Here is a 70872-nt window from a genome sequence, read left to right on the forward strand (position 1 = left end):
CCAGATGACCGATAACCCAGATGACTGATAACCCAGATGACCGATAACCCAGATGACCGAGCTTGTATATATAAACTTGTAGTATATTCCACAAAAAAACAGTGGGCTACAGTTAGACTGCTTTCTCATTTGACATTTTCAACAAGCAATTGGACATGACACAATTTGACTTAGTGCACAACATATTTAATAATACACTTCATAGTACATTTTGTAATTTGTTTCTTTTATTTTTTGTTTATTTAAAAAAGAATTGTACATTTTCAATTTTATATATAACAGTTAACAAAATGGCCTTTATACAACTTTTACTTTCAAAATATTCTCTTTTTTTATGTTCTGGTATGAACACTATCCAAAAATAGTTTAGATTTATGAACAATAAAATACAATCTTTCATTTTAAAAAGAAACTTGAGGGGGGGGGGGACAAAAGAAAAATGGGTAGCTTGTGTTTGTTCTCTGAAATACAGAAGGTTGGTTATTCCCCAGCTGTGCTAGTCCAGGAACAGATGACTGACGAACGGGGAGCAGAGATTTTGGTTGACCACACAGTTCTTCCAGGGGAGAATCAATGGGGAGACTGTGACACTCGGTGCACGTCCCAAATGGCACCCTATATAGTGCACTAGAGTGCTGAGGAGGAGGGAGGGAGAGAGGGAGCGGAGACTCCAGTCCAGGGAGGGCGGGATGGAGGGAGGGGGGGAGACAGTAGGTCAGGCTCCAGTCCAGGGAGGGAGGGAGAGAAGACAGCAGGCCAGGCTCCAGTCCAGGGAGGGAAGGAGCGAAGACAGCAGGCCAGGCTCCAGTCCAGGGAGGGAAGGAGCGAAGACAGCAGGCCAGGCTCCAGTCCAGGGATGGAAGGAGCGAAGACAGCAGGCCAGGCTCCAGTCCAGGGAGGGAGGGAGAGAAGACAGCAGGCCAGGCTCCAGTCCAGGGAGGGAGGGAGAGAAGACAGCAGGCCAGGCTCCAGTCCAGGGAGGGAGGGAGAGAAGACAGCAGGCCAGGCTCCAGTCCAAGGAAGGAGGGAGAGAAGACAGCAGGCCAGGCTCCAGTCCAGGGAGGGAAGGAGCGAAGACAGCAGGCCAGGCTCCAGTCCAGGGAGGGAGGGAGCGAGGGAGTGAAGACAGTAGGCCAGGCTCCAGGGAGGGGGGAGGGAGGGAGCGAGGCTCCAGGGAGGGAGGGAGGGAGTGAAGACAGTAGGCCAGGCTCCAGGGAGGGGGGAGGGAGGGAGGGAGGGAGCGAGGCTCCAGGGAGGGAGGGAGGAGTGAAGACAGTAGACCAGGCTCCAGGGAGGGAGGGAGGGAGGGAGGGAGCGAGGCTCCAGGGAGGGGAGACAGTAGGCCAGGCTCCAGTCCAGGGAGGGAGGGAGCGAGGGAGTGAAGACAGTAGGCCAGGCTCCAGGGAGGGGGGAGGGAGGGAGGGAGGGAGGGAGGGAGGCGAGGCTCCAGGGAGGGAGACAGTAGGCCAGGCTCCAGTCCAGGGAGGGAGGGAGCGAGGGAGTGAAGACAGTAGGCCAGGCTCCAGGGAGGGGGGAGGGAGGGAGGGAGGGAGGGTGGGAGGGAGGGAGGGAGCGAGGCGCCAGGGAAGGAGGGAGGGGACAGCAGGCCAGGCTCCAGTCCAGACCCTCAAGATGGACCCCAACAGCTGGCGTCCTCTCAATGACTGCACCAATGTTTTACTGCACCAAGTCCACACATGTTACTGAACATAACCTACATGAAGAGTGCTATTGCTTTGAAGACAGCTCCCATGCTGGGACAGTTGATCCATGGAGGGCATCTTAGGTCAGTATCTGATTTGACATTGTATTATTGTCCTGCAGGCCCATGCAACACAAAATACCCACAACACTCCAACACCTAGAAGACTTGAGGTAGATCAGACTTCTCATGTGAGCCACAACGCCTATGTAGTCAGTACACAGTGTGTTTCTTACATCAAATGTATATTTTTAGGCCACACATAAATAGGCTAATGTTAAACCTTCTGATCAGTTGGCAGATATCCTTATTGCTCTGAACTGTAATGTGAGCACAGTTGTCCTACAGCTGTATTGTCAATAGTCATTACCAGTATTACTAGTAATTACACTACATGTAAAATTGCTGTAATAAGAGTTCCAATATTACATGCCTCACATGAAAAATCCTTCCTGTCCTATAGTGACTAATCAGAACTGCACTACAGTGTGTGCAATACCTAATTCAAAAGGTGTGTGTGTGTGTGTCATAGAGATAGATAGAGAACTAGTGGCTCAAAAGCAAGTTTTAGCATGGGCAGCGCCATTTTGAAGTAGTCAACTGGGTGGGACTTCCTATGGGTTAAGGATGGATCACATGAAGGGACAAGCCAAATAATTATACTTGTGAGCAAAACCTTGGCTTTATACCTGTCTAAACAACACACTCTAGGTGGCAGTATGCACCATTTCAGTTTGTTTGCCAACTCATAGAAATAGTAGAAGAAAATCAACTACTTTCAAAATGGAGATGGCCTCAATGGTGCTACCCGTGCTCTCACAGACGGCATAATGGGACAGATACAATGATGCGATTTCTATCTAAGTCTATGGTGTGTGTGTGAATGAATCAATGTCTGTGGACAGACTGACTTGGCCATATGGTCAGCAATGGCATCAGTCACTAATGGAGTGGATTACATCCAGAGTCTCTTAACTCATCCCCACATTGGTCTGGCACTGGCCCAACCCTCCTTCTCCCTCCCGAATTATAACCCCTGACCCTTCCATCTCCATGTGTGAGTGCAGTTGAGGCACAGTGTCACAGCACATAGATAGGGAGGGACCTCAGCCCTCTGTCTTCTCTTCTATTGCCTCCTTATTTCTCTCCATTCAACACCAAACGTTCCATCCTATGGGGTGTTGTTTGACCATGTGTAAGTAATGTCTTGTGAAGGAGAGTACCCTATTCCTGTCGATGTCTTGTGAAGGAGAGTACCCTGTTCCTGTCCATGTCTTGTGAAGGAGAGTACCCGGTTCCTGTCCATGTCTTGTGAAGGAGAGTACCCGGTTCCTGTCCATGTCTTTGTGTTTCTGAGCAGGGACCCCTGCAGGCCACTTCTTCACTATCTACCGTGGTCGTTGTTGAGGCGGACAGCAGGGAGCTGCAGCTCCTTCTCCTCAATCAACTCCAGAGCTGTCTCCAACTGCTGGATCAGCACCCGCTTCTTAAACCTGGGAGTAGAGGAGAATGAGAGCGAGAGAGAGAGAGAAAGAGAGAGAGAGATAGGGGGGAGAGGAATAGAAAGAAATAAGAACAGAGGAAAAATGGAAGGAAACAGAGGGCATGAGGTTTGCAACTGCATTGGGTAACAGCAGTGAACTAAGTAGGTTACTATGCTTTCAAAAAAAAATCACCATGCTTTCAAATTAAGAATTACTATACTTTTAAATTAAGAACAGTGTCCGTATCTTTAGTTGGATACTGCCAATTTCCAAATATCACACCGACTGATGTAACCACCCTTGCTAAAAATTTATATAATGAATGAAGGATGAAAGCAAAATTACAGCGATATTCTCCTACACAGTTGAGCTTAGTTACTTCTGTGTTGTTTTCATTGTTCTCAGTCTGTACTGTGGGTAGTCTGGTGTGGAAAGACAGACAGAAGGTGGGTCAGTCTGTACTGTGGGTAGTCTGGTGTGGACAGACAGACAGATGGTGGGTCAGTCTGTACTGTGGGTAGTCTGGTGTGGACAGACAGACGGTGGGTCAGTCTGTATTGTGGTTGGTGTGGACAGACAGACGGTGGGTCAGTCTGTACTGTGGGTGGTCTGATGTGGACATACGGTGGGTCGGTCTGTACTGTGGGTAGTTTGGTGTGGACAGACAGACGGTGATCAGTCTGTACTGTGGGTAGTCTGGTGTGGACAGACAGACAGACAGTGGGTCTCACCTGGCAGCCTCCTTGATCGCGTGATGGATGAAGTACCTCTGAACCGTCACAGACCCCTTCACCTCCTCCAGCAGCCTGAATATGGTCTCATAGTCTGGGAACAAGCACAGGCACAGTCGGGGGTCAGTGGAGGTGGTCCAGCAGATGGAAGATAAGGGACTTCTCTAGTTTTGTCCAGAGCCCTACACTATAACGGGAATAGGATGCTGTTTGGGACATGGCTCAGTACTCTTCTAAGTGTAATCTGGATAGAAATGCACTGCACACTACAGAGTTGGGACAGTAGTATGTGTATCACTACTCACTGCGGCCTGGTTTGCGGACCTCCTTGATGACCCGTGTGCGCAGCTCAGCATTGCTGCCATCTAGTGGGGCTATGGTGACCGCCTGGGGCTCAGCTTGGTCTGCTCCATTTTCCTCTCCCTCCAGCTCTCCCTCCTGGTCCCCCTCACAGTTTTGCTGCTGTCTCTCTGAGGAGGGCCGCTCATCCAGGCCGCCCTCCCCTAACCTGTCCTCCTCCACGCCACTGTCCTCCCTGCTGTCCCCTGCACACATCCCAGGCCTCTCCCGCTCTCTCTCCTCCAGGATGAGTGCATTTGTGCCCCCTCCCACACCGTCCACCACCCCTCCAGGCCAGCCATCCCCTGATTCAGGCCCCACACCCCCCTCCCCGTTACTCTCTCTGCCCAGCACACTGTTCCCCTCTGCTCCTGTGGGGGGCAGAAGAGCACATTTCATGACATTATCAAGATGATGAACACCAACAACAGGGAACATGTTTTAAATTAAGATCCATTCTATATTGAGGTTAAAGTATTATGTCTGCATGTACATTTTTATGAGCACTATTTAACACTTTCAGTAGACTGAGATCTTCCATTTTCATTCTGTATGTGTCCAGTTAACGTTTTATTACACTCATATAGCAGTCAATACAAACTGAAATCCATGAGCATTAAACATATCATAAAAAAAGTATTTAAACAAAAACAAATGTTTAAGTGTCAGTCAGGATGGAAGGTCATTTCTCTGGGAGTCAAGCAGTTCAGATGGTATCGAGAGCAGAGGAAGCATTGATGGTCTCGGAGGGATCCAGTCAGTCAGCGTCAGAGAGACAGTCAGGTCCAAAGCCTCAGCAATGCACCCCTACCTTTGTGCAGTGGGATGGGCTTGATGAGACCAGGCTGGCCCTGGGCCCCATTCCCATTGGGCCCCTTCCCCACTACATGGTTGGTGATGATTGGTGGAGTCTGGGGCCGACGCAATAAAGGGGACATGCTCCGCCTTCTCTTCAGAGCAGCCCCCGAGGTGGGGTCCCCCGTAACGCCTCTCTTCTTGCTTTGGGGACCAGTTACAAACTCATCTGCCTCATCAATCATCATCCCCTTGGATCAGGAAAAAAGAAACCAAGTGGTTGTAGGTAAAAGACTTGCAAACAATAATGATGATGTCATACTATTATCACTGTTGTTTTTGCTGATCTCTGCCGTGTGTGTGTGTTTGTGTGTTTGTGTGTGTGTGTGTATATTTGTACCTTCTTGTCCTGTTTGAAGGGGTTGCCGAAGGTGTGCAGGCGTTTGGGTTGGTCAGGGTCGATCTCTCTCAGAGGAGACGGCATCATCTTTAGATACTCCTGATAGTTGCCCATCTGAACCATTGGTATACTGTGAAGGTAGTCTAACAACCAGCACATAGTCAATGTCAAAGCAAATTCATTTAATTTAAATCAGCATAAGCCCACTGTTGTATTCATTACATTTAAATACATTCTTAGGATGGCTAGTATCAACAGTTCATGTGACATTTTTCCACTTCTTACATAATCTTCTTATACTGTAGTCAATAGACTGACAAGAATAATCTAAATGATGATTAATTCTTTAGAGTCTAAGCCGTTGGGGGGCATTAAGCTGACATAAAGCTCCCTCACGACGCCAGGACAGCGGAGTCACTGACCACCTTCCGGAGACACTTGAAACCCTACCTCTTTAAGGAATACCTGGGATAGTATAAAAGTAATCCTTCTACCCCCCCCTACCCCACCCCCACAAAAATAAAAAATAAAGGTTTTTAGAAATTTTTGCAAATGTATAAAAATAAAAAACAGAAATACCTTATTTACATAAGTATTCAGACCCTTTGCTATGAGACTCAAAATTGAGCTCAGGTGCATCCTGTTTCCATTGATCATCCTTGAGATGTTTCTACAACTTGATTGAAGTCCACCTGTGGTAGATTAAATTGTTTGGACATGATTTGGAAAGGCACACAACTGTCTATAAAAGGTCCCACAGTTGACAGTGCATGTCACAGCAAAAACCAAGTCATGAGGTCGAAGGAATTGTCCGTAGAGCTCCGAGACAGGATTGTGTCGAGGCACAGATCTGGGGGAGGGTACCAAAACATTTCTGCAGCATTGAAGGTCCCCAAGAACACAGTGGCCTCCATCATTCTTAAATGGAAGAAGTTTGGAACCACCAAGACTCTTCCTAGAGCTGGCCGCCCGGACAAACTGAGCAATCGGGGGAGAAGGGCCTTGGTCAGGGAGGTGACCAAGAACCTGATGGTCACTCTGACAGAGCTCTAGAGTTCCTCTGTGGAGATGGGAGAACCTTCCAGAAGGACAACCATCTCTGCAGCACTCCACCAATCAGGCCTTTATGGTAGAGTGGCCAGACGGAAGCCACTCCTCAGTAAAAGGCACATGACAGCCCGCTTGGAGTTTGCCAAAAGGCACCTAAAGACTCTCAGACCATGAGAAACAAGATTCTCTGGTCTGATGAAACCAAGATCGAACTCTTTGGCCTGGATGCCAAGCGTCACGTCTGGAGGAAACTTGGCACCATCCCTACGGTGAAGCATGGTGGTGGCAGCATCATGCTGTGGGGATGTTTTTCAGTGGCAGGGACTGGGAGACTAGTCAGGATCGAGGCAAAGATGAACATCTCTGGAGAGACCTGAAAATAGCTGTGCAGCGACACTCCCCATCCAACCTGACAGAGCTTGAGAGGATCTGCAGAGAAGAATGGGAGAAACTCCCCAAATACAGGTGTCCCTAGCTTGTAGCATCATACCTAAGAAGAGGCTGTAGTTGCTGCCAAAGGTTCTTCAACAAAGTACTGAGTAAAGGGTCTGAATACTTATGTAAATGTGTTATTTCAGTTTTAATTTTTAATACATTTGCAAAAATGTCTAAACTTGTTTTTGCTTTGTCATTATGGGGTATTGTGTGTAGATTGATGAGAAAAACAAACAATTTTATCAATTTTAGAATAAGGCAGTAACGTAACAAAATGTGGAAAAAGTCAAGGGGTCTGAATACTTTTGGAAGGCACTGTATATCTTTTTTACACATATTTAACCCCTTTTTTGGGGTAGGCACAAAACTACTTTCATACTTCCATTAGTTTTTTTAAAAACGGTACCGGTTTATAGGTCAAACCGTTCGGACACTACAGACGTTTACGTGAGAAGACCGATTTTCTGGATGTCTCATGGTCTGACAAACACCGCTCTAGCTCTGTCACCTTTCACCGCAGATGCGGTGCGACACTGGCAGGCGGATGTGGTGGATTGAGAAGCAGCCAATGCAAAAAAACTGATATCTCTAGCTTAAACTGACAGATTTTACATTTACATTACATTTTAGTCATTTAGCAGACGCTCCTATCCAGAGCGACTTACAGTTAGTGAGTGCATACATTTTCCATACTGTGGGAAACGAACCCACAACCCTGGCGTTGCAAGCACCATGCTCTACCAACTGAGCTACAGGGGAAAGACGATTTACATTTTGATGGGGATTTTTTTGTTATGTAACTTAGCTTGGGGGTTAAGCAGCTTTCAAGCCTGCCTACCTTCATCTTGTCCTCTGATGAGTTTCTGAGTAGTCCTCAGAAGGTTGGAGCGCATCCGTGTCAGCTGATCCAGAAGGTTCCGCCTGGGGATGTCATAGGCGTTCCGATACGCCTGAGGCTTTAGATCCTGAGGAGATAGGAAGTAGTGAGATACAGAAACCCTTTCTTCAACCCTGTCTGGCACATCAATCTAGAAACATAATCTGCGTCCCAAATGGAACCCTATTCCCTGGGCTCTGGTCAAAAGTAGTGCACTATATATGGCATAGGGTACCATTTGGGACACAGCTATCCCCTCAGGCATCCCAGAGTTTGACCCTGCCGGTCCTGTACCTTGTTGAGCAGTGCAATCTGAAAACCGGCAAACTCCTTGAAGTTGATGTCTGCGAGGCGGAGGGACATCTCTCCGGTGATACCCTGCAGCAGCTGCTTGAAGTCTTTGCGGTGGGCCAGGGACAGGGTGTTGGAGTGGTTCTTCACCTTTATACCAGTCTCCTGGGGAGCCTTCTTCCCTACAGACACGATCAGGCGATCCGACTCCATCTTCGCCTGCAGAGAGAGAACGAGACAAAGACAGGTTCTTTATTCACTCATTCACACCAGCTGGGTGTACTCCTAAAGTGTATTCAGATCTACTTAAGTGACCCTTGTAAGTTAAATACGTATCACGTTGTACAAACTTTGAAAGCTATAGATATATACTAAGTCTAGGTGTGTGTCCCAAATTGCACCCTATTCCCTACATAGTGTACTACTTTGGGCCCTGGTCAAAGTAGTGCACTACATAGAGAATAGGGTACCATTTGGGATGCAGCCCAGGTGAAGGGAAGCCCCACCTGCTGGCTAAGCTTCTTTAGGTAGGAGATGACACTGTAGCTGAGGCCACAGTCCATGTTGTCGGAGATGAGGTTGGGCGCTCCCATCATTCTCAGTGCCTTCTTCAATGGCTGTATGGAAAGACAGAGAGAGCCCATAGAGAAAGGGCATCACCATCAAACAAACATGAAATACATATAGCACATATGGATACAAATATATATTTACATATATGACATTGACCAAGAACAGTACATTACCAAGAGAAAGTAAGGAGGCATGGTCTTCAGGTAGATCTCAAAGGCCTGCCGCCACTTTAGGTTTGGCTTCAGTTTGTGCACTTTGAACAGGTCATCTGTGAAGACAGCAGGATTGGGGGTTGGGAGGAGAAAGACATGAGAGAAGCATAATCATCCCAGAGATCGCCAATCAAAAAGTAGCTTGTTACAAAATACCCTAAAGACCAATGTATCAAAATAATCGACCAAAAAAATTGGTAATTTTTATTTATTTAATTGAATTACATACATTTGCACGTAGCAGCCTTAAATAAGTTATGAAACAACCTGTGACCCTCGGCTTACACGCTATGAATAGTACCAATATCCCAGTTCATATATTGTTAGTCTTCAGAGCTTTGTGGCCCCTATTACTCAAAATACACTGCATTGGTGTCAGAAATGAGATACCATGCCATACCATGAGTATGATGTAATCAGAGGTGCAGATGAGGGCATAAAGGGGTTTGAAATAAAGTTGAGGTACATGACTCACTTCCCAAATGACAGTGAGTGTAGTGACAGTATGGCAATAACATAAAACATTGAGTTCACTTCCACCTTTTGGACCATATTCACGGCATTATCCTCGCTCTGGAAGTGTATCCCTGTGCTTCAACGTTCTCTCAGGCTCCTCCTCCACCAACACCTCTCAAGGCCTCACACGATAGTGACATATGATTTCTGATACCAATGCAGCACATTTGGAGTGATATGGGGCCTCAAAATTGTGAAGCGCTATAATATATATTTTTTAATAGTATTTTGAGTATTTTGAAAATACAAAATACCATTCTCCGAAAGATGTTGTTACAAATACATTGTGATTTTAGTCAGGTACTCAGGCCTTCCAAATACATAGTGATTTTAGTCAGGTACTCAGGCCTTCCAAATACATGGTGATTTTAGTCAGGTACTCAGGCCTTCCAAATACATAGTGATTATAGTCAGGTACTTGTGGTGAATTATTATTAATGAACTGTAGAGTTTAATGGACTATGAGGTAGAACTGGGTTAATCAAGAGCATAAAGTTAGAATTCTTTGTTACTGGGCCAGGAATTGTATTGGGTGAGTAGAGAGGGTGATCTGCCCTAGGGTCAGATTGCTTTCTCTTACTTAGATCCATGGTTGTCTTATCATATCAAAGACTGAAACTGGCTTGGGCCATTTGTTTTTGTCTTCAAACACAGTGAAAAGAGCCAGGGTTGAACAGAGTTTAAACAAAACATGAGTGTTTTTGCAAGATAAGGTTTGATTGATTGTAGTACTCTGAACTTAATGAAAGTTGAGTTTAGCCGCTCTCAGAGACAAAGGAAGTGGGCAGAGCAATAAAAGAGCGGGAAAACGGAAAAGGACTATATAGGAGGAGAGAGACCGTAAGGGGGGTGCCACTCTGCAGACTGGTATCGGCTTTGTGGAAAACTTTAATAAAGTAATTTCTTGATGCAACAAAAACTCTGTAAGACCTTATTTGTAATAAAGTATAGTGGTTATTTTCCACAACATACTCAGGCCTTCCAAATACATGGTGATTTAATAAGGTATTCAGGCCTTCCAAATACATGGTGATTTTAGTCATGTACTCAGGCCTTCCAAACACAAATGACAAAATACTAAAAAGTAATTGAAATACATGTAACAGAACACCCCACAAATGTCGCTAATGTATGGCTGTATACTGTTACAGCTTCAGCATTTTAGTCATTTAGCAGACGCTCTTATCCAGAGCAACTTACAGGAGCAATTAGGATTAAGTGCCTTGCTCAAAGGCACATCGACAGATTTTTCACCTAGTCGGCTCGGGGACTGGCACAACGCTCTTAACCACTAAGCTACCTGTCGCCCCACTAAGCTACCTGCCACCCCATAGAAGACATCCACAATCTGACTTACCAAGGAGTGGCAAAACAACTGGGTAGTTGTAAGGCATGACGAAGAGGTTGACACAGGTGAGAGTAGTGCTGGCCTTCAGGTAGCCAAAGGGCTGGGCTAGGTCACTGTGCTTTCCACTACTGTTCACAAACACCTGCAGGGAAAGAGACAGCGAGAGAGAGAGAGAGAGAGAGAGAGAGAGAGAGAGAGACAGAGAGAGAGAGAGAGAGACAGCGAGAGAGAGGGGCGAGAGAGAGGGGCGAGAGAGAGGGTGGGGACAGCAAGAGAGAGGGGGGGGGACAGCGAGAGAGAGGCGAGAGAGAGCGAGAGAAACAGAGAGGGGGGGAGACAGCGAGAAAGAGAGAGAGAAGAGAAACAGAGAAAGAAAGAGAGAGACAGAGAGAGGGGGGAGACAGTGAGGAGGGTAGAGAGAGAGCAAGAGAGATAGAGAGAGAGAGAGAGAGAGAGAGAGAGAGAGAGAGAGAGAGAGAGAGAGAGAGAGAGAGAGAGAGAGAGAGAGAGAGAGAGAGAGAGAGAGAGAGAGAGAGAGAGAGAGAGAGAGAGAGAGAAACAGAGAAAGAAAGAAAGAAAGAGAGACAGAGAGAGACAGAGAGAGAGAGAGAGCGAGAGGGCTCAGCACAAACAACATCCCACAGCATCACTAGAAATACAAACACCATAACTCCTTGAGGTTGTGTGTGGGAGCATTTATCCTACCTGCCAGCACATGTGTGGAGACTTCCTCTCCAGAATGTACTGGGTGAGTGGTGAGGGCTCCAGTTCGTACTTGTCAAAGGGCAGCTTGTCAATCACCATGGGCTCACAGTCCACACAGGTGAAACGCACCATGGGGTGGGCAGAGCGAGGAGGCTAGTGGTGGGCAAAGGGAGAGAATGACAGAGAACATTTAGAGCAGGGGTGTCAAACATACGGCCCGCGGGCCGGATCAGGCCCGCAAACGGGTTTAATCCGGCCCGCGAGATGCTAAAAATTTTTTAAAAAATGAAAAAAATTTGTAAAGTATAAATGCAATTTTTCAATAAAATAAACTGCTGTACCAATTGCGTCCACTGGATGGCGCAATAGCAATTGGGTTAAGCAAGCAAACTGTTTATACCGGGGCAGAGCAAGTAGGTCAAGCACGTGCAGCCAATGAGCTACTTTGTTTTGCCCGCGATATTTATTACGGCTTCTACTTTTAACATTATGTGCTTTGGCACCCTCATTGCCCCAATATGTCTCTGTCAAAAAAGAGAAAAGTGGACGCAGAGTGCAGAGTGTTCCAAGAAAAATGGTAATCCTATTTAATCACGGAATTGAATGGGAAAGCTGTATGTTTGGTGTGTTCAGAGCATGTTGCAGTGCTGAAAGAATATAACCTTCGTCGCCACTATGTGAGTCTTCATGCCAACAAATATGACAACTTTCAAGGACAGCGGAGATGAGAGAAGGTGAATGAACTGTTGGCGGGTCTGAAGAAACAGCAGTCTGTGTTTACTCACAGCCGAGACATCAGTGACGCTGCAGTGAAAGCTAGTTACCTCATTGCTAATGAAATCGCAGTGGCTTCAAAACCATTTAGTGAGGGTGAATTTGTAAAAACATGCATGATGAAGGCAGCGGAGATTGTGTGCCCTGAAAAGCGGCAGGCTTTTTGCAAATATCAGCCTGACAAGAAACACAGTTGCAGACAGGATTTCCAATCTTTCAGTGGATTTGGACAGCCAGTTGAAGCAAAAAGTAAAGTCATTTATTGCGTTTCGGTTGCAATTGATGAAAGCACGGACATTACAGATGTTGCACAACTGGCCATTTTTTTCATCCGCGGAGTTGATGACACATTGACCGTCACCGAGGAGTTCGTGGAGTTGGTGCCGATGACAGATACAACGACAGCAGCTGATATTTTTACCGCACTCGTCGGCGCGCTGGACAGGGTCGGAGTGGACTGGTCCCGCGCTGTCAGCCTGGCTACAGATGGTGCGCCCTCAATGATCGGGAAAAAGCAGGCGTTGTGACAAAGTTCAGAGAGAAAGTGCAATCTGCAAATGGAGGACGTGATTTTTTTGACTTTTCACTGTATTTTGCACCAGGAGGCTTTGTGTTGCAAGTCATTAAAGATGGATAACGTCACGAAGGTGGTCATCCAAACTGTTAATTTCATCCGATCCAGAAGCCTGAATCACCGTCAGTTTGACAGCCTTCTCAGAGAGAAAGACCACATCTATGGCCTGCCATACCACACTGAGGTAAGATGGTTAAGCCGAGGTGCTGTGCTGAGGCGTTTCTTTGATTTACGAGAAGAAATTGAACAGTTCATGGAAGAAAAGGGCAAACCAGTGTTAGAATTTCATTCCGCAGAATGGATGCCGGACCTTGCATTTATGGTGGATGTTACAGAGCACCTGAATAACTTGAACAAACAGCTGCAAGGGCGCAACAAAGTTGTCACGCAGTATTATGACAGCATACGTTCTTTCAAGTTGAAGCTGTCATTGTGGGAGACGCAACTTGCCGGTGGTGATGCAGCTCACTTCCCCTGTCTGAAAAATGTGTGCGCGACCCAACATGTGGCAGACATGAAGCGGTTCAAAGATAAAATAACGGGACTGTTACGGGAGTTTGAGCAACGCTTTCAGATTTATGTTTATATGTTTTTATGTTGATGTGCTATTGTTTTTAATTGATTTTATTTTATTTGTATATTTAACCTATTCTTGACTCTGTGGTTCTTGCACTTGTTTGGGGAACAGGATTTCATTATTTTTATCTACATTTCTGCCTGAGAAATGACACCCTGATATAGTTCTGTGATCTGTGAAACAGTTCTGTTAATCACTGAGGCATTGTGTGTTTGTGTGTTCTTTTTCTTTAGAATTTTCAAATAAACTTGACGTGTTTTATGATTAATAGTGATGTTGTGCTTGTACTATTTTGGACACACTGTCCTCAGGCTCCAGCTTTATGTTGTATGTTGATCGTATTAAAACAAAGAAAACAATCTGAAGTTGTTGTTTTTAAGTTATATATACCATGATTTTTCCGGTCCGGCCCACTTGGGAATAGATTTTCCTCCATGTGGCCCCTGAGCTAAAATGAGTTTGACACCCCTGATTTAGAGCATTTCATACAACGTTGTCCCTGTTGAGGAGAAATAAACATCCTGAAACTATACCCATGCCATGCTGACACCACAGGAACTAGTGTGTTGGAACTAGTGTGGGAGGGGTGCAAAAAACAAGAAAAGAGAGGCAGAACATTAAACAGTAGGATGGAGCTGGCAGACTCTAGTCAGTCAGCATCCACCCTGACCCTCTGTCCTTGGCACTGCCCCAGTAACACTACAGATAGTCAATATAAAGAGAGACAGAGAGAAAGAAAAACAGAGAGAGTCCTAGGCAAACTTCACCCCCAGTTCTTGGCAGTAAAGACACAGTGAGGAGCAATCATTCACAGGATGCCAGGAGCCAGGACAACTACAGGTCCCAGAGGCCAGGACAACTACAGGTCCCAGAGGCCAGGACAACTACAGGTCCCAGAGGCCAGGACAACTACAGGTCCCAGAGGCCAGGACAACTACAGGTCCCAGAGGCCAGGACAACTACAGGTCTCAGAGGCCAGGACAACTACAGGTCTCAGAGGCCAGGACAACTACAGGTCCCAGAGGCCAGGACAACTACAGGTCCCAGAGGCCAGGACAACTACAGGTCTCAGAGGCCAGGACAACTACAGGTCCCAGAGGCCAGGACAACTACAGGTCTCAGAGGCCAGGACAACTACAGGTCCCAGAGGCCAGGACAACTACAGGTCCCAGAGGCCAGGACAACTACAGGTCTCAGAGGCCAGGACAACTACAGGTCTCAGAGGCCAGAACAACTACAGGTCCCAGAGGCCAGGACAACTACAGGTCTCAGAGGGCAGGACAACTACATGTCCCAGAGGCCAGGACAACTACAGGGCCCAGAGGCCAGGACAACTACAGGTCCCAGAGGCCAGGACAACTACAGGTCTCAGAGGCCAGAACAACTACAGGTCTCAGAGGGCAGGACAACTACATGTCCCAGGGGGCAACAGTGCAGAGCCACGTTAACACCAACTACTGGATTTAAGAGGAGCATAATGCTTAACTCTCATCCTCTTTCACTTGACCCATTAAACACTTAACTGATTGCTTAATAATCACAAACAATTCTTAGTAATTCAAAATGGAGGGACTAATGAGCTTGCATTAGTGTTACTGCATCAGTAACTATGGGGTTAATGGCATCCTCTCACCAGAGCGGGGGAGTTCTGGTCCGGCCAGAAGGACTCAGGGATGGGCCAGTGGCCTACGGGCACCCCTGTCTTGGGGTTGGGTCGCACGTAGATGAGTTTGTGGCAGCTGTGCCAGGGCTGTGGGCTGAAGGACAACACGGGCCGGCTCGGGTCAACCATACCATCTGTAGAACCAAACAACAACAACATGAGGTGTCAATTTCTCAACCGAACACAAACAGAAGAACAGCCACAGGCAGGAAGCAGCTGTGCGGAACACATCAGTCAAGCGCTGTCGGAGAGAGTCACCTTGAGACCATCAGAGGACACTTCATCGGTGACACGCACAGTCATACACAACAACTTAGAGCGCATTTCCTGTTGGGACATACCTTCGCCTACCAGAGGCGGATCTGGCCCTGTTTTTTCAAAGTTAATGACGACACCACTCAGAACCTTCTGGACCAGAGAGTCCAGACACTGGTTCAGCATCCTCTGAGTCCGCACACAGTATGATCGTCCTGGAGAAAGAAAGAAACAGTGGGAGGGAAGAAGCACAAAGAGAGAGGGATGGAGAGGACCTGTTATTAAGGCCTATGATGATACCAGTATCGCAATATCTTTTCCATGGCAAAAATGAAAACAGGAAGCAGTTTAAACTCTTTTGTCCTTTAAAAAAATTGCTGTATGTAAAATATTGTGTGACTCTAGATGACGACCTAATGATATTTGTTTCCAACATTAGGGCTGTTTTCCTAAAGAAGTTAAATCCACTTTTGTTTCCTTGCCATGCTACTAAGGAGCATGGTGATACTGGTATCGTCCCGACATTAGTGTTTTTATGCATGTATATCTTTCAGAAAGCATTGACAGTTGATAGATAGCTGCAGATTTAATTTCCAGTCTCTGAGAACCTTGTAAATGTTAAATTATACACAGCCTGGACCCTGAAGAAGGCACTCTGTGCCCAAATGTTGCCTGACCCATTAAATTGTTGAGAGCATATATAGACTGTGACTTTCTGTCTGTGTTTTTATATATTACACATTTTGACATCCCAACAGACACAGTCCCACCCCAGAGCCAGTGCTAGAATGAGTAGAATGGGCGTCCCCATTGAAGACAATGATGCCATAATGGGTGAACTGGCAGACATGTGTCAGTGTACCCATAGGAGTAGGGCAGGAAGTAAAAGCAGGAAGTTAACTATTTCTATGGGGGCATCCTACCTCCAGTGACCTCACACATCTGGGTGATGGCAGACTCGTCAGTGGGGACGCTGCCCAGCTGCTCGCTGTCGGGCGTGGCCGCCCCAGGGAGACGCAGCACCAGGGCGAAGAGACGCTGGTCCCACCGAAATGGCTCCTTGGTCAGCTCACTGCCTGGCAGGGGAGAGGTCAGGGGCAGGTGGAGCTGGAGACAGGGAGAGAGGGGCACAAAGGAGGGAGAGGGGAGTGGTAGAGGTGGGCGGCAAGTAGCCTAGCATTGGGCCAGTAACAGAAAGGTTGCTGGTTCAAATCCCTGAGCTGACTACAGTAGGCAAAACATCTGTCGATATGCCCTTGAGCAAGGCACTTAACCCTAATTGCTCCTGTAAGTCGCTCTGGATAAGCATGTCTGCTAAATGACTAAAATGTTGAATGTAGAGGTGGGGAAAATGTGAAAATTGGACTAGCATTTGTCTTGTTACTGAACTCTGGCTGGACATCTTAATTGGGCCCAGAGGAGTTGTATTCTTCTTATATAGTGTAATAACAATTTAGACAGTTTGAGTCATCTGAATAACATGCTGCTCATGAATAATCATATGTCCTGGAATTCTCTGTCTGCTTCAAATGTGGGCTCTCTTTAACAGCCTCACTCACTAGCCAGGACCACAGTAGAACTCTACTGGCTGGAGAGTGAAACTATTCCTTCTTCATTAGACCTAGCCAGGACCACAGTAGAACCTGGGGCCATATGTATCAAGCTTCTCAAGAGTAGAAGTGCTGATTTAGGATCAGTTTTGCCTTAATAAGATTACATGGACGGGGGGACCTGATCCTAGATCAGCACTTTTACTTTGAGAAGCTTTATGAACACGGCCTCTGACTTCTAGGTAACCAGTCAGAGGAACGGCCAGTGTCCTCGCTCACCTCATCCGGTACCCCAGAGATGTGAGTCAGCTTGTTCCCATCCGTGATGGTGATGATCACAGACGGCTCCAGAAAGAACGGGTTACGGCCCTGAGGGTAGACAGGGAAGTTCATGGGTTAAAACACTGTTTGCTGTTGGTCCGGCTGAGCGATGATTGTCATTGTGGTACTCTGGGACTCGTACTCTGTGAGGACAGAGGCTAGCTCCTCCCCTGGACTATATACAACAGTGGATGCTGCTGAAGGGAGGACGGCTCATACTAATGGCTGGAATAGAGCCAATGGAATGGCATCAACATGGAAACCATGTGTTTGATGTATTTCATACCATTCCACCCATTCCGCTCCAGCCATTACCACGAGCCCGTCCTCCCCAATTAAGGTGCCACCAACCACCTGTGATATACAATAAAACTTTATTGTCCAGATGTTCCAGAGAACCACTAAATATTGTCTTCTGTTCTGTTCTCAGCCCCCCACCGCCAGACATCATACATGAGCACAGGGTTGTGGGGTTAAGGGCCTTGCTCAAGGGCCCAACGGTAGGGGAATGTCTTGAGGGTGTGAACCCATTAGCCCTCCAGTTGCCAGATCAATTCCACCCTTTTCCTAGCGCCTGGCCCGGGAATCGAACCGGACACCTTTCGGCTACAGATCCAACTCCTTAGCTGCTGGGCTTCCTACCGCCAGCGTTCTCTTATTCACACACAAACACACACTAACAGGGAGAAAGGCTAAGGAGACTTACACACTCCCGATGCTCACCGCTATCCTTAATGGTCTAATGCTGCTCATATTGGCTGATATTTTGAGAATGACACAAATACTAATTTTCACAAAGTCTGCTGCCTCAGTTTTGATGATGGCAATTTGCATATACTCCAGAATGTCATGAAGAGTGATCAGATGAATTGCAATTAATTGCAAAGTCCCTCTTTGCCATGAAAATGAACTTAATCCCCAAAAAACATTTCCACTGCATTTCAGCCCTGCCACAAAAGGACCAGCTGCCATCATGTCAGTGATTCTCTCGTTAACACAGGTGAGAATGTTGATGAGGACAAGGCTGGAGATCACTCTGTCATGCTGATTGAGTTAGAATAACAGACTGGAAGCTTTAAAAGGAGGGTGCTTGAAATCATTGTTCTTCCTCTGTTAACCATGGTTACCTGCAAGGAAACACATGCCGTCATCATTGCTTTGCACAAAAAGGCCTTCACAGGCAAGGATATTGCTGCTAAATCAACAATTATTCGGATCATCAAGAACTTCAAGGAGAGAGGTTCAATTGTTGTGAAGAAGGCGTCAGGGCGCCCAAGAAAGTCCAGCTGCGGGATCGGGGCACCACCAGTGCAGAGCTTGCTCAGGAATGGCAGCAGGCAGGTGTGAGTGCATCTGCACGCACAGTGAGGCGAAGACTTTTGGAGGATGGCCTGGTGTCAAGAAGGGCAGCAAAGAAGCCACTTCTCTCCAGGAAAAACATCAGGGACAGACTGATATTCTGCAAAAGGTACAGGGATTGGACTGCTGAGGACTGGGGTAAAGTCATTTTCTCTGATGAATCCCCTTTCCGATTGTTTGGGGCATCCGGAAAACACCTTGTCCGGAGACGACAAGGTGAGCGCTACCATCAGTCCTGTGTCATGCCAACAGTAAAGCATCCTAAGACCATTCATGTGTGGGGTTGCTTCTCAGCCAAGGGAGTGGGCTCACTCACAATTTTGCCTAAGAACACAGCCATGAATAAAGAATGGTACCAACACATCCTCCGAGAGCAACTTCTCCCAACCATCCAAGAACAGTTTGGTGACGACCAATGCCTTTTCCAGCATGATGAAGCACCTTGCCGTAAGGCAAAAGTGATTACTAAGTGGCTCGGGGAACAAAACATCAACATTTTGGGTGCATGGCCAGGAAACTCCCCAGACCTTAATCCCATTGAGAACTTGTGGTCGATCCTCAAGAGGCGGGTGGACAAACAAAAACCCACAAATTCTGACAAACTCCAAGCATTGATTATGCAAGAATGGGCTGCCATCAGTCAGGATGTGGCCCAGAAGTTAATTGACAGCATGCCAGGGCGGATTGCAGAGGTCTTGAAAAATAAGGGTCAACACTGCAAATATTGACTCTTTGCATAAACTTAATGTAATTGTCAATAAAAGCCTTTGACACTTATGGAATGCTTGTAATTATACTTCAGTATACCATAGTAACATCTGACAAAAATATCTCATAACACTGAAGCAGCGAACTTTGTGAAGACCAATACTTTTGACCACGACTGTACTATACACAAATATATATACAAACGGAATATTCCTTAAATCTATATGCACTGTATTGCATGCTATTGTACAGAATGCTTGTGCATAATAATACGTTAACTATTGCCTGATATTCCATATTATTATTTTTTGGGAAAAAATAAAGTACGTCTGGGTGACGTACTTTATACTAAAGTATGTTATATTAAAAGGTGTAGAGGGGTGAGTGTCAGGTATACCTGTCCATAGTTGTCGATGCCGGAGACGAGGCGGTTCAGGTTGAGGAGGTCAAAGGCCGCGCGGAGAGCGTGACCCAGAGTGGTCAGTCCAGACGCCTGCAGGTTCTTCAGTTCACTCATAAACGTGGCATGGTTCTCCTTCCAGCCCGCCTGAAATACACACAGGGATAGTGTGTCACACACACACCACATGGAGGGAATGCAATACATTACAGAGGGAGTCTTGCGTCATCACACTATACTGCATGATCAACCCGCATAAACAACACTACATTGCATGATCAACCCGCATAAACAACACTACACTGCATGATCAACCCGCATAAACAACACTACACTGCATGATCAACCCGCATAAACAACACTACACTGCATGATCAACCCGCATGAACAACACTACACTGCATGATCAACCCGCATAAACAACACTACACTGCATGATCAACCCGCATAAACAACACTACACTGCATGATCAACCCGCATAAACACCAGTCATGAAAGTGGCCACAACACACACACGCTCACTCTTACACACACACACACACACACACACACACACAGAGAGAGACACACCCACACACACAGAGACAGACAGTATTAAATGACATTGACCCCAGAGGATAGAGACATGCTTGCACGCACAAACAACCACACACTGACTCATATTAAACATATTAGTGCTGGGTTAAAGACATACAGTAAAAGCTCCATACTCATATAGGCTAAAGAAAATATGTATTATCACATCACGTGACAGATATTTATCATACATTAGGCTCTATATTAAAGGGATGGTTCACCCAAATTACAAAATGATACATTGGTTTCCTTACCCTGTAAGCAGTCTATTGACAAGGTATGACAGCAATACATGCTTTGGTTTAGTTTCGCTGGCACGGTTTCTACATGCGAACGTTTAAGCATTTTTGTCGCACAAATCCCATTCAAGTCATGGGACTGAAATTAGCATTTGTCGCGTATCATGTTTAAATAATCTATAAGTGGGGCCTCCCGAGTGGCACAGCGGTCTAAGGCACTGCATTGCAGTGCTAGAGGTGTCACTACAGACCCGGGTTTGATCCCGGGCTGTATCACAACCGGCCGTGTTCGGGAGTCCCATAGGGCGGCACAATTGGCCCTGCGTCGTCCAGGTTAGGGATGAGTTTGTCCGGAGGGGCTTTACTTGGCTCATCGCGCTCTAGCGACTCCTTGTGGCGGGCCAGGCACCTGCAGGCTGACCTCGGTCGTCAGGTGAACAGTGTTTCCTCCGACACGTTGGTGTGGCTGGCTTCCGGGTTAAGCAGACGGGTGTTAAGAAGCGCGGTTTGGCGGGTCATGTTTCGGAGGACGCATGACTCGACCTTCGCCTCCCGAGCCCGTTGGGGAGTTGCAGTGATGAGACAAGATCGAAAAGGGGGTAAAAAACAATCAATTTTAGATACTTTTGGCTGATTTGGACATCATGTGCAAAAAATGCTAATATCAGTCCCATGACTTGAATGGGATTTGTGCCAAAAATGCTAAAACGTTAGCATGTGGAAACAGTGCCAGGGAAACTAAACCAAAGCATGTATTGCTGTCATACCTTGTCCATAGACTGCTTACACGATAAGGAAACCAATGTGTAATTTTGTACTTTAGGTAAACTATCCCTTTAAATAATATGTTTATGATACCATGAAGCTAGGAGATTACATCTTCCTCAGGCTATGCCTTTAGAGTGCTTGGTTTGAAAATGGTAGGTCTATTTGTAATATAGAAAACAATATCTCAGAAAACACAAAGTAATGGCCACTATTGGCTCTTGCTGAAGCACTTCCTGAAGCTGCTCATCCCATGAGACCAGGTCTTTCCTATGCGACCAGGGCTTTCCCATGAGACCAGGGCTTTCCCATGAGACCAGGGCTTTCCCGTAGGAGAGCAGCCTAGTAGGGGAGTGTGAGTGAGTGGCTGCTCTCGCTCTTTCCTCCACTGAGGTCAAGTACCTTACTGTTACAGCATTATGCTTAATCTACAGATGACCTGCAGGCTTACCAGCCCCACCGTAAGTGGTACCATGCTTCCTAAAGAGAGAGAGCAGGGGAAGGAGGGAGAGAGAGAGAAAGAGAGGGTGGGAGTTTGGAGGAGACATAGACACTGAGCAGGAAATACAACGGGAAAGAGTCGCTTTTAAGTGTTTGTAGTCCTTGGATACAAGGCATGGGTTATTCTATCTAACCTCTAGAATGTGTTTACTCCAATGTAATTATGAAGTAATGATAAATAGCATAAAACAATGCTAAAGCAATTGTATATGTGAAGTAGCATGTTGCATTCCTTCACTCAGCTGATGAGCCCAACCCACCTACACACAAAGGAGTAACACACACTGAATCACTCAAGTACGTACACACACAGTCACATGGACACACACACACACACCTGACCCATCTAGTGTTGTTACGTTCCCAGAAGACATTCCCCTACTGGCAGGCTGTAGAACTGAAGACAAATCCTTACTGGCAGGCTGTAGAACTGAAGACAAACCCCTACTGGCAGGCTGTAGAACTGAAGACAAAACCCTACTGGCAGGCTGTAGAACTGAAGACAAACCCCTACTGGCAGGCTGTAGAACTGAAGACAAAACCCTACTGGCAGGCTGTAGAACTGAAGACAAACCCCTACTGGCAGGCTGTAGAACTGAAGACAAAGCCCTACTGGCAGGCTATAGAACTGAAGACAAAACCCTACTGGCAGGCTGTAGAACTGAAGACAAAACCCTACTGGCAGGCTGTAGAACTGAAGACAAAACCCTACTGGCAGGCTGTAGAACTGAAGACAAATCCTTACTGGCAGGCTGTAGAACTGAAGACAAAACCCTACTGGCAGGCTGTAGAACTGAAGACAAAGCCCTACTGGCAGGCTGTAGAACTGAAGACAAATCCCTACTGGCAGGCTGTAGAACTGAAGACAAAACCCTACTGGCAGGCTGTAGAACTGAAGACAAAACCCTACTGGCAGGCTGTAGAACTGAAGACAAAACCCTACTGGCAGGCTGTAGAACTGAAGACAAATCCCTACTGGCAGGCTGTAAAATTGAAGACAAACTCCTACTGGCAGGCTGTAGAACTGAAGACAAACTCCTACTGGCAGGATGTAGAACTGAAGACAAAACCCTACTGGCAGGCTGTAGAACTGAAGACAAAACCCTACTGGCAGGCTGTAGAATTGAAGACAAACTCCTACTGGCAGGCTGTAGAACTGAAGACAAAACCCTACTGGCAGGCTGTAGAACTGAAGACAAACCCTTACTGGCAGGCTGTAGAACTGAAGACAAAACCCTACTGGCAGGCTGTAGAACTGAAGACAAAACCCTACTGGCAGGCTGTAGAACTGAAGACAAAGCCTTACTGGCAGGCTGTAGAACTGAAGACAAAACCCCTACTGGCAGGCTGTAGAACTGAAGACAAAGCCCTACTGGCAGGCTGTAGAACTGAAGACAAACTCCTACTGGCAGGCTGTAGAACTGAAGACAAAACCCTACTGGCAGGCTGTAGAACTGAAGACAAAACCCTACTGGCAGGCTGTAGAACTGAAGACAAACCCCTACTGGCAGGCTGTAGAATTGAAGACAAACTCCTACTGGCAGGCTGTAGAACTGAAGACAAACTCCTACTGGCAGGCTGTAGAACTGAAGACAAAACCCTACTGGCAGGCTGTAGAACTGAAGACAACTCCTTACTGGCAGGCTGTAGAACTGAAGACAAAACCCTACTGGCAGGCTGAGAATTGAAGACAAACTCCTACTGGCAGGCTGTAGAACTGAAGACAAAACCCTACTGGCAGGCTGTAGAACTCTTAACTCACACTCAATAATTCAAGTGAAAGAGTAATTCAATTTCCCTGCCCAACCTTCTTTCCCTCCAAATCAACAACTCATTGCAGGCTGTATAAGTGTGCAATCAGAGTCCCTTGTTTTACCACAACCTTGTCTGGTGGGTGGGGTGGGAAAGGGAGGGAAAACAGGTGGAGGGAGATATGAAAAAGAGTGAAAGAGGGTCAAGGATGTATGCATTAGAAAACATTTACTCCACTATTCTGATGTTGCGACGTTTGGGGAAGGTTTAGGATATTGAGACTGGATTGTCAACATTATATTGTGGTAGGCTATTTATTTGTAGGCTGTGCTTCATGCCATGTGGTGAAACAGGCTACAACATGACACAAAGCCATAGAGCTAGCCTACATCCTGAATGTAGCACTGACATCATCGTCTTCAAATGTCTCTCGGCAACCCAGACACCGGGTTAGAGTGCCAAGAAAAAGACAACATCAAATTCACAATGAAAATAGTGATTACATCATCATGAATTATTTATTATCCAAAAATATTCTATGTACTTGTGTCTGTATCTAGCTAAGCCCCCCCACCCCCGATAGAACAGTGGTAGTCTATGAGCCAGGGTACAGCAGCTGAATATAGCTAGGCCCCCCCACCCCGATAGAACAGTGGTAGTCTATGAGCCAGGATACAGCAGCTGGGGGCTAGGCTAAGTCATGCTGGGTTCCTGCACACACTGACTGCAGGACAGGAGACCGCTTTCCATAAACAGACAGATAACAACTTGTTCCTCGCAAAAGCCCCAGTTATGAGGAAGCAGACTCCTATAAATAAAAAACATTAAGTTCCCATGATCCTTTAGTTTAGGAGCAGAACCAAAATATGCCAGGTTGAAGGCACGTGATGACGTATTGAACAGACAAGACAGCCACGCCAGAAAGCACCAACACCCATTCAGTAGAATGTAAAAAGAAAGCATCATGTCACTGTGCATTTCTGACTCAGAAGGGTGGTGATGAACTAACTGGTCATGAGAGCACCGTGAGCACGGTAGAAATCAGAGCTGTCACTGCAGTGAAAGCTAGGCTGCTTAACAAGCCCAAAGAGCTGTGATCACATGGAAGAGAAAAGGAAGGGGTCACAGACTCACAGCCATTGAAGCGGAGCAGGTTGTGCAGTTGGACTCTCCCTCAATCTGTGACAGGAATGGCTTCCCACAAGACCCACAGTTTCAGACACCAGTACAGACACTACAGACCATGGTACAGACCCCACTACAGACCCCAGTACAGACCCCTCTATAGACCACAGTACAGATCCCACTACAGACCCCAGTACAGACCCCTCTATAGACCACAGTACAGACCCCACTACAGACCCCAGTATAGACCACAGTACAGACCCCACTACAGACCCCAGTACAGACCCCAGTACAGAGCCCACTACAGACCCCACTACAGACCACAGTACAGACCCCACTACAGACCACAGTACAGACCCCACTACAGACCCCAGTATAGACCACACTACAGACCCCAGTACAGACCCCACTACAGACCACAGTACAGACCCCACTACAGACCACAGTACAGACCCCACTACAGACCCCAGTGGGAGTCAAGTCCTTAGTAGACAGGGTCAAGCAGTTACTTTTAGGATGTGTGGCCCTAAACCAGAATCTCATAAGACTGCCCTGGATGTACCGGTCAGGCATGTGAATGACAGCCCTGGATGTACCGGTCAGGCATGTGAATGACTGCCCTGGATGTACCGGTCAGGCATGTGAATGACAGCCCTGGATGTACCGGTCAGGCATGTGAATGACAGCCCTGGATGTACCGGTCAGGCATGTCAACCTGTACCGGTCAGGGCTGTCATTCACATGCCTGACCGGTACAGGTTGAGAGCTTCAAGTTCCTTGGTGTCCACATCACCAACGAACTATCATGGTCCAAACACACCAAGACAGTCGTGAAGAGGGCACGACAAAGCCTATTCCCCCTCAGGAGACAGAAAATATTTGGCATGGGTCCTCAGATCCTCAAAAAATTCTACAGCTGCACCATCGAGAGCATCCTGACTGGTTGCATCACCGCCTGGTATGGCAACTGCTTGGCCTCCGACCGCAAGGCACTACAGAGGGTAGTGCGTACGGCCCAATACATCACTGGGGCCAAGCTTCCTGCCATCCAGGACCTCTATACCAGGCGGTGTCAGAGGAAGGCCCTCAAAATTGTCTCCAGCCACCCTAGTCATAGACTGTTCTCTCTGCTACCGCACGGCAAGCGGTACCGGAGTGCCAAGTCTAGGTCCAAAAGACTTCTCAACAGCTTCTACCCCCAAGCCATAAGACTCCTGAACAGCTAATCATGGCTACCCGGACTATTTGCACTGCCCCCCACCCCCCACCCCATCTTTTTACACTGCTGCTACTCTGTTAATTATTTATGCATAGTCACTTTAACTCTACCCACATGTACATATTACTTCAACTACCTCAACTAGCCGGTGCCCTCGCACATTGACTCTGCACTGGTACCCCCCTGTATATATAGCCTCCCTACTGTTATTTTATTTTACTTCTGCTCTTTTTTTTCTCAACACTTTTTTGTTGTTGTTTTATTTTACTTTTTTTATTAAAAATAAATGCACTTTTGGTTAAGAGGTGTAAGTAAGCATTTCACTGTAATGTCTGCACCTGTTGTATTCGGCACATGTGGCCAATACAATTTTATTTGATTTTATTTGATTTATTATTATAATAATATGCCATTTAGCAGACGCTTTTATCCAAAGTGACTTACAGTCATGTGTGCATACATATTTACGTATGGGTGGTCCCGGGGATCGAACCCACTACCCTGGCGTTACAAGCGCCATGCTCAACCAATTGAGCTACAGAGGACCACATCATGATTTGAATGACAGCCCTGGATGTACCGGTCAGGCATGTGAATGACAGACCTGGATGTACCGGTCAGGTATGTGAATGACAGCCCTGGATGTACCGGTCAGGTATGTGAATAACAGCCCTGGATGTACCGGTCAGGCATGTGAATGACAGACCTGGGAGTACCGGTCAGGCATGTGAATGACAGCCCTGGATGTACCGGTCAGGCATGTGAATGACAGCCCTGGATGTACCGGTCAGGCATGTGAATGACAGCCCTGGATGTACCGGTCAGGTATGTGAATAACAGCCCTGGATGTACCGGTCAGGCATGTGAATAACAGCCCTGGATGTACCGGTCAGGCATGTGAATGACAGCCCTGGATGTACCGGTCAGGCATGTGAATGACAGCCCTGGATGTACCGGTCAGGCATGTGAATGACAGCCCTGGATGTACCGGTCAGGCATGTGAATGACAGCCCTGGATGTACCGGTCAGGCATGTGAATGACAGCCCTGGATGTACCGGTCAGGCATGTGAATGACAGCCCTGGATGTACCAGTCAGGCATGTGAATGACAGCCCTGGATGTACCGGTCAGGCATGTGAATGACAGACCTGGACAAGATTCCTAGAAAGATAGAGGCAGTCAGGCGGAGCAGGGCAGCCCAAGCTTGGGCAGTAAACACAAGCCTGAATGATTAGAACACAATGTTAAACATTTGGAGTCGTTCCACGAAAAGACTGCCTTTTGTGTCCCTTTGATATTTTAAGTAGAAATTGTGCAACAATATTGAGTTTTAAAAGCCTGTTATAGTAAATGAAGTGCCCTTTAATATAGACCACATGGATAATTCAATAAATCAGATTTTTTTATATGAATAATGACTTGCTAAAGTGCCAAAATTCAGCATATTGACATGTACCTCCGTGCACCCTCTGTGACTTCTAGGAAGATTGTAACACACTTAACCCCACAATTTCCAAAAGTTTTCACCATCATTGTAAAGCCCTAGTTATTTTGTTGCTTTGACAAAGTCTTTCCTGAAGATTATTATTTATTTCATGTGATTAGTGATTCATTTACGTCTGTCCCTCATTTTAAGGTCAACCCTGTTATATGAACTGAACTCTCGTTTTAATATGGTGAAACTATTCCTTTTACAAAATGCTTTTTCAAAAGAAACATTGAACATCTAATAGTCAAATCATAGTGTAAAAGCAGGTACTCTTTAAGGCCATTTTGTGGTGGAAAACTGAGTGATTTGTTTTAACAATGCATTCAATTGCCACTCCCTGATGCACACAACAAGATTCCATTCCCCCTCACAGGGGGATTTATGGCTGATTTAAGATGAAATTGTCAACCCTTTTACAGTCAACCCTGTCATGGCCAACCCTGTTACTTTTTTTGGCACTTATTAGGCACTTACTATAGTATTTTTTTATTGAACCTCTTGAAATGTGAAAACTAGTTTTTTATTAAATTGAACATGTGCTCTTTATGACAGAAGGTGGATGAACTGCTCCAGCAAACATAGCGTACACACAGTACACATATTCTGCCTAATAACATGTCAAGCTAGAGAGGAAAGGAGTGTGAAAGAGAAAAACAAAATCCAAGTGAGAAAACAAAATGTCAGCGCTGGGGCAGGAGGAGGAAGAGAAGAACGACGCTCCTCTCGATGGTCCAGGAACGGGACAACAAGTGAACTCAGAGCGAGGAGGAAAAGACAGCATTGTCTTTATCCAGCAGCGTCTCCATGGAACTCTTCTCTGATTGGCGGCTGAATAGCTCATGAATAATGAAACAGAGATAAAAAGCTACACTGCTCAGTAGAAGAAGTGCAGAGGTTCAGCAGTCAGATTCCATCTCTCACCAGGCAAGGCAGGCAAGACATTACAGGCTGGGTTATTGTTGGGCAAACTCTGCTCGTCTGGTTGTCAACACCTAACACAGGGAGGAGCTTTCTCTCCAAAGTACCTAGACCAAACAAGTGACATTTCAGTAGCCATGCAGTTAGCTAGTTATTTTTATATTCCAGAACACTTAGCACTTCTGCTTTTGAACAGTTTCATAAAAAGTCCCTTGATCCCTTAATATGCAACAAATCAGGAACAATGCCCTCAAGGAAAATTCTGAAGACAAGTGCTTTATAGGCCTATCTGGTCATTTAATACAGCAACAGAAGCTGAACCAACTCCGACACCAAGGAATGTAAAATGGAATAGCTAATGAACCACCACCTATCCTTGGATGGAGAGGAAGAAGACTTGGAGAAGGAGGAGGGGATGTGTGTTTTCATTGGAGGGAGTGGGGTGTAGAAAAGCCCTGGGAGGATGTCTGGCCACCTGCCAGAGAGACAAAGCTAATGAAGTGCCAGGGAATAAAGCCACTCTACAGTACTGTCACTGTCAAACCACACAACTACAGCAGCATACACTGATGCAGGCACACCTTCTACACCTCGGCAACGCTGCACATCAAAGAAGCCATAGAAGAAGAAGAAGCAACAATGCAGTTTCATGCAGTTGGCCTGTACACATTCATTATAACATAGGCTACATCCCGTATAGCTCAGTTGGTAGAGCATGGCGCTTGCAACGCCAGGGTTATGGGTTTGATTCCCACGGGGGGCCAGTATGAAAAAAAATTATGCACTCACTAACTGTAAGTCGCTCTGGATAAGAGCGTCTGCTAAATGACTAAAATGTAAATGTAAATGTTTCTAACTGTAAGTCACTCTGGATAAGAGCGACTGCTAAATGACTAAAATTTAAAAATGTAAATGCAATGCACTTCAGCACTACTCATTTGACTCTTATACAAAATATGTGCCCATCCCCAACAAGAGTGCATGAATAGACATGTGACAGGGCATTTATAAAGAATGAATACATGGTTATCTTAAGATGAATGCACAAACTGTAAGTCACTCTGGATAAGAGCGTCTGCTAAATGACTAAAATGTACAGTACATGTAAAAATGCTGTCAGATACTTGACAGCAAGTTAGCCCCAACTGCTTATTCATGTTCCTAAGTCTGGTGTAATGTTACACTGAAATCCCAATGATAAAGCTAGCTGCTGCAGTGACTGCAGGATTCATATGGGTTCATTCGAACAGTCACACCTACTTGTTTTGTAAACTGAGATAACTTGTCATTGAAAGATTATTTCAACGTTTGAGAGCTTTGGGGCTAGCTGCCTCTCACATACTCTAAAATGGAGAACATATTTCACTCCATCTTTTCCTGCTTTAGGGCAGAGTTGCATGGGATATCAAATCAAATCAAATTGTATTTGTCACATGCCTTGTAAACAACAGGTGTAGTCTAACAATGAAATGCTAACTTACGGGGCCTTCTCAACAATGCAGAGAGAAAAAAAATAGAGAAATAATAGAAAAGTAAAACACATAATAATAAAAGTAATAATAGATACACAATGAGTAACGATAACTTGGCTATATACACAGATTACCAGTGCCGAGTCGATGTGCAGGGGTACAAGGTAATTGAGGTAGATATGTACATATAGGTAGGAATAAAGTAACTAGGCAACAGGATAGATAATAAACAGTAACAGCAGCGTATGTGATGAGTAAAAAATAGTTAGTGCAAAAAGGGTCAATGCAGATAGTCCGGATAGCTATTGGTTAACTATTTAACTAACTATTTAGCAGTCTTATGGCTTGGGGGTAGAAGCTGTTCAGGGTCCTGTTGGTTCCAGACTTGGTGCACCGGTACCGCTTGCACGGTGGTGGCAGAGAGCACAGTCTATGACCACAATAAGGCAGGAGTCTTATGTGCTTATGTGTCTATGCCACATTGTTACATGAAATTTGATTTGATAAAATTTGATTTGATTTGATTATGCAAACATTACAGCCTGCTGCCTCTGCCTGTTGCTTAATTATTGGCATGGGTTGGGATGTTTTATTCCATTTGAGAAGGCCCTGTTTATAGTACGAAAAGGGGTCCTGTTTATACTACGAGTGAAAGGCTGAGGGTGGGGGCATTGAGAAATGGCCAGCGCTAATAGGGATCCTTGGGACGTCCCTACCCTAAACCCTACCCTAACCCTAAACTTTAACCTTTACATTAACCATTTTAAATCTCAACTTCATTGGGTGGGTATGGATGTCCCAAGGATCTCGAATAGCTAGGACCATTGGGAAAGGATGGTGTGTAAACAGACTGGGGGAGGTTGATGTTGGCACTTTATAAGGGCATTTGATCATTATGAAGTTATGATAGTGTAAACTACAGAATGGGCACCTTGTACTCCTGAGTGGCGCAGTGGTCTAAGGCACTGCATCGCAGTGCTAACTGTGCCACTAGAGATCCTGGTTCGAATCCAGGCTCTGTCGCCGCCGGCCGCGACCGGGAGACTCATGGGCGGCGCACAATTGGCCCAGCGTCGTCCAGGGTAGGGGAGGGAATGGCCGGCAGGGATGTAGCTCAGTTGATAGAGCATGGCGTTTGCAACGCCAGGGTTGTGGGTTCGTTTCCCACGGGGGGCCAGTATAAAAAAAAATATGTAAGTCGCTCTGGATAAGAGCGTCTGCTAAATGACTAAAATGTAAATGTTATGGTGTAAACTCAGATTTAGATGAAAATATTGAGTGTCGTGTGAACATTATCATTTTCTATGATAAAGGGGGTTTTATCAAATCAAATAAGTTTGAGTCGCCCAGTCCACATTGGCCAATGCGAGTGCATGGAGTTCAGCCACAGAACCGATGCAAGAGGAGGGCTCGAGAAGAGGTGCAGGCCAGTTGACCAATCCAGGATGAGTTAGCCCACATAAATAGAGACGTCACGATAGATAATATAACTCTCCGCCTCCATCTCAGCGCCCGAGAGCTTTCCCAACACAAAAGCAAAATGTCCGCCATGTTCAGAGGCAGCGCTGCACCGGTCTGCGGGTATTTTTTACAAAAATGTGCCGTTTTCGCCACCGGGAGGCCGCCCAACCCGCAGCTACAAACCAGAGGGACAGTAAAGTCTCACTGTCAGCAAAATATCCGCGCCTTAATCACATATAAAACAATTTAACAGTATTTATTTACCTTAACTCCGTATGGTGGATCATCGAATGTAACTAGCATGTACCTGTCGCCTCTACTAGCAGGGTCTCGGGCACGCAGCTGTTAAAGAAAACGAAACAATACATGTTAATTTCGACTGAATATGTCAAAGGGACCCTCAACTCTATCAAGGCAAATAGTAAGCTGAAAAAAATCGGGGTAAAATTATTCTTTACCTTCATAAAGATCTCAACCGCGCCTTTAGCAATGTCCAGATACGTCGTACCCAAATAAGTGCGCTGATTCATAGAAGCGGACGTGTCTATCAGGAAAAGTAAAATAGGCATCTTAAATGTATAGATATATATAGCTATATGCTTTCTAAAATACCTATTATCGTCATATGACCTATCTTGCGGCCAGGGCATGCATATATGTGTGTATATTTTTTTGTAATAATCAGACCCCCCCCCCCAAAAGAGGGTCGTACAGCCACCCCTTGCCGCTGCCTGACTCTATCTGCCTTTCCTAAGCACTGCTGGGTTAGCGCTGTTAGAGAAGTTCTCTTCCGAATAGAGTGAAACGCCTTCCTTCCACCGCTGCGATCGTATTGGTTGAGCCTGACCACAGTGGCCACTCCCTGCCGTGCATAAATATGTAATAATGAGGTCGAGATGGTTTTCTCGCTTCTGTTCTACTAAGCAGAGGATCATTCAGAGAGGGGATCCATGTACTGTTGCAAGAAGATACATTAATACAAATATTGATGATATGGCCATTCTATTCTGCATAGAATAACGTTGTAATGACTTCACATACATACAACATATACTCAAAAAGCAATATGACCTCATAATTTGCGAGTATGGATTAGTGGTATGGCTAGCTGAACATAAAGGACGACCGCCCCCCCGTTCCCGTTTTGCTGTCTTGGTGGGGGAGGGTGCGAGAGAGTCGCCTCACCGTACGATTTTAATAATAATCGTGCCTTCCCTTCCACTTTCCCCTCCATGTTTATCTCGTCTGTGCAAGCAGCACCTCGAAGCGCCATATTGCAAAATGCAAAAGGTCCAGTGCGAATGTCTGCTTGCACGAAAGTCAATGTTCTGCTGCGCCTCATCATGGCTCCTTATGTTGGTCTGTTACTTGGGAATCGTTGTGTAATTTCTGTTGAACACGTTTTAAAGACAGTAGGAGCACACTGTTTACCAAAACCTTGCAATCAAGGCTAGACCTTTTTTTTTTTTGATAAGGGACATATCATGCAGCGTCCAACCCTCTGCCTGTTTGGGTCGTCACTAGTTAACATAGCCACAAAGTCATAATTATGGCTAAACCCCGCCCATTTTTACAATTTATCTTCTTACAATTTGATTTACCTAACCTTACCACACTGCTACCCTTATGCCTAACCCTAACCTTAAATGAAGACCAAAAAGCTTTTTTTGTTGCCAATTTTGACTTTGTGGCTGTGGAATCTGACTTTGTGGCTGTGTTAACTAGGGACTAGCGTACTTGGCTGAATATGACAGAGAGGGAGGGTTGGTTTGCCGTCTTGCTGTCATTAACCTAAACGAAGCAGGCGTAAAAGAAACTGCTGTGATAGCTGCCTGTACATTTACATGCAGGTTTACGGTAGATCCTTTTATTGGTTACAGGAAGTGAGCAATCTTGCATAACAATCACTGATAGCTTTATAGGCTACAGAGTTTATGAACAGTTTACAATACATTATGCAGGCCTGATGTTTCAATATGTCTCAATTAATAAAACATTTGATATTTGTTTACTCTCTATATTGTTGAACACAAATGTTGATTGTTTTCACCCCTGGCCTATAAAACATGTATAATACAGTAGAGCAGAACATGTTAATGGTGGTATTATCATGGTACCACTAGCCTACTATTTATTATTTTGCCTAACTATTATTTAATCAACATTTACATATCAATGCAGGCACATTGACAGGTGCATGGACCTGTCACCTGTTCAGAATAATTTGTGCACTGCACAAGTGTTCTAGAGTGTAACAACCAATATATATATAAAGGTTGTTATTAAAGAAAATAATGTGACTTTAAGATATATATATTATAGTATTAGTATTATAATTGCACCAGTACTGAGTAAGCTTTCAGACTTTGTCAAGAGTTAACTGAATCTAGGCCTGCTCTGAGGGTCTTTGTAGACCATGTGGTCCAGCCACATGACATCATGCAACAAAAGAATGCAATGAACTAATTCAATCAAGAAAAATAGTGCTTGACATGATTAAGTCAAGGAGTCAAGTCTTGCCCAGTTGACACATTCCAATTTTATTTAAAGTGGCTTTAACAGTAAGTACAGTGTCCATACTCCATGGAAGGGGACGCTTTAGGAGAGAGGAATAACGTCGTGGGAGAGACAAAAACACCACGCTAACCTGAGGACCGACTGAGGGGTGGAGCATGGCGTCTTCAGCGAAAAGACGAGCAGTTGGAAAGGGAGTAAGTCCCGATGATAGTGAGGATAACAGCTCGGATGAGGGATCGGAAGACGATGTTGATTCAGGAGAGGAGGACAGCGGATCAGAAGAGGAGAGCAATGAAGAGGTCAAGGCCGAGGATAGAATAGACGCCGGAAGGGAAAGGAGGGGGGAAATGGAGTCCTTATAGAAGGCAAGAAACAGATATAGGTTTGGAGAAATGTAGTATTATCATAAGGAGACATATACTTGGATGAATGAGGAGGAATGGAGGGGAAAAGAGAGGCAGAGGTCTAAGAGAGAGATGGAGGAAGATTGTGAGTTTGAGTCAGTTACAAATGGCGGGGAAAAGGGAAGGTTTGTTAAAGAAGAGTGGTAGGAAATGTAAGCAAAGTGAGCTGAAGACAGGAGTAGAAATGGAAGTGAATGAGGGTGATGTATCGGAGGTGGAAGGTGTGGTGAAGTACTCGGAGCCTGAGGATTGCACAGTGGTTCAGGATAAAGATGAGTCTGTGACAGTAGGAGTGAAGTTTGTGGAAAAAATTGATCCTTGCCTTTTGGCTGATCCAATTGTGGTTTCAAGATGGGTGAAAAGAGCGTTGGGTAAAGTGGAATCGGTGAGGGTAACCAGTAGTGGTCTAGTGTTAATTGTTTGTGTTTCTGTTAGGCAGAGGGAGAAGGCGCTCAGAGTTAAACAAATGGGGGAAAGAATTGTGAATTGTTTCGCTCTTAAGAAAAGGGCGCCATTGAGAGGAGTGATTACTGGAGTAGCAGTGAATGTAAAAGTTGACCAACTGAAGGAGAAGATTCCCGGTGTGTGTGATGCTCGTCGTTTGGTGCGACGTAAAAGGGTGGCGAGAGTGGGGAAACAGAAGAGTCATTGTCTGTTCTTTTGAGTTTTGAAGTTGAGTCTTTGCCTGAGAAAGTGAGGTTAGGATATATAAGTTACCCAGTGCGAGCTTATGTGCCGAATACCTTAAGATGTTACAGGTGTCAAACTTATGGGCATGTGGCAGCAGTGTGTAGGAGGGAGATTCCAAGGTGTGAGAAGTGTGCAGAAGGGCACGAGACAAAGGAGTGTGAAGCAGTGGGGAAAGTGGTGGTGTGTGCTAATTGTAGGGGTGGCCATGGACCTGGGGATCAGACATGTCCAGTGCGAGAGAAGCAGGTTGAGGTATCCAGGATAAGAGTAGAGAAGAAGTTGTCATATGCGGAGGCAGTGAAGAAAGTAGAGGAAGATGGGTCAAGGGGGAGGGATCCTGAGAGAAATGGTGTGAGTAGTAGAGATGTACCAGTACAGAGGGGTAAACCAAAAAGTGATATATGGTTCAGCAAGATTGGATTTTTAGCGTTTATAGCAATGGTTATTAATTGTACTGCAGGGATGGAACGCAAATCGAAGAAAATTGAGGTGGTGGTGGCAGCTGCAGAGAGATATTTGGGTGTGCGAGACTTGACAGCAGAAGAGTTACAGGGAGTATTAAGTAGTGATGTCCCATCAATTCAGGTTGAGGGCATGAGGTAGGAGTGAGTGTATTTAAACAGTGGAGAAGGGTGGGGATAATTATTAGTTGTAGTGTTGAAGGTGTGAGTGTAGTGCTAGATGGTAGGAAGATAAGGGAGTTGAACTCCAGTCTAGTAGGTGGCGGTAATGCAACAAATTGGATGCCAACCGCCGTTAAACCTCATTGAAGAAGAAGGAAGTCCATACTCCATAATGTCATGGTAAGAACACTGATGACGTAGTTTAAATAGTATATTGAGTAGAACGTCATTAGATATAGTATCACATATTTTGTTGTCTTTTTTAAGAGAAACTGGGTTGGCAGGTAGGATTTAGTTTATCCCTGTCTCTGGCCCACACTCCAGTACGGTAGATGGCAGTAATGCACCATAACGTTGGATGCCAACCGCCGATAAACCCCACTGAAGAAGAAGAAGAAGAAGAAGAAGAACTGATGACGTAGTGAATCTACTCTGGCAGAATTCCTTCGCCCTCCAATATCCCAGCATTCACAGCGTAACCTGCAGTATTGACAAAGAAAATAACGACAGAAAACAGGGTGGGCTCTCCAAAACAATACCCCCACAAATTAACGACAACAAGGTAAAACGCTTTTATTTGCAACAATTCCTATGAATTATTCAGATACAGATGTCATTTTTTGAATGACATGGCTTCTGTCAGCTAGCTAGCTAGCCTGTCACCAAAATAATAGCTACGGTTGCCAGTGAGGTTAGCTTGCTAGCTAACGTTAATGCGTCTTTGTTTTGATGGCTAACGTTATTTGGCAGATCATGGTGTACGTTACGTAACGTTAGCTATATAAACATCTGGTGTACTGTCAAGTTGGAAAGCGTTCACCACTCAACCAGCTATCTAACTACTTTGTTATGTTGCTAGCTAACTAGCTTGCAATTCTAGTTAGCAAGACAAACATAATTTGGCATTAATCAGCAACACGTCACAAGCATGGATTGACTGGAGTGCAATATATTTAGTGTCAGCTACTTAGCTAGCTCGTAAAATGTCCTATGTAACGTTACCTTTGGATTTGTAAATTAGCTAGTTACCTAGCTAAGATTATTGTTTAAAATGTTGCTGTTCTGCTAACAGTTACATATTTTTGAACAATAAGTACCTAGCAACAGTTAAGTTTTCTGTGTTAATAATTTAATTAATCACTTAGTCGATATTTTGTCCTCTGGTGCGTTATTCCAAAAATTTAAAAATATTGTGAAACAATTTCACACCGGGATTGGTTTCGTCCAGTTCTGAAATTGTCCAAGTAAACAAAACATGTTCACGTGATTAGCCACGTTGAGGCAGAATCCAACTAGCTTTGTTATTGAAAGAGAGAATCCATATTGGCCTACTGCAGATTTTAAGCTACTGTATCAGCCCCAACACCCACCCCCATCAATAGGCTATTATTAAGATACTATTTACATACAGACTAATATTTACAGATTGTTGCCATTTCAAATCAAATGAAAATACGTTTATGTGGCCACACAACAAATGCTTTAATCTTGAGGTGTGCTCATTGTATTGTACACAGGTCCTGGCATTGGTAAGATGGAATGACATCAAACTATAAATTACTACAGTCTCCCTTATCATATTACATGAAAAGTTAATAAAAGGATGACATTTGGATAAAAAATATAAATATTTACCATCATATATAACTGTATACACAATTAGTCATTCATCTGTGGTGTACTTGGTTGGAATGAAGTCTCACCACTGAGACTGTTGTTGTTTACCAGGGTGCAGCACTGCGTTATGCTGCTAAGGAGCTGAGGGTGAGTGGGAAGGGCCATCTGCACCTGAGGGGAGGTTACACACCTGCAGAGCTTCCAGAGAGAGGGCCCTGCCAGACACACCTGCAGAGCTTCCAGAGAGAGGGCCCTGCCAGACACACCTGCAGAGCTTTCAGAGAGAGGGCCCTGCCAGACACACCTGCAGAGCTTCCAGAGAGAGGACCCTGCCAGACACAGAGGACGAGAGAAAGGGACAGGGGAGCGAGCTCAGCTGGAGCCAATGCAGCAGCAGAGTGGACAGCCTGAGCTAGTGGAAGGAAGCCTTCCCGTGTTCGTGTTCCCCACAGAGCTTGTCTTCTACGCGGACGAGCAGACCTCCCACAAGCAGGTTCTCACCCTCTACAACCCCTATGAGTTCGCCCTCAAGTTCAAAGGTAAATAAAACATTTGGTTTCAAGATAACAAGGTATTGATATAAGAACCATTTTAGCCATTAATTAAGGAGTCAAGAGAACCACATTGATACTGTAGCATATACACCACTCATTCACGGTTTCTGTTCTCGGTCAGTGCTATGCACAGCGCCAAACAAGTATACTGTGGTGGATGCCACCGGAGCCGTCAAGCCACAGTGCTGTGTTGACATGTGAGTAATAAGCTTACTATTACATGTCATAACTAGGACTGTCAGTTACTCTCCGTTTAAGGCATATTAATGAAGGACATGATATTCATGAGTGCAAATTATGAAATACCAAGCAATATTAATAGAGAATGATTTCATCGGAAGCAAGCTTCTGCTTTGAAAATGCAGTCATTCCATTCAAATATTTGTATCTTTCCCTTGTGTTTTCCTGTCTGTGTTCTCAGAGTGATTCGACACAAAGATGTGCGGGCCTGTCACTATGGGGTGTCTGATAAGTTCCGGCTGCAGGTGTCTGAGCAGAGCCAGAGGAAGGCCCTGGGCAGAAAGGAGGTGACGGCCACTCTGAGGCCCTCGGCTGCCCAGGAGCCCCCCAGCCCCCGGCCCCAGGAGGAGGATCGACAGATGAAGGAACAGCTGGCCGACAGCGTGTTCTTTGAGCAGACCACCTTCCAGACAGGTAGGAGTATGAGTGGCCGCTGAAAAGGGATATCTCGCCCAAACTTAGCTATCGATACCTGTTAAGTACGTTATGTATGCTGAGAGCCAAAATATATTAGCCAACATTATGTAGGCTACATTTGTTGTTTAGGTGAAGTAACTGAAATGGTGGAAGCACCACATGCCATTATATTGTCCTGACACTAGATGGCGCCAGACACCAATACAAGTGAGGAGTGATCAAGTGAGAGCAGTGGATTGTTATGGTGTGTGTGTGTGTTGTACAGAGAGCCGCTCTCAGTCTGGGGGGCCCAGCCTGCTGACGGTGCTGTTGGGGCTGGTGTGTATGGCTGCCCTCATGCTGCCAACCCTGGGGGAGCAAGAATCCACCGTGCCTGTCTACCTCCACTTAAGTGTTACCAAGAAACTTGTAGCTGCTTACGTTCTAGGTGAGCCAAGGGGAGAGAGCAAACCCTTGATGAACAATTGCATGCTCGCAGTGTTTCATTTTATCACCAATTTCAATGGATATGAATTGATAATACTTCATGGGATCCACATGTTGTTGTGATCAGCGTCCCAAATGGCACCCTATTCCCTATATAGTGCACTACATTTGACCAGAGGCCGATAGGCCCTGGTCAAAAGTAGTACACTCTAAACTAGACTACTGGGTTTGCTTCGATTACTCTTGTTCTATCCATTCCGTGTGCGATACTGCTGGAGCATACTCCTGCTGGGAATTGATTCAGTTTGCCTGTGTTACAGGTCTTCTTACAATGGTTATCCTGCGTACATGAAGTGCTATGGGGGCTGGTAAGAGAATGTGGAGAAGATACAGAAGAGAAGAGAACATTGTCACCCAAGGCAACTACATGCTTGAAAGGGTAGTGTTTAGGGGGTGGGGGATGGGGTATCTGGTCAATTCCCCCTCCCTCTGCCCCAAAAACATACATTTAATTGTTTTGAAATAAAAACATAATACTGACCTGATACAATGCAAGAGACCTCTGATGCAATGGGCACAGAAATAACATTCTGGAGGAGGGCATTGTGTGGGTCTGCTGCCATGGGAGGAAGGGTTTGTATAAAAACATGGGGGTCATTAAATTAAGTGTTTGACTTCATATCCCGCGTCTGTCTGTGTGGAGTTCCATGGCCATTATGTAACAGACAATGGTAAAGTTGAGTTGAAAGTTGGCGATTTGCTGTTACACATTAGGGCAACTTGAAGTTAAATGTGATTTCATGTACAGTGGGGAGAACAAGTATTTGATACACTGCCGATTTTGCAGGTGTTCCTACTTACAAAGCATGTAGAGGTCTGTAAATTTTATCATAGGTACACTTCAACTGTGAGAGACGGAATCTAAAACAAAAATCCAGAAAATCACATTGTATGATTTTTAAGTAATTAATTTGCATTTTATTGCATGACATAAGTATTTGATCACCTACCAACCAGTAAGAATTCCGGCTCTCACAGACCTGTTAGTTTTTCTTTAAGAAGCCCTTCTGTTCTCCACTCATTACCTGTATTAACTGCACCTGTTTGAACTCGTTACCTGTATAAAAGACACCTGTCCACACACTCAATCAAACAGACTCCAACCTCTCCACAATGGCCAAGACCAGAGAGCTGTGTAAAGACATCAGGGATAAAATTGTAGACCTGCACAAGGCTGGGATGGGCTACAGGACAATAGGCAAGCAGCTTGGTGAGAAGGCAACAAGTGTTGGCGCAATTATTAGAAAATGGAAGAAGTTCAAGATGACGGTCAATCACCCTCGGTCTGGGGCTCCATGCAAGATCTCACCTCGTGGGGCATCAATGATCATGAGGAAGGTGAGGGATCAGCCCAGAACTACACGGCAGGACCTGGTCAATGACCTGAAGAGAGCTGGGACCACAGTCTCAAAGAAAACCATTAGTAACACACTACGCCGTCATGGATTAAAATCCTGCAGCGCACGCAAGGTCCCCCTGCTCAAGCCAGTGCATGTCCAGGCCCGTCTGAAGTTTGCCAATGACCATCTGGATGATCCAGAGGAGGAATGGGAGAAGGTCATGTGGTCTGATGAGACAAAAATAAAGCTTTTTGGTCTAAACTCCACTCGCCGTGTTTGGAGGAAGAAGAAGGATGAGTATAACCCCAAGAACACCATCCCAACCGTAAAGCATGGAGGTGGAAACATCATTCTTTGGGGATGCTTTTCTGCAAAGGAGACAGGACTACTGCACCGTATTGAGGGGAGGATGGATGGGGCCATGTATCGTGAGATCTTGGCCAACAACCTCATTCCCTCAGTAAGAGCATTGAAGATGGGTCATGGCTGGGTCTTCCAGCATGACAACGACCCGAAACACACAGCCAGGGCAACTAAGGAGTGGCTCCGTAAGAAGCATCTCAAGGTCCTGGAGTGGCCTAGCCAGTCTCCAGACCTGAACCCAATAGAAAATATTTTGAGGGAGCTGAAAGTCCGTATTGCCCAGCAACAGCCCCGAAACCTGAAGGATCTGGAGAAGGTCTGTATGGAGGAGTGGGCCAAAATCCCTGCTGCAGTGTGTGCAAACCTGGTCAAGACCTACAGGAAACGTATGATCTCTGTAATTGCAAACAAAGGTTTCTGTACCAAATATTAAGTTCTGCTTTTCTGATGTATCAAATACTAATGTCATGCAATAAAATGCAAATGAATTACTTAAAAATCATACAATGTGATTTTCTGGATTTTTGTTTTAGATTCCGTCTCTCACAGTTGAAGTGTACCTATGATAAAAATTAGACCTCTACATGCTTTGTAAGTAGGAAAACCTGCAAAATCGGCAGTGTATCAAATACTTGTTTTCCCCACTGTACATATTAAAAGGTGCAATATGCAGAAATCGCTCCGCCATTTCCTGGTTGCAAAAATCTGAATAGTTCGCCTAATTTGTTTTTGACAAAAGCAATGTGTAGAGAATCATTGTTCCATCGAAACCGCTGTGAAATATATTTTCAGCTGTTTGAAGCTGGTATACAAAACCTAAATTAAGACTCAAACTAAACTTAAGAATGGGAAGCATAGAAATAGCACACAGAACAGATCTACCACTTCATTTCAATGAGTGACAGAGCTATAACTCACATTTGTGAATTTGGTCAGGTCACCCAAAAGTTACATATTGCAGCTTTAAGTAATTGAAAAGCTTTTGTTATGGTCTTCACCTGTAACCACATCTTAATAGTATTGTTGTCCACTTAGAATAAAACAATGTACTCTTTTGTAGCTTGTATTGACTGAATCGCTGACTAAATGCAGTTACATGCATGTGTGGATACTTATCTGAATGGAAGTGTTACTTTTCCAGCCACAATATACAATACAAAAAGGTTTAAAATGTGACCAAAGGAAATGTCATCTTATGAAAGACATCGGTTTACTTGCTGTACAATGTCAATGTTCCATCAAATGCCTAATAAAGTCTTGAATCAGCACAAGATCAGTAGTCAGCCGATCTCTTTATCCTAGTGTGATCAGTTCACCTACTCAGCACTTGTGAGCCAGTGATGAGGGGTCCACAAGTGACTGGAAGCTTGGGAAAATGGGCAGCAACAACTCCCTCCTACATAGACTTTGACGTACCTGCTTCATTGTTAACTTGCAGACATACGAGAGCCACCCCAGAGTTTTAAATCAGCTTTTAGTTTTTTTGCACCTTACTTGTGGAATAATCTCCAAGGCAAAAAAAATTGATGAATTGGTGCCTCTAGGATAGGGATCATCAACTTGATTCAGCCGCAGACAGATTTATTTTCTTGAGCGGATGGTCGGGGGGGACCGGAACATAATTACAAATTATTTGTAGTTGGCAAATTGACCACAAGAAGCCCAAACAGATGTTTGACTAAAACAATCATTTCAAACCTTGCTTACATTTGTATACAATCAAGTTTCTCCATTATGCATGGGAATAGATTTCACTTAATCACATGGAGCTGATTTCCGGGTGTTTAGTCTGTCTAAACTAACACTTTTTCCCCCTCAACTTGGGGGACCAAATAAAACCACTTGTGGGCCAAATTCGGCTGGGGAACCCTGTGCTCGGGCAACTCAAGTCTGAGGACCTTTTTACTGAATAATGTTTTTCTATGATTGTGTAGACATCAATATTTGCATCATTTCACAAGGCTCATCTGCAAAATAGACTTCTCTGCTTGACTCCCTGTTAAAAGGTTCAATAAAAACTTCACTGTTCTGACAAATTGTAAATTCAAAGCATTATGAAGAGGCCAAAAAAACAAAAGATGTGAAACATTGCCAACACAAAACTAGAACATCAGTCATTGAATGGAAATAGACTATTTATTTACCCTCCTGTTGAAATGAAAAGGCTTTGGCAAGCGGTCTAAGTCTACAATCCTCCCATCACGTACATATACACTTCATTTACTTTGCCCATCTCGTGCCCCAGACTAATTCAAATGTACAGGATAAAAACATTTGACAAACTAATCACAACACACCAATTATGTTGACAGCAGTGCAAGCACACCTGATCGACCAGCTTGCACTTTTTCTTAAAGAAAAATACATTCAGTATTTCTAACACAGTTTCATTTACCATTTAAAAATATATCAAGGATTACAATCACTCTTGCACGAGTCTCCCACTCCCTTTGTAAGACGCCATACACTGTACGAGGGGAAAACATCAATTTAAAACATCAATTTAAGAGATCATTCTAACAAGTTGAACTGAAATTACTTAGCCAAATGTTTTACAGTGGCCTTAAAATGCATTTGTCAGTGTAAAACTGAGGTTTGCCTTTACAGTTCCCTGAATCTTTGGTATTACTTATGAAATGTTCATTGCCAATGTTATTCATAACCAACCAATCCAGTGACAATTTGCACTAAAATATTTTATGCCAAATGTTGACCACAGTAGACGAACATAACACCACTCACTGAATGGCACCATGTTGTTCTGTCCACTACCGCATTGTGCTCATCCTAAAGCAGAGTATACAGGGAGAATAGGGTGAGCTAGAAAAAAAAAAACTCCATTTAATTTACATAAAGTGGCTTCAAAACATGAAAACAAATATTTTCTCCTAAAAGCTAAAGAAGTCAAAACTAATTTGGTTGCACATCCTGCATGTCTACAGAAATATCCAGGCAGACACAGTATTCAGAGATCCCAGTCTGTAGTGTTCCAATCCTGACAGTGGCCCCCCCCCCCTTACCCTGTTCCCTTCCTAGTGAAATCTGAAGGGATGATGGGTGGCCATGACCCAACCCACTGGCAACTATATATAGTTACATCATGCCAGAGGGGGGACATAAAATCCAAAAGCAGAAAATTAACCAGAACGATACCCCACATCTAGGTTACTACTGAGGATATATACTGAAAACTATTCCTCTTTCAGTACAAGTAGATAGCCACCATATTATTAGTAGATAGCCATATTCACACCCCTGGAAGAGTAGTAAGATCATAGCATTTCCACTCCACTCCCTTGAGAGAATTGTCAGTTCGCTGTTGAAGCCCTGTGTCTGCCTTCATCTCTCAGCCAATCACAAACCTATAAAACTAATAATGATACATTGACATGAAAAATGTACATACTTACAAAACTAAGCGGGAAAAACAATAAGTTAAATCCTTTCATTCATACAAGACCTGCAGACAATTTTGTGCACATACACCAAAAATGCTTGGAGAATGTGTTATCAAAAAGAAAAACAGGAAAACTGACTTAGTGAGCATCTTTCTCCACATCTCAGCAGTCATTCTCCATCCAGTGCTCAGTCCCCCCAGTGTGTTGCTGGAAGGGATGTAGGGGATGGGGCTGGAAGCTGACAGTGATGTGATGCAGGGTAGACAACGTGGCTGTTCTGATCACTGTGGGGCTAAGCAGCACCATGTAAAGGATCCATATCTAGCTGCTGTTCTCCTACTACAGCATGGTGTGTCCACAGCTCACATCCAGGGCTTTGGTTTCCTTTCAATGCAAACACACCTAGACTCTCCTCCCCTAGCAAACAGCGTAGCGAAAGCAAACAGCACGGGAAGGGATTCCCACATTAACAAAAGCAAAGTGATGGGGGGGGGGTCGTACAGTTGGTGGATTTTGTGCCTTCACTCTTGTTTAGTCTCACGTTCCCTTGTTCATTTTGGGGAGTGGTCCTGGAGGGGGTTGAAGGGAGAGTTGCTGGAGGAAGGAGACTCAGAAATTCCCTCCATCTTGGATGGCGAGCCAGTGGAAGAACTCACACTGCTGAGGCTGCCGTCCAGCGGAGAGAGACTGGTGAGAGGAGAAGACCCATTTCAGCAAGCAAACTGTTAGATATTCAATGACAGTGGGTCGCATTGGGATTCTGCTCATCTTATGGAGGCGCAAGGTTTAGCCTAGTGGCAGAGAGGGAACTGAAAATGTTCAACTTGTGAAACAAATAGTCTTGGCAAGAGACCATTGGCAGACAATGCTAAACATGCAGTGGTAGCTTTGATCAAGTCTGAGGAACACTCACCAGGAGGTGAAGTCTGGCAGTTGGACTTGGGGCACGAGCACGTCAGAGGACAGAATGGTAGTGGTCCCCTGGAAGAGCCTCTTTGGCTGGCTCTCCGTCTCCATCATCTCCCCTACAGAAGACAAGGCAGACAGGTCATCAATAGAGAACCAACATCCATAGGACATAAAACACCAACTCACAAAATGCCCTCTTTCACCTTAAGCTCCAAACTTCCAACAGTTAAAGGGGCTGATGCATTTATGTACAGTGCATTCGGAAAAAATTCAGACCCCTTGACTTTTTCCACATTGTTAAGTTAGCCGTATTCTAAAATGGATTAAATTGTTCCCCCCCCAATCTACATACAATACCCCATAATGACAAAGCAAAAACATAATATGCACACACATACGCTACCAGTAAAAAGTTTGTTAACACCTCATTCAAGGGTTTTTATTTTTACATTGTACAATAGTGAAGACATCAAAACTATGAAACATGGAATCATGTAGTAACCAAAAAAAAAAAAGTGTTCAACAAATCAAAATATATTTAATAGTTGAGATTCTTCAAATAGCCACCCTTTGCCTTGATGACAGCTTTGCACACTCTTGGCATTCTCTCAGTTTGCGCTGTTCTGTGACGAGAGTAGTACACAGCGTTGTACAAGATCTTCAGTTTCTTGGCTATTTCTCGCATGGAATAGCCTTCATTTCTCAGAACAAGAATAGACTGATGAGTTTCAGAAGTAAGTTCTTTGTTTCTGGCCATTTTTAGCCTGTAATCGAACCCACAATTGCTGATGCTCCAGATACTCAACTAGTCTCAAGAAACACCAGTTTTATTGCTTCTTTAAAATCAGCACAACAGTTTCCAGCTGTGCTAACATAATTGCAAAAGGGTTTTCTAATGATCAATTAGCCTTTTAAAATGAGAAACTTGGATTAGCAAACAACGTGCCATTGGAACACAGGACTGATGGTTGCTGATAATGGGCCTCTGTACGCCTATGTAGATATTCCATTTTTTTTTAACAATAGCCATTTACAACATTAATAATGTCTACACTGTATTTCTGATCAATTTGATGTTATTTTAATGGACCAAAAAATTGCTTTTCTTTTGAAAACAAGGACATTTCTAAGTGACCCCAAACTTTCAACGGTAGTGTGTGTGATTGAGATATATATCTCAATCTCATTTACATAAGTATTCAGACCTTTATTCAGTACTTTGTTGAAGCACCTTTGGCAGCGATTACAGCCTCGAGTCTTCTTGGGTATGACGCTACAAGCTTGGCACACCTGTATTTGGGGAGATTCTCCCATTCTTCTCTGCAGAGCCTCTCAAGCTCTGTCAGGTTGGATGGGGAGCGTCGCTGCACAGCTATTTTCAGGTCTCGCCAGAGATGTTCGATTGGGTTCAAGTCCGGGATCTGGCTGGGCCACGCAAGGACATTCAGACACTTGTCCCAAAGCCACTCCTGCGTTGTCTTGGCTGTGTGCTTAGGGTCACTGTTCTGTTGGAAGGTGAACCTTCGCTCCCAGTCTGAGGTCCTGAGCGCTCTGGAGCAGGTTTTCATCAAGGATCTCTGTACTTTAGTCAGGATCAAGGGAAAGATGAATGGAGCAGTCTCCCAATCCATGCCGCTGAAAAAAATCCCCACAACATGCTGCTGCCACCATGCTTCACCGTAGGGATGGTGCAAGGTTTCCTCCAGATGATGCTTGGCATTCAGGCCAAAGAGTTCAATCTTGGTTTTATTAGACCAGAGAATCTTGTTAGTCATGGTCTGAGTCTCAGTTTGGCCAGGCGGCCAGCTCTAGGAAAAGTTGGTGGCTCCAAACTTCTTCCATTTAAGAATGATGGAAGCCATTGTGTTCTTGGGGACGTTCAATGCTGCAGACATTTTATGGTACCCTTCCCCAGATCTGTGCCTCAACACAATCCTGTCTTGGAGCTCTACGGACAATTCCCTTAACCTCATGGCTTGGTTTTTGCTCTGACATGCACTGTCAACTGTGGGACCTTATATAGACAGGTATGTGCCTTTCCAAGTCATGTCCAATCAATTGAATTTACCACAGGTGGACTCCAATGAAGTTGTAGAAACGTCTCAAGGACAATCAATGGAAACAGGATGCACCTGAGCTCAATTTCAAGTATCATAGCAAGTGGTCTGAGTACTTATGTAAATTAGGTATTTCTGTTTTTATCATTATGGGGTATTGCGTGTAGATTGAGGGAAAAAAATTATTTAATTTTAGAATAAAGCTGTAACGTAACAAAAAGGTGGAAAAGGGTAAGGGGTCTGAATACTGTCCGAATTCACTCTATGCATGCATGAGGGACACAACAAGTATACAAAACATTAAGAACACCTTCCTAATACGGAGTTGCGCACCCTCCCCTTTGACCTCAAAACAGCCCCAATTCGTCAGGGCATGGACTCTAAAAAGGTGTCGAAAGCGTTCCACAGGGATGCTGGCCCATGCTGACTCCAATGCTTCCCACAGTTGTGTCAAGTTGGCTGGGTGGTGGATTATTCTTGATACACATGGGAAAATGTTGAGCATAAAAAACCCAGCAGCGTTGCAGTTCTTGACACAAACCAGTGCACCTGGCACCTAATACCATACCCCATTCAAAGGCACTTACTGTTAATATTTTCTTGCCCATTCACCCTCTGAATTGCACACATACACAAATCATGTCTCAAGACTTTAAAATCCTTCTTTAGAACTGCCTCCTCCCCTTAATCTACTCTGATTGAAGTGGATTTAACAAGTACACCAATAAGGGATCATAGCTTTCACCTGGTCAGTCTATGCCACGGAAAGAGCAGGTGTTCTGTATAAGCTGGAAGTAGGAGCCGAAGTATTGTTGTCCATTAGTTTACTCCAATTAGAGGGGTGGTAGGGTTAGGGGGAAATATATTTAAAATAAATATATTTACATAAATATATATGGTGGATTGGAAATGATGCAGACAATTTCATTGCTAGAAGCCACAATATGCAATATTAAAGCTGATCTAGAACAGGAGCAGGTGTTCTTAATGTGTCAGGTGTTCTTAATGTGTTGTACACGCCGTGTACGCATGTGGCATTAACAAAGCCTTTTGACCTGTGAAAGAATACATAAGGGTTGACCCACCTTTACGTTTGATGGATCCCAGGATGCTGGGCCTGATGCAGTTAATGGGGCTTTGGCTCCGCCGGCTAGAGACGACAGACAACGTGAGGTTACATTTATAGTGACTCACTAATCAACCTGATCAATAGTGTAATGGCAATGTGGTGTATGACTATGAATGGGAGTTGTCAGTGATCAGAGCTAGCTCTAGTCAGTGCACTCACCCGAAGCGTCGCGTTGGGCTAGGTATCGGGCTGGGGGATAGGCCGTTGCTGCTCACCAGGATTTGCAATGAAGGGGAGAAGCACTGCTGCTCATTGGAGAGGAAAATATGATTAGCCAGGACTCTCTGCCAGAGATACAGTTCTGGTTCCATCTACCAGGCATCAGTACAAGAGTTGCAGTGGATGCACAATATATACCTTCTTCCCTATCCCTCTAGTAGGGGATGGAGCTGGGGACACGGGCACAAAGTCGATCCGCTTTGGAGACGATGATGCAGATTTCTCAAAGTCATTGTCGCTCTGTGGGGTTGGGGTAGCACAAGCAAAATTGTAATCAGCATAAACGTAACACCATTCATTCTACTATAGGGTGGTTGGATGAGTACTATACTACCAACTGATTCTGTTCTTCAGAGAATGTTGGCTCTAGCATGTTATTGGGCCACACCCCCTACAAAAGAGAGGAGCTCTCACTGGCCATGGCCACAATGGGGAGGTAGCCCATCAAACCAAATGCACAAACTGAAAGTCTGCGTCACAAATGGCACTCTTCTTCATTTAGTGCACTACTTTAGTTTTGACCAGGGCCCACAGGGTTCTGGTCAAAAGCAGTGAACTATGTAGGCAATAGGGTGCCATTTGGGATGAAGCCAAAGTAATCTTACATGCTAATGCACTGCCCAATTACATGAATGCTGAAGTGGTGAGAGCCTCAAATGGTGGAGCGCGTAGGCCTACTGTTTGTGGGAGAGGAACTCTCCTTGTTACCATGGGAGCGTCATCATTCCTCACCAGGCTCAGACTCTCCTCCCAGGACTGGCTAATCTGCATGGCTGCTTGAACCTCCCTGTGGTGGACAAGAAATACATCTAAACAAACCACAAGCTTTTTTCCTGAAAGGGTCGAGCCAATGACAATCACAGTTATTGACAAAGTATACAATATCATATGACAGAGAGTGGTTCATAAATAAATGCCTTAACGTCTTGAAGGCCAATAAACTGAATTTCATCACCCACTAGCTGGCCTCAATGCATGAGTCTTACCGTTCATGGGCAGTTTCTCTGTTCATCACATCCACACCTTCCTCCTGTAGGAAGCATAGACATGATGTTGGTGAGTCTGATATTATGGTGTCTTACCTACGGCTCAAACAGGCAAGTCTAGTCAAGAGTTGGAGACTATTACAAAATCAGACTGCGCTGAGAACGTGAGCTCTGAAATAGTGCACTATATCGGGAATAAGGTGCCATTTAGACATTGAAATTACTAAAACCAAATCTAAACTATAGAAATGATAATGGACCTGCATTTATAGTCTCTTCTCTGTCCAGCAGTCAGTTATATAGTCTCTTCTCTGTCCAGCTTGCTAACAGTAATTAAAACAAAAACTAGATGGTTAGAGGACAATTTTTAGCACATTTTAAGTGCGGCCCTCCGGACCTTGGTGAAGACTGAATGCGGCCTTGCGGGGGGAAATTAGTTTGACAGGTTTCGCAGTCACAGACACTCCCTATGGATAAGGGTCTGACATGCCGAGCAGCTAAAATAATAGCTTGGGCTAACGAGTGTGCGCTGCAGTCGTACTTACCTGTTTGAGCTGATGAAGCCTCGTGCTGGGGACGCGAATGGGCGATGAAGGGACCTGCGTGTGTGTGTGAGAGAGAAAGAGATGGACTTCAATTAATCACCCAGTCTATAAGATACTACTTAGTAAGAGTACAATGCATATTATTTTGATTATACTCTTCATTTCCATACTATATTAGGGCGGTTGCCAACAGCGGTGCTGTTTCTCCTGCTGCATAGAAACTCGCTCTGGAACACCTGGGAATTGTCACTAGAAAAGGACAGACAAATTAACACCACCACTTTGGTGTCCCAAATGGCACCCTATATAGTGCACTACTTTTGACCAAAGTAGTGCAATGTAAGGAATAGGGTGCCATAGGGCTCTGGTCAAAATAAGTGCACTATATAGGGAATAGGATGCCATTTGGGACACACATTGACTACAATGCTCTGAGTGTCAGAGTATTATACTACCGACTCAGCCTGATCTCGAGAGACTGGTGGCCCTGTTAACTCTGCTAGTTTGCTGTTGCATGACTGAATTGTCCACACTCCTCACAGCAGAGAAGGTAGTTGCAACAGCCATGCAGTTTGAATGACTAGATCTCAAGTCAGAACGTATGCGAGGTGCAGAGTGATACAAGTGAGAATAAAGACTTTTTCTAAAAACCTTAAGCCATTTATCATTGGGGCGCTGTTGGAACGTCTCAGTTGTCCTTCACTCTGAACTAGTGAAGATGGGATTTCGAGGTCCAATTCCATCTTCTCTTGATTGGTCATCCTGGTGTCTTCTCGTTTAGCTGATTCGAGATGTCTTCAGAAACGCCTGCAAAGTTCCAGGCCACCCATGCGAAGCTACATGATGATGCAAATCAACGTTCTATGTAGGCAACTACACCAATGCTGATTGATGGATCTGAAAAATACCGACATGTATAGAGCTAGTTACGTCCCTCAAGATAGCCCACATGTGGAGTTAACCTGCAACAATTTTCATATTTGTTTAGGCTCGTGAAATTTTATATTGGTTTAAATTCCAGCAAGTGACGCACGTGAAGATTTTTCCGGTTATCTTTGTCTAAGGCGACTTCTAGTATGTTTGCTGCTAGCTAGCAAGCGAATCACAGCTCACCCAGAGACCTGGACTGTGCTAGTTAGCCTAGCTATTTACAGACAATACCCAGTTGCTAGCTAGCTATGGTACATGCTAATTAAACTACCTAGTGAGTTAACGTTAGCTAGGGCATGGTTTCCCAAACTGGGTCCTTGGCTCCTCCCTGGGTGCACGTTTTGGTTTTTGCCCTAGCACTACACAGCGGATTCCAAATAACCAACTCATCAAACTTGGATTATTTGAATCAGCTGTGTAGTGCTAGGGCAAAAACCAAAACGTGTACAACCCCCCAAATGACAGAGTTTGGGAAACCCTCTTCACGGCACTTCGATACAAAGTCATTTTCGTAGTAAATTAGAGCATTTTCGCTAGCTAACCGTAACCTCAGTCTCCTAATCTGCATTTCGGGACCGAAGTGCGTGAAAATAGTATTTTTCCCAGTTAGCTAGTCTCGAGCAAACAAGTGATATGTAGCCAACTGTTTAACAAGACAGGTTAACATTAGCCAAATTAATCCATGTCGACAATTGAAACGATACAATCCAACAGAACTTCGTATTTGTATTAATGTCTCGTTAGCTTGTATTAGAACGGCATAAACTATTTAACGTGAGTTAGCTAGCTCGAAGATAATGGGATATCAAGCCAACTGGCTAACGATAGTTAACGGTAACGTCGTTAGCTAAATCAAATGGTGATGTGATGATGAAGCTATGCTAGTTTGAAAATTACCTTACCATGTTCAGAGGTGCATCACCCTACATAACTTGTATAGTTCTCCCTCAGCCATATATCGAGCATCTCCCTTCTTCACAATACTCTTAAGAAAAATTAAGAAGTGTCGCTAGTTCCTGTAATAGCCCGTGACCAATTTTGTTAATCAATCTGCTACTGGAACCGCCGAGAAAGCTACACCAGTACCAAACTTCCCGCCCCTTTTGATGCTTTCAGGCTGACCGACAGCAGACGGATCCAATAAAAACTCCTCAATGTGCTCGTTTGAAAGGCAGACAATTGACCAATGGCTGCAGCGATTGTGAGCTATTTCCTGGAGACGTCATACAGTCCTACAGCAGCCCAATTTTCTACTTATCTGAATTTACAGTTTTGATCAGTTGTTATATGACGGATCACCTCCAGACACTTGATATATGTAATGTGTGCAACATGTCAACTTCAAACGTTTGTTTGTTACATATTGTTGACGATAGGAGGGCAGCCATGGCCTTACTGCATAGTCTTGTAGCTAGTAGGGATGAAGCTCAGTTGGTAGAGCATGGCGTTTGCAACGCCAGGGTTGTGGGTTTGATTCCCATGGGGGGCCAGTATGAAAATATAAAAATAAAATAATGTATGCACTCACTAACTGTAAGTCGCTCTGGATAAGAGCGTCTGCTAAATGACTAAAATGTAATGTAAATGTCTTCTGGAAGAGTAGGCTTAGGCATATACTGTGTAATAAACATACAGTGGATCAAATTTAACATAAATGTTCATCAATCAATTCCATTCTAAAAATATGTAATAACTACTACTTGTGAAATGAAAAATCACTATAACAACCTTTATGGAACATAATGCACCCCGAAATCCTATTCTGTGAAATCATTTTTAAACTGCTGGACAATAAAATAAAATAAACTGAAATAGACTTGTGTGTGTGTGCGTGTGTATGTGTGTGTGTGTGTGTGTGGCTCTAGTAGTATGTAATAACCTTCTGAACAACTCCCTCTGCAACTGGATCCTGGACTTCCTGATGGGCTGCCCCTAGGTGGTCCTCTGTAGCTCAGCTGGTAGAGCACGGCGCTTTTAACGCCAAGGTAGTGGGTTCGATCCCCGGGACCACCCGTACACAAAAAAACGCTGATCCTCAACACGGGGGCCCCTCGGGTGTGTGATTAGTCCCCTCCTGTACTCCCTGTTTCACCCACGACTGCGTGGCCATGCACGACTACAACACCATCATTAAGTTTGCCGACGACACGGCGGTGGTAGGCCTGATCACCGACGACGATGAGACAGCCTATAGGAAGGAGGTCAGAGACCTGGCAGTGTGGTGCCAGGACAACAACCTCTCCCTCAACGTGAGCAAGACAAAGGAGCTGATCGTGGACTACAGGAAAAGGTGGGCCGAGCACGCCCCCATTCACATCGACGGGGCTGTAGTGGAGAAGGTCGAGAGCTTCGAGTTCCTTGGTGTCCACATCACTAAGGACCTACCATGGTCCAAACACAACGCCCCTTCCCTCTCAGGAAGCTGAAAAGATTTGGCATGGGCCCTCAGATCCTCAAAAAGTTATACAGCTACACCCCAGGAGGCTGCTGAGGGGAGGACGGCTCATAATAATGGCTGGAATGGAGTAAATGGAATGGTATCAAACACATGGAAACCATGGAAACCATATGTTTGATGTGTTTGATACCATTCCATCTATTCCGTTCCAGAAATTACTATGAACCCGTCCTCCCCAATTAAGGTGCCACCAGCCGCCTGTGAGCTGCACCATCGAGAGCATCCTGACTGGTTGCATCACCGCTTGGTATGGCAACTGCTCTGCATCCGACCGCAATGGGCTACAGAGGGTAGTGTGTACAGCCCAGTACATCACTGGGTCCGAGCTCCTTGCCATCCAGGACCTCTATACCAGGCGGTGTCAGAGGAAGGCCCTATATTTTTTTCAAAAACTCCAGCCACCAAAGTCATAGACTGTTCTCTTTGCTACCGCGTGGCAAGCGGTACCGGAGCGCCATGTCTGGGACCAAAAGGCTCCTTAACAGCTTCTACCCCCAAGCCATAAGACTGCTGAACAGTTAATCAAATGGCTACCTGGACTATTTGCATTGACCCCCTTATTTTATTTTTATTATTTTTAATGATTGTTTTGCACTGACTCTCTTGCACAGGCTTGATGTACACTCACTGGACCCTAACCACACACTCACACATGGACACACACATGGACACACACACACACACATGCATATTGACGCCACACACACACACATTCACATTCCTTCACACTCTTCACATAAGCTGCTGCTACTCTTTGTTTATTATCTATGCATAGTCATACCCCTACCTACATGAACATATTACCTCAATTACCTCGACTACCGTGTAACCCTGCACATTGACTCGGTACCTGTATCCCCTGTATATAGCCTCGTTATTGTTATGTTTATTGTTTTACTATTTTCCCATTAGTTTATTTAGCACATTTATTGTTTTACTCTTTTTCCATTAGTTTATTTAGCATATTTGTCTCACTTACTTTTTAAAAACTCTGCAAGGTTGTATTCGGCGCATATGACAAATACAATTTGATTTGATTTTGAATAGGCGCTGCTCTCAACCTCTTGGCATCCCCATCCATGACCCCTTTACCAAACCCCTCAGCTTCACATAGTTGCATCTCTCTCTACCAAGACCAGACCATGTTGCGTCCCAAATGGCACCTATTCCATATGTAGTGCACTACCCATTGGGCTCTGGTCAAAAGTAGTGCACTATAGCATATAGGGTTAGGGTACTATTTGGGACACACATAGCCCAGGAATATGCTTCCGCAAGGGTCACATGTTCACTACAGCTCTTTGCTTGGCTCTCTGTCTTGCAGTGAAACAGACAATGTGTCTTGTCTCTCTTTTTAATAACAGACACAAGCTGTTGGGCCAGGAGACTAGGAGGCCATTAGCTGTTGGGCCAGGAGACTAGGAGGCCATTAGCTGTTGGGCCAGGAGACTAGGAGGCCATTAGCTGTTGGGCCAGGAGACTACATTTACATCATTTAGCAGACGCTCTTATCCAGAGCGACTTACAAATTGGTGCATTCAACATATGATAGCCAGTGGGACAACCACTTTTTTTTTTTTTTATGGGGACTAGGAGGTCATTAGCTGTTGGGCCAGCAGACTAGATGGCCATTATTAGGGTCAGGTGATACCAACATGGGCAAAAGTGCTGAAGTCTGAGGGAGTCTGAGTAGGCTAGACTTGGGTAGTCCTTTACGAAGATTTTTCATGGTTCAAAATATAATTCCATGAATTGGAAAAACCTCTGCTTAGTGTTTTGTACTTGAATATCCACATACTCCATATCAAGAAAAACATTTATACCACAGATAGTTTACATTCATTTGTGTTTATCTCACAGCAGTGACTAATGACTGAAAGGGACATCGGCCAGAAAACCTGTTTGTTTGTAAGATGTTTGTCATATAGAAAATACATCATCCAGGGAAGAACAAGGAAACGTCTCTCATTCATTTAAAAACTCACAACATTAATTGATACATTGTTATTGACCATTTATTGATGAAAGCAAACACATTTTTTGTATGAGAATAAAAGTGCTGTTTTGTTGATCCACTAATTCTAATGGTTGAAAACTAGGCCTACATAAGGCTGGTGGTGGTGGTAGGGGGAGTAAATCGTTTCTGTAGGTAGGTGTGGCTCTAATGTTTGTCTGTACTTCATTCATAATGAAAGAATAGCTTTTTTATTTCAGGGAATTGATATAGCGTTCCATGACTCTTATACATTTTTCCTGCAAAGTAAAATTATTTGATATCATGAACATTATTCTTCGTAAAAAAAATAAAAATAGAGTGCCACGACAGACTGAAATACTCTCCTCCACCGACTACGCCACGGGGGCTGATGTAGCCGTCACTGCAGCCTTGCTGGAGATCATACAATGAAATGTAGGACTTTTTTTTTCACGTTTCGGCGCCATTTTCGATTGGGTTGGAGGTAGATTTTGATATTTTGGGGGATTATTTTTCGTCTATTTTTCTCGTATTCACATCTGTTCAACCCATTCAGTAATTTAGTAAATCCGTAGGTTTAATTACAATAAACTATACTTTTCGAGTTTGTAATATACGACTTCCACCATTTTGCGCAATGTCTTACTTATTGCCCCATACTTTATAATAAGGTAGAGGTTTATGCTGAATATGCGTGATTTCAACCATTACATAAATCAGTGGCGGTGCATCGATTGGTTTATGATGAACACGGGATTGTTTAATTACATGTAGCGCGCAAAAGGTTAGGCTACTTTGTTGCGAATAACAAACCTTCGCTGAAAAGATACAATTGGCTACATCGATGCACGTAAAGTGAGCATGCTGTTCCTGTAACAACATTATGAATATAACTGCATTTCAAAATGTGTTAGTTTTTTGTTGTTGCAAAAGATGGGGAAACATTCTCTGAATAGGCTGATAGACTATTAGTACAACATATATATTAGCCTACATAACAATATTATACATAGTAGCCTATAATAACAATAATACTCATGTAAGTCGCTCTGGATAAGAGCGTCTGCTAAATGACTAAAATGTAAATGTAAATGTAATACAATTTTGTTGAAATTATGGGTCTTTTTATGAATAGGCTATTTTGTACACATGTTGAACTGCTTTAAACCATACAAATTTTGTCTAGTAAACAGACCCACATTGATTAAAAAAGCAAGAGTATTATTACCATTTTATGTGATGATCAATCAGCATTAGTGAATGACAGTGCGACACGCCACTGCCTTTGACAGACAAGGGAGATAAGAATGGACATGTTGCAAAGGATGTTCTAGGTCATGTTCTAGGCTTCTGTTACGCGTCATCAGTTGTTGCTCATGCTCAATTCACTGCTCATTTCAAATTTGAAAAAGCTATTATTTTCAGATTATACACATTTTCTAAACAATTATTTTAAAGTTTGACACAATATCGGCCTGCTCTTCATGTACTGCATTTTAACATTGTCATACATGAGTAGCCTAACTGTTCTTTTTTTTTTTTTTTATAAAGCAGGAATAGTCACTAACCCACCCTAATCTATTCAAAGTCAAGGAGTCCTGTATGTGCCCTGGAGGTGTAGAGCTTGGCATTTACATGCATGTACTGGAAGTAAGGAGCCCTTGACAAATGGACTTGAAATAATACTTTAATAATGTGCACTTGCCTTCCTTACTTTCTCAAAATGGCCACTGATATGATATTATTAGATCAATCAATGAAAACATTTTCTTTTTTAACCATCCCTTATGGAGACAGAGGGAAAGGGGTCTGGGCCTCTGCTGATGCTCTAGTGTCCATCCGGGGGAGCCATCTATACCCAACGTGTTTTTGTTAGGGCCAATGTTTTACCACCATTAACTTATATCAAGAAATGTACTGTTCTTACCAGAATTGTATATGTTTATTATGCATGAAAAATATCTAGTCTTACAGGCTTTTCAATACATACTACTAAACATTATTTTGCTTCTTTGAGTACTCACTGCCTAGTAGGACCTACGTTAAAGTAATCTCCTGTGAAATAGCTGGCTGGAGATCACATTAATCTCTTTCCATAACAGTTGATCCTCAAAGGTATCCCAACCAACTTCCTATTTAATGCAACACATTTTACTATGTACACTACATCTTTTTAAAGTTGCCTTTGAACCAGTGAGCACGTATTTCAGCCAGCTGTCGTAGCAGCACGTCATGGTTTGTAGTGATAGTAAAGATGCAGACCATGAGGAGCTGCTGCTACAGCACAGTGACACCGTCCATCATCTCGTCTCACAATGATGAAGTCACTGGTTCAGTGGCCCTCAGTCAGGGTTGGCTCTTACTTGATTCCCGCTGGGGCCACCCATACGAAAATACATGCACGCTCTACTGTAAGTCACTTTGGATTACATTTACATTTTAGTCATTTAGCAGACACTCTTATCCAGAGCGACTTACAGTTTTAGTGAGTGCATACATTTTCATACTGGCCCACTGTGGGAATCGAACCCACAACCCTGGCGTTGCAAACGCCATGCTCTACCAACTGAGCTACACGGGACTGGATAAAAGCATCTGTTAAGTGGCATTAATTACATTACTGGTCTGAATAATTAATTATCTTGAGTGTATTGGAGCATAGTATCTTGGCTGAGTTGTTTGAACTACAGTACAGAACAGAGCACAATGTTGATGATTGAAGACTTGATCAACCCCCTCCCAGGGCAGCAAAGGACTTGACTGTTGGCTGGGCTGTAGCAGCATGTAAATACTGGAGTTGGGCTTCTTCTGGTATCCAGTGTTACTGTTCTGCTGTAGTCAGGCCTGCCTACTAAAACAGCCTGCTTCGTGTTTCACACTATAATGAACAACTGCATTACTCAATACTGTATCAACAGAAATCAACAACATTATAACTAACCCATGATTAGTTACCCATTTTAACTAACCCATGATACAAATTACCCATTATTACATGTTTTCTTAAAATGCAACTGTGGAACTGTCTGTATTTATTTATAAGAACATTTTCATTGCCAGTGTGAAAATATGTTTAGATGACATATTCAGTGGTGTAAAGTACTTAAGTAAAAACAATTTAAAGTACTACTTCAGTCGTTTTGGGGGTATCTGTACTTTACTATTTATAACTTTTACTTCACTACATTCCTAAAGAAAATAATCTACGTTTTAAGCCATACATTTTCTGACACCCAAAAGTACGCATTAAATTTTGAATGCTTAGCAGGACAGAAAATGGCCCAATTCACACACTTATCAAGAGAACATCCCTGGTCATCTCTACTGCCTCTGATCTAGCGGACTCACTAAACACAAATGCTTCGTTTGTAAGTGACGTCTGAGTGTGCCCCTGGCTATCCGTAAAAAAAATAATAATAATGTGCGGCCTGGTTTGCTTAATATAAGGAATTTGAAATGATTCATACTTTTACTTTTGATACTTAAGTATATTTAAAACCAAATACTTTTAGACTTTTACTCAAGTAGTATTTTACTGAGTCATTTTCTATGGATGTCTCTTGACTCCAGTATGACAGTTGGGGACTTTTTCTCATACATATTGCTCCTATAGGTTTTGATTTTGCTGACACAACTCCACAGAAGAAGACATATATACCCAGTTGCTCTCCAGTGCCAAAGTTGGGGAGAACGCCTCTATGACAGCGGTGACAGGATGACAGTGGTATAATTGATCATGTTACACTTAATTATTTGGTACCACAAGTAAACCTTTTGGGGGAAATCAGGAGTCATCCGAGGGGAGGGAGACAGAGTTTAATGGTTGGGAGGGTAAAAGGAAAAACATTGTGATTGCATGAATCATTGTCATACAGTAGATTAAAGCTTAAAATACATCTCTTAATATAAGCAGATATGCATAAATGATCATAATATTGAACCACCTTATTCAATACTCGCAGTTGATATTACAGTACTGTACTACTGATGGAACACTTGCATTTGGGGGGAAAACTATGCAAACATTCGTTTTTTTAAATAATATGTAATGTATTAGGATACCTGCTCCTTCCTTTGTCCATACCACTGAAACGATTATGTATAAGCAAAGGAATTCAGTCTTCAAGTGACATACAAACTTTCAAATCAATGTCAAGCTAAAATCAAGCTTTGTGAAATAGAAAATAATTTACATCTGAAGTAATTGTGACAATATGATGACTAAAATGTTTGTTCTACTTCCTGCTACCGTAGCAGAATTTCTCTCAATAAATTACTCCTCTACAAAAAAAGAAACTCTGGGTATTGATCATTATAACAGGGCAAGCAAATGTTATATTTATTGAAAGCGATGATAGCATGCACTTGGACTCACACACATACCATTATGTCCAAGGCAATGTCACACCTCAGAAATGTAAAATCTTGACACTTTAAAGTGGGTGTGGGTGTGTGTGGTTTCTAGTGTGCAGCACAGCATGTGGAGGCAGAGAGAGGGGCTTTGCAAATCTGAGGGGCAATGTCAATGTGTGTATACACCTCCTCAGGGACCCTGAGCAGAACATGTACGTGTGTGTGAGCGTGAGTTGAGTGAGCTGTACTCTTGATTTGATATTCCTGACCAGAAATATATATAAATCTGATATATAAAATGAAAGCAACATAAAAAAGAATGATAGACAACTAGAAGTGAAGGGCTGTCCTCTTCACGCCTTGTATTTCTCTTTCCCCGTTTCACTAATGACACAGATGTGCTGGAAAACAAACAGAGGAAACAATTAGATGTTTTACTCAACATCCTTTATCTAGCTGAGAAAATCTATTCAAAAAGTACTTACATTTAAATCTCTAAAGTACTCGTTGTAGTCTAGCGCGTATCCCACCACAAATTTGTCTGGAACCTCAAATCCTATGACTGAAAAATAAACAAATGAAGTAAGTGTGACAGGGTGGAACCATAGTTTTCGGTCCATGTTTCTCAGGGAACACTAATTGGTTTTGAACATGTGAAAGGTATAAAAGCACCCTTTAGTCTTTTTCAGTAAAGAGCATAGAGTTGTATAGTGATCGCAACGTTGTTTCTGTCCCATTATTGTGTCTGTGAGTGCACAGGCTTCCATTTTGAAGTAGTTATACTACTTCTCTGAGGTGGTAAACAAACTTTACATTTTTTTTTTTTTTTTTTTTTAACATACAGTTGAAGTCGGAAGTTTACATACACTTAGGTTGGAGTCATTAAAACTAGTTTTTCAACCACTCCACACATTTCTTGTTAACAAACTATCGTTTTGGCAAGTCGGTTAGGACATCTACTTTGTGCATGACAAGTATTTTTTCCAACAAATGTTTACAAACAGATTATTTCACTTATAATTCAGTTTCACAATTCCAGTGGGTCAGAAGTTTACATACACTAAGTTGACTGTGCCTTTGAACAGCTTGGAAAATTCCAGAAAATGATGTCATGGCTTTAGAAGCTTCTGATAGGCTAATTGACATCATTTGAGTCAATTGGCGGGGTACCTGTGGATGTATTTCAAGGCCTACCTTCAAACTCAGTGCCTCTTTGCTTGACATCATGGGAAAATCAAATGAAATCAGCCAAGACCTCAGAAAAAAATTGTAGACCTCCACAAGTCTGGTTCATCCTTGGGAGCAATTTCCAAATGCCTGAAGGTACCACGTTCATCTGTACAAACAATAGTACGCAAGTATAAACACCATGGGACCACGCAGCCGTCATACCGCTCAGGAAGGAGACGCGTTCTGTCTCTTAGAGATTAACCTACTTTGGTGCGAAAAGTGCAAATCAATCCCAGAACAACAGCAAAGGACCTTGTGAAGATGCTGGAGGAAACAGGTACAAAAGTATCGGTACGGTTTGCAACTGCACATGGGGACAAAGATCTTACTTTTTGGAGAAATGTCCTATGGTCTGATGAAACAAAAATAGAACTGTTTGGCCATAATGACCATCGTTATGTTTGGAGGAAAAAGGGGTAGGCTTGCAAGCCGAAGAACACCATCCCAAACGTGAAGCACGGGTGTGGCTGCATCATGCTGTGGGGGTGCTTTGCTGCAGGAGGGACTGGTGCACTTCACAAAATAGATGGCATCATGAGGAAGGAAAATTATGTGCATATATTGAAGCAACATCTCAAGACATCAGTCAGGAAGTTAAAGCTTGGTTGCAAATGGGTCTTCCAAATGGACAATGACCCCAAGCATATTTCCAAAGTTGTGGCAAAATGGCTTAAGTACAACAAAGTCAAGGTATTGGAGTGGCCATCACAAAGCCCTGACCTCAATCCTATAGAAAATATGTGGGCAGAACTGAAAAAGCATGTGCGAGCAAAGAGGCCTACAAACCTGACTCAGTTACACCAGCTCAGTCAGAAGGAATGGGCCAAAATTCACCCAACTTATTGTGGGAAGCTTGTGGAAGGCTACCCGAAACGTTTGACCCAAGTTAAACAATTTAAAGACAATGCTACTGGGAATGTGATTAAATAAATAAAAGCTGAAATAAATCATTCTCTCTACTATTATTCTGACATTTCACATTCTTAAAATAAAGTGGTGATCCCAACTGACCTAAGACAGGGAATTTTTACTAGGATTAAATGTCAGGAATTGTGAAAAACTGAGTTTAAATGTATTTGGCTAAGGTGTATGTAAACTTCCGACTTCAACTGTAAGTATCGGGCTGTTTCCCTTAAATGGGCCTAGAACCTCTATTTCATCAGATGGTTAGATACAGTGCATTCGGAAAGTATTCAGAACCCTTGACCTTTTCCACATTTTGTTACGTTACAGCCTTATTCTAAAATTGATTAAATTGTTATTTTCCCTCATCAATCTACACACAATACCCCATAATGACAAAGCAAAAACTGGTTTTTAGTAATTTTTGCAAATGTATATGACACTGAAATATAACATTTACATAAGTATTCAGACCTTTACTCAGTACTTTGTTGAAGCACCTTTGGCAGCGATTACGGCCTCGAGTCTTCTTGGGTATGACGCTACAAGCTTGGCACAACTGTATTTGGGGAGTTTCTCCCATTCTTCTCTGCAGTCCTCTCAAGCTCTGTCAGGTTGGATGGGGAGCGTTGCTGCACAGCTATTTTCAGGTCTCTCCAGAGATGTTCGTTCGGGTTCAAGTCCGGGCCATTCAAGGACATTCAGAGACTTGTCCCAAAGCCACTCCTGCAATGTCTTGGCTGTGTACTTAGGGTCGTTGTCCTGTTGGAAGGTGAACCTGGAGCAGGTTTTCATCAAGGATCTCTCTGTACTTTGCTCCGTTCATCTCGATCCTGACTAGTCTCCCAGTCCCTGCCACTGAAAAACATACCCACAGCATGATGCTGCCACCACCATACTTCACCGTAGGGATTGTCCTTCTGGAAGGTTCTCCCATCTCCACCTGACCATCAGGTTCTTGGTCACGCAGTTTGGCCAGGCGGCCAGCTCTAGGAAAAGTTGGTGGTTCCAAACTTCTTCCATTTAAGAATGATGGAAGCCACTGTGTTCTTGGGGACCTTCAATGCTGCAGAAATGTTGGTACCCTTCCCCAGATCTGTGCCTCGACACAATCCTGTCTCTGAGCTCTACAGACAATTCCTTTGACCTCATGACTTGGTTTTTGCTGTGACATGCACTGTCAACTGTGGGACCTTATATAGACAGGTGTGTGCCTTTCCAAATCATGTCCAATCAATTGAATTTACCACAGGTGGACTCCAATCAAGATGTAGAAACATCTCAACGATGATCAATGGAAACAGGATGCACCTGAGCTCAATTTCGAGTCTCATAGCAAAGGGTCTGAATACTTATGTAAATAAGGTATTTCTGTTCTTTATTTGTAATACATTAGCAAATATTTCTAAAAACCCATTTTCGCTTTGTCATTAGGGGGTATTGTGTGTAGATTGCTGGGGAAATGTTTTTATTTGATCCATTTTAGAATAAGGCTGTAACGTAACAAAATGTGGAAAAAGGGGGCTGAATACCCCCTGTGTAGCTCAGTTGGTAGAGCATGGCGCTTGCAACGCCAGGGTTGTGGGTTCGATTCCCACGGGAGGCCAGTATGAAAAAAATGTATGCACTCACTAACTGTAAGTCGCTCTGGATAAGAGTGTCTGCTAAATGACTAAAATGTAAATGTAATACTTTCCAGATGCACTGTATCTGTCTTAATTATAGTAATAAGTGTATGTGTGACAGCACAATGCCTCAGGCTATTGATTAAGATGATTCACTGAAAGCCATTTAGCAGTGTTGAAGTGAACTCACAGTCTGGTGTGTAGCCAACACTCCTTGGTGTCCTCTTCACCAACAAACTGAAAGCACAAACCAGGAAGTTGGTCATGTGACTGATGGTGTTAGAGAATTCAAATACAAAGGAAAACATGACAGTTGGAGGTTTCCATATATACCTTCTCTGTAAGCAAGTGAGTTGCACTGTATTCTAAATTTACATCAATAATGTATGGACAAATATTTAACTTTTCATAACACTGCAATGTAAGATAGAGACTTGGGGATTACTTTACCTTGCAACTTTTACCATTTTTGGGTTGTACTGTTTGAGAAGTTGCAGCAAGGTCTTCATGGTCTTTCCTGTGTCAATAATGTCCTAAAAATATGACAAAACAGTGAGTGTCGCTGCCAAATGTCTATAACATTGCCATAGCAAAAGGTTTAACTTAACAATGAGGAAAATGTAGTCATAACATACCTCCACAATCAGGACATTCTGTGTAAAAACATGAGATTAAAAAATAAGAGACAGATACGACAGAGTGTAACTGTTAGCCTATCTTAAATATAAAAGTTACTCTAGAACCCATTTAGGAATGTAATCTTGGATGTATCCTGGTGAACCCTGCAGCCATTATAGTTCTGCCCTCTTATACTTTAGACTGCATGGGAACCCCTTCAAAACTATTATGGCTAAGTTAAAACAAATAGATTAAAGGGGAGGTTCACCCATTTTTACACATGGCCTTATTTTCACTTTCTGTGCTTATAGTTGATCCTCCAAAGTTTTTATTTTTGTTTAGTTACAGAGAAAATTGGTTAACACATTTTGCTGAGTCATGGGATTCTGACGTAATATGAGTTGGTTTGGAGTGTTTTGGAGCTTTCTAACATGTTTTAGACCCATTTTCATAATGCATTATAGTCAATGGCAACTAATGACTCAGCAAAATGTGTCAACCAACTTTCTCTGTAACTAAACAAAATACCAACAAAGAAAATGGTTTGGGGGAGCAACTACAAGCACAGGAAGAGTGAAAATAAGGCCACATGTAAAAATGGGTGAACTTCCCCTTTAAGAAGATTACCATTTGTCTGACTGCAAACAGTGGAGGCTCAGACTAGATAACTGAGGAATGACCCAATGTTTGACAGACATATCTATAGAAAAGGTCAGTTGAAGAGATCTCTTTACCTTCCCTGTCAGTGTAGACAGGTCATCCCCTCCAATGACTTTGATTTCACCTGTAGATTGGTCATTCTGTGTAGAAATGTAATAAACAGGTGAACAGGGATAGGGGACTTTGTCCAGACAGGTCTGCTGTTATTGACATCTCTAGTATCTAGCAGTAAGAACCCACAAACAAAGAGCTGCTAGGGCTGCTTCTTAATGTATTATATCAAGCAGCTGAGTGTGTGTGGGGGGAGTACAAATACAGATGGAACTAATGGAAATGTAGTACTAATAGTAACCAGTGTTAGCATTTATCAAGTTAGCATTTATCAAGCATTTACCAAGTTAATATTTACCAAGTTAGCATTTATTTTGGTTACAAGCCTAGGTGATTGTCAGGCAATACATGTTCAGCAAGAGATTGAGGTAGTGCATGTTGACATTTGGCTCAAAGGTCAAATGAAAGCTTAGGTGCAACTGTGAAACCAATGGACTGAATAAAATATTATATTCTTTCCAATATGCATGTTTTTGGCGATGCCTGTAATAAATAAATATAAATCTGAAGAATTATAATAACATGAACGCTAAATACTTCTAACATCTATGATAACATAGTAATTACTCATGAACTACATTCCAAATGGCTTCTATTCCCTTTATAGTGCACTACTTTTTGACCATTTGGGACACAAATGTGAAGAACAGAGTGAAGAGTGAGCCGTACGCAGTAGCTCTTGAGGCGAATGAAGTCCACTGTCATAGGGATGGAGCGGTCGCTGTTACGGTTTAGGGCCTTGATGTAGTCCAACAGGTCTGCAAAGAACTTGTAACCCCCCTTGAGCACGCAGAGGGCTACAATGTGGTGCCCCCCCATGTCCTTCATAATCTCCCTGGCCAGCCTCTCTGTCCTGGGGTCAGGGAGAGAGAGGGTGGTCAGTCAGCACTGGTTCCTGTTTCCTATGTCTGTTTGAATAAGGGGGTACACTCTTAGAAAAAAGGGTGCTATCTAGAACCTAAAAGGGTTATTTGACTGTCTCCATGGAATAACTATTTTTGTTTCCAGGTAGAACCCTTTACACAGAGGGTTCTACATGAAACCTAGAAGAGTTCTACCTGGAACCAAAAAGTGTTCTACCTGGAACCAAAAAGAGTTATCCTATGGGGACAGCCGAAGAACCCTTTTGGAACCCTTTTTTCTAAGAGTGTATATATAGTCTTACTCACACTTATTTTTAAGTGCACTCCAAAAACAGAGACTGAGGATTTGTGCAGAACATGGGGCTTGTTGCAACTAAACTAAACTGAACTGCCAGCCTCACGTGGATGTGATCAGTTAATTGATTTGATTATAAAATAGTTTGTGGCTATCCAGTGACAAGTTCAGTAAAGGAAGAAAACATGCTCAACTCTAAATCCTTGTGTAAACAAGTAGCATAGGCTAAATAAATAAAACAACTAACATAGTAGTAAAATAACTAACATAGGCACACACAAAAAAGGACCAGCTTGAATATATTGCAATTGAAACTTAGTTGACATGTTCTTTCATAGCAATATTTCTTAAGACCACACTGTCAGTAACAACCCACCTGTCCAGGATGAGTCCATGTGGGATGTATACCCGGTCCAGGTCATCAGCGTAGTGCTTTGGAATGCAGAAGAGGTCCAGGTCATATCCCTGCTCGTCATCGCTGATCTGGAACACAGATCACATGCTGACAATCTATCTGCTCAATGCTGTGCCTGTGATATGGAACTGCTATGACACAGCAGGGAAAGGGTTAAAGAAATCACAGGGGCGTTATCTAACGGGAGACAGAGAGAAGTAGGGCAGTGGGGATAGAGGTGAAGACACTAAAGGTTGTTCACTTTACAACTATCACAATGCACCCTCCCCTCTGGCTGGTATCACTGGTGCAACTGACTTCTGGCAGAGCAAATCACACCCACACTTGCTGCCGCAGACTCCACTCAATACTGACCGAGGCAGGTGAGAGAAAAACGCTAGGAAAGAGGAATCAGTCCACTCCAATCATACAATCATCTAACGCACCCCTCCAGTTTCTATTAAAGACACCACTGTTCTTCCTTGGCAACGACTTTGAACTAATACAAGATTACTCTGCGGAGAAGTCTCTCAATTAATATAAACACTGCCTCTTTTCAGAGATGCCATGCTAATTCTGGAAGAGATATACACCATATGTTTTCAAATCCAATTTCCTGCTCAGGGTTAAACAGCCCAGCACTTGAATTCAGAGAGAGAGGTTGTCTCCCAAATGGCAACCTATTCCCTATATAGTGCAGTACTTTTATATGGAATAGGGTGCCATTTGGGACACATCCCGAGAGCTTCATCAGAGTCATGTGACAGCAGAGTGGCAACCAGACCAGGCCCAGAGGAGCCCAGGGATTGGGGTGTGATCACGGGGTCTCTCGCCTGCCCTGGCCCCTGGCTGACATTTACACATTTAAGGGTTACTTATTATAACAGTGTAGTTACATGTAGGCCTAAGCTACATGCACTGTGGATAATCCTATGAGACATGTCCTCACGTTTTCTGACCGTGGGACAACTGTGTTCTCCTTCCCATGCCAGTCCAACTGAAATATATTCCTATGTCGTCATGTGATTTGGCTCAGAACAGATGAAGTCCACATGCAGAGAAATAAGGACTGATGGTGAGCCATGCTGGTAATAGGCAGTTGTCTGGGGACCACAGACCCTACAGGAGTCTCCATCCCACATGCTGTCTACAACAGGTGCTGCTGTACTGGGCTCAGCTGGTGTGAGACCAGGGAAACAGTTCCCTCAAACTATCTTATAATTTTGCTCCACCAACAGCACGTCACATCAGGTCTTACTATGTAGCACTATAGTCACAAATGTGCAATCCAGTTATTATTAAACCAAAAAGAGCCCTCCAAATGACGATATAACAACCAAGCTATGAATCATAAGTTGACCTGAATGTAAGCTTGTACTAGTGTGGAGAAATGTACTTTGTAACCTTTGTGAAAACAATGTGTGTTGTTATGATACAATAATTCCTATCTAAAGGTGGCATGAGGCATTCCTACCCACAGTGGCCCTCTCTTATCTATCTCTTTTAAACAAGGGTCCACTCATCAGCAGTAGGGGTGAATGTAACACTGTAGTCTCTCCAGTCCCCACGGACTGACTCTCCAAGCTGTCTGCAAAGTCTGTTGCATTCAGCATGTTGTCTGTGTCATCAATCGATAAACAACTGTCAGCATGTGACTCCCAGAATATAGACAGGGCCAGTTTGATAGCAAAAATAAATGCTATACTGACCAAGGCAATCAAATGAGTTCTTCTGTTGGAAATGGCTACAAAAGCAAAATGAGAGTTGTGTTCTTCTGCAATTTACATGTTCTTGTACTTCTGTAAATATAATATGGTGAAATATAATGGTAAATATATGGTGAAATATAATGGTAAAATGCATACCAGTGAAATGAGGACATCATGCTTGTTGCAGTACAGCAGTAATCCCCAAAAGCCTGTAGGCTAGGGTTTTCCAAAAATGAACTACCATCAGATCCTCCTCTCCACCCTCTCCGAGTTGGGCATCTCCGGCACTGCTCACTCTTGGATTGCGTCCTACCTGACAGGTCGCTCCTACCAGGTGGCGTGGCGAAAATCTGTCTCCGCACCACATGCTCTCACCACTGGTGTCCCCCAGGGCTCAGTTCTAGGCCCTCTCCTATTCTCTCTATACACCAAGTCACTTGGCTCTGTCATATCCTCACATGGTCTCTCCTATCATTGCTACGCAGACGACACACAATTCATTTTCTCCTTTCCCCCTTCTGATAACCAGGTGGCGAATCGCATCTCTGCATGTCTGGCAGACATATCAGTGTGGATGCGGATCACCACCTCAAGCTGAACCTCGGCAAGACGCGAGCTGCTCTTCCTCCCGGGGAAGGACTGCCCGCTCCATGGCTATCATAAGTTGAATGCACCAATAAGTCGCTCTGGATAAGAGAGTCTGCTAAATGATGTAAATGTAAACTACTCTGGGTAACAGAACAAAAACATTTTATAGGTTGGAGAGACAAGCAAGAACCGCCCTCCATATGGCATGCATATATATTCGTTTCGAAGTTAAATGATATAATTTCAAAAATTTTCGTATATTATAGAAAACTACTCTAACGCTATTATTGGTGGTAAATTGAATATGTATCTTTATGTTCATCCTACTGTATGAATCAAGATTAGTGGTATGCAAAGTATCACATGTCCCATGCGTGTAGCACGCGTGCGATGCCCCAGGCCGCGCTTAGTTATGTAGCTAAACAGCTATTTTTGTTGTTGAGATGAAAATGAGTAATTTTAAGGTGAGCATGCGATGACAAGTTCGAAGCATTCAAAAGAAACACATAAAGGACATTGTAATAATTCGGAAAAGGTACATTTACAGTGGCGAATGCCGCGTATTTCCGTACAAAAACCTAGTTACGACCCCTTCCTCTTTGACTCGATATAGCAGTCATGTTCTCAATATGAACACCCATTTGAATCAGCATTGCAAGACTTACCACAACACAGGGGCTGCTTGACGCCATGTCCGTACCGTCGTTTAGATCACGACCCGCTTTTTACAACCGACAAAATTCTTGTTTTTCCTAGTCTGTCACCTAAAAGGAGTTTTACCTCTTTAACAGCAGTCCACCTCGCCTGCTTCGTACAGTAGATATTCCGCAAAACCCCTGCAGGGCGTGCGTAGTTGGTTGTAGTAGACTGAATAACGAATCAGATTAGGGGAAATCCTGATGCACCGCCCATTTTGGATAGAATCTGTCATCGCCATAAAATCATGTAGCCTAAACGCAATGCGGACACGGCATGTTATTCCCATCACTATGACTATGGAGAATGTCAACGTCAATTAGCTAGCGATTTCTTCAAACCATGCACCTGTACGTATAATGTAGCATACTAGCTACCCAATTGATCAAGATGCCCATTCTAAATTAACAGTACCGTTTTAAATAGAAATGCTCCAAAACAATAATAAATTTTGAACCTGCTTTACTGTGCAGCGGACTGTAGTCCGTTTTTATTGCCAATAATAAACTTACTTCAAACGATATATAGCCTGGATAGGGATCAAGGTTGAACTAAACACAGACAACCATTTAGACATCTAGCCGGTTGGACCCAGAAGACGTTGTTGTTGACTGGGTTAGTACTGAAGGACGCCCTTCTCCTTGCTCTGGTCAACATCCAGGTATCTGTGACATTCCTCACCTTATTATCTGACCATAACAAAACTCCTCCAATCCCAAAGCGTCCATCAACAAGCACTATTTGTGAGGCATCTCATATTGATCTGGCAGTTTAAAAGTTAATTTTAAAAAAAATTGTTGGAAGCTTTCGAAATAACATACTTGGTACAATATTAAAATCGAAGAAATACTGCCACCTGATGGACAACATCAAAATGTTATTTTCTTGGTTTCTTATGTTGGACAAAAACATTTCAACAGTATAATAAATGTGTAATACAAAATGTATATTGTAGCCTATAATTGCAACCCTTTACGAATACAATTGTGGATGCTGAGAAAATGAGAATAGTACAAAAACTTAGGTCAATCTTTTTTCCTTATAAGAATTCCGTGTGGGTATGTTGGAGCAATACAGAAAATGAATAGTGGATAAACAATCTAAAGTGCTGCATGCTAGCAGAATAACTTCAATCCTGACTGACTATAAAGAAAGCCACAGATATTCAATAGTATTCATGATTATGATACAGTAGTCAAATAATACACTTTTTAAGAGAAGTAAAAATAAATGAATTTCTTGAGAAGATTACAGCTACAACAAAGTAAATCAAATTCCATGATTTGGAAGGGGGGTCTAAAATATTACAAGGCAGCCTCCTTGAAGAAGAGCTATACGAAGAATAATATTGTTTGTATAGGACTAGAATGCTGTGGGGCACATGGGAAGCAAGATACAGTGAATGTTGATAACTTTGTCCAGTCATGTCTTCTTTAAGAGCAATACAACATGTATTACAGGGAGACCACAACTGACCACCACTCTCATGCGTTGTTGTTCACCCAGCAGCAGTGTTTTGCTCTTAGTACTCCAGTCCGTCCGTGCCATTTCATGAAACTTAACAATATGAAAGAGGTTTGTGAAGAAGCCAGGGGCTGACATGTTGGCATCTGGCAGGGGTGTGTGTCTGACGTTTGATGAAACTGAAAGGGCAAATGAGGGGGCTGGCAGTGGCCCCCTGCTTCGGGAGTAGAACGCAATAGAAAAATATCTTTGCTCCATCTTGGATATCCCCTCGCTTCTTATCCTGCAATCCTTAACCATCACCTGTGAAGGGAGAACATTGACATCAGCCATATACCAAATACTTCAT

At 43.8% G+C, this 70872-nt stretch overlaps 5 protein-coding genes and 1 non-coding gene across 10 annotated transcripts in view; 1 reads left to right on the forward strand and 5 right to left on the reverse strand.

Annotated features, from left to right (window-relative positions):
- Window positions 1-1560: 1560 nt before the first annotated feature.
- On the reverse strand, window positions 1561-33109 carry ints6l (integrator complex subunit 6 like). Its single transcript, XM_041904154.2, has 18 exons — window positions 31616-33109; window positions 31422-31499; window positions 19637-19786; window positions 17131-17220; window positions 16225-16408; window positions 15388-15516; window positions 15017-15180; window positions 11459-11611; window positions 10763-10895; window positions 8851-8945; window positions 8611-8721; window positions 8108-8323; window positions 7775-7901; window positions 5452-5594; window positions 5068-5302; window positions 4223-4627; window positions 3918-4011; window positions 1561-3195 (listed from the first exon to the last, which is right to left on the reverse strand). Exons 1-18 carry the CDS (start codon window positions 31805-31807, stop codon window positions 3087-3089), a joined length of 2808 nt encoding a protein of 935 aa, XP_041760088.1. The 5' UTR covers window positions 31808-33109; the 3' UTR covers window positions 1561-3086.
- Window positions 33110-35827: 2718 nt separating this feature from the next.
- Window positions 35828-39324, forward strand: mospd1 (motile sperm domain containing 1). Its single transcript, XM_041843512.2, has 6 exons — window positions 35828-35953; window positions 37120-37547; window positions 37684-37759; window positions 37984-38216; window positions 38485-38646; window positions 38966-39324. The coding sequence occupies exons 2-6, from the start codon at window positions 37394-37396 to the stop codon at window positions 38995-38997; spliced, it is 657 nt and encodes a 218-aa protein (XP_041699446.1). The 5' UTR covers window positions 35828-35953; window positions 37120-37393; the 3' UTR covers window positions 38998-39324.
- Window positions 39325-42525: 3201 nt separating this feature from the next.
- On the reverse strand, window positions 42526-51674 carry LOC121587248 (P2R1A-PPP2R2A-interacting phosphatase regulator 1). 3 transcript variants are annotated; one of them, XM_041904175.2, is made up of 11 exons: window positions 51484-51674; window positions 50303-50548; window positions 49822-49900; window positions 49652-49705; window positions 49107-49150; window positions 48853-48907; window positions 48259-48360; window positions 48061-48146; window positions 47858-47922; window positions 44720-44831; window positions 42526-44493 (listed from the first exon to the last, which is right to left on the reverse strand). In XM_041904175.2, exons 2-11 carry the CDS (start codon window positions 50410-50412, stop codon window positions 44358-44360), a joined length of 843 nt encoding a protein of 280 aa, XP_041760109.2. In that variant the 5' UTR covers window positions 50413-50548; window positions 51484-51674; the 3' UTR covers window positions 42526-44357. The 3 variants fall into 3 exon arrangements, with proteins under 3 accessions (XP_041760109.2, XP_041760098.2, XP_041760105.2); XM_041904164.2 differs by having other exon boundaries at window positions 48829-48907; XM_041904171.2 differs by having other exon boundaries at window positions 48829-48907; window positions 51479-51674.
- LOC121537426 lies at window positions 50085-50222 on the reverse strand. Its single transcript, XR_005995067.1, has one exon. It is a non-coding gene; the product is annotated as a small nucleolar RNA U109 (small nucleolar RNA).
- Window positions 51675-58814: 7140 nt separating the features above from the next.
- hprt1 (hypoxanthine phosphoribosyltransferase 1) lies at window positions 58815-69203 on the reverse strand. The gene is made up of 9 exons (XM_041904204.2): window positions 69029-69203; window positions 66049-66155; window positions 65184-65367; window positions 64478-64543; window positions 63761-63778; window positions 63576-63658; window positions 63316-63362; window positions 59853-59929; window positions 58815-59768 (listed from the first exon to the last, which is right to left on the reverse strand). The coding sequence occupies exons 1-9, from the start codon at window positions 69053-69055 to the stop codon at window positions 59721-59723; spliced, it is 657 nt and encodes a 218-aa protein (XP_041760138.1). The 5' UTR covers window positions 69056-69203; the 3' UTR covers window positions 58815-59720.
- Window positions 69204-70354: 1151 nt separating this feature from the next.
- The window catches only part of phf6 (PHD finger protein 6), a 7409-nt gene continuing 6891 nt past the window's right edge, over window positions 70355-70872 (reverse strand). For all 3 annotated transcript variants that reach the window (XM_041904191.2, XM_041904187.2, XM_041904198.2), the window contains one exon: window positions 70355-70826. The gene's annotated coding sequence lies outside the window, so the exon portion shown is untranslated. The remainder of the gene's footprint in view (window positions 70827-70872) is intronic.

This window comes from Coregonus clupeaformis, chromosome 2 (genome assembly GCF_020615455.1).
Source record: "Coregonus clupeaformis isolate EN_2021a chromosome 2, ASM2061545v1, whole genome shotgun sequence".
Taxonomy (NCBI): domain Eukaryota; kingdom Metazoa; phylum Chordata; class Actinopteri; order Salmoniformes; family Salmonidae; genus Coregonus; species Coregonus clupeaformis.

Bases quoted from the DNA above. Each gene is read 5' to 3' on its own strand.
- ints6l (XM_041904154.2), bottom strand. From the start codon at position 31,807: ATGCCCTGGCCGCAAGATAGGTCATATGACGATAATAGGTATTTTAGA. The intron at 11,612-15,016 runs GTGAGAGGATGC...GCCCACCACTAG, and splicing joins ACCAGAACTCCCCCGCTCTG to CCTCCTCGCTCTGCCCACCC. The intron at 8,722-8,850 runs GTAATGTACTGT...CTTTCCATACAG, and splicing joins TGCCTCCTTACTTTCTCTTG to CCATTGAAGAAGGCACTGAG.
- mospd1 (XM_041843512.2), top strand. From the start codon at position 37,394: ATGCAGCAGCAGAGTGGACAGCCTGAGCTAGTGGAAGGAAGCCTTCCC. The intron at 37,760-37,983 runs GTGAGTAATAAG...CTGTGTTCTCAG, and splicing joins CCACAGTGCTGTGTTGACAT to AGTGATTCGACACAAAGATG. The intron at 38,217-38,484 runs GTAGGAGTATGA...TGTGTTGTACAG, and splicing joins GCAGACCACCTTCCAGACAG to AGAGCCGCTCTCAGTCTGGG.
- LOC121587248 (XM_041904164.2), bottom strand. From the start codon at position 50,412: ATGACCAATCAAGAGAAGATGGAATTGGACCTCGAAATCCCATCTTCA. The intron at 49,901-50,302 runs GTTTTTAGAAAA...GTCCTTTTCTAG, and splicing joins CCAATGATAAATGGCTTAAG to TGACAATTCCCAGGTGTTCC. The intron at 48,361-48,828 runs GTAACAAGGAGA...CCAACCCCACAG, and splicing joins GGAATGATGACGCTCCCATG to AGCGACAATGACTTTGAGAA.
- hprt1 (XM_041904204.2), bottom strand. From the start codon at position 69,055: ATGGCGTCAAGCAGCCCCTGTGTTGTG. The intron at 64,544-65,183 runs GTACGGCTCACT...ATTTCTACACAG, and splicing joins TTCGCCTCAAGAGCTACTGC to AATGACCAATCTACAGGTGA. The intron at 63,363-63,575 runs GTAAAGTAATCC...TTGTGCTTTCAG, and splicing joins AAAATGGTAAAAGTTGCAAG to TTTGTTGGTGAAGAGGACAC.